At 50.3% G+C, this 71,576-nt stretch overlaps 1 protein-coding gene across 1 annotated transcript; it reads left to right on the top strand.

Annotated features, from left to right (window-relative positions):
• Positions 1-41,495: 41,495 nt before the first annotated feature.
• LOC134413892 (olfactory receptor 14J1-like) lies at positions 41,496-42,224 on the top strand (the record flags this gene model as incomplete). Its single annotated transcript, XM_063147919.1, has 2 exons — positions 41,496-41,957; positions 42,207-42,224. Coding segments are annotated over 2 exons (480 nt in total), but the record flags the coding sequence as incomplete, so codon positions are not given.
• Between the last annotated feature and the right edge of the window lie 29,352 nt (positions 42,225-71,576).

The following is a 71,576-nucleotide window of genomic DNA, read 5'->3' as shown; positions in this document are numbered from 1 at the left end:
TTATATCAACTCCCTTAACAATGTATTCTCTACAATTTCCCCCTCTAATTGTTCAACTGGGGCTCAAGCATGCATCAATTAGCAATTACTTCTTGAAAGTAAAATTTTTAAAATTGGTTGTGAATTTGCTTGGCATCTTGATGTTCTTGATCATTCATTATCATGATTACTTTAATTCTTTCTTATTAAGCTATCTTGGTATCATTACACTTGCTTGTACAGCAGATGTTACAACTCGAATTATACAGGGGAGCATGCAAGGTAGGAGGATCAAACCAGCAATTTCACATAAGATGAAAAAGGCTGGTTTTTCCCACCAGTTTCCTTTTAATGACCAGAAATTGTCCCACCAGCTGGTATTGAATGTAGGGGTCCACTCTTGTGTTCCAACATAAGTTAACTTCCGGATTTCCTTTGAGATATTTCTAATGACTTCACTGCAGTCATCCATTTCTAAGCAGCACTGGGAGTTAAATTTTCCAGAAATAATAAATAATCTACTGGTAGTCTGATTTGATACACCGCAGTTCTAGTCTGGGATAGTTGGTCATTTATGTGGTCTAAAGCTAGAGAGGCTCAGTTCGATACCATCTCGAGTGCTGCTTGTAATCTCAGAATCCGATTTAACCCCGTATAAATTGGGGTCCGGTGTCCCCAGGACCCATCTTGAGCCCGGGTCGCTGGTCCATAAGTGCAAATTATTTCCTGGGGGGTCCATAATGTGTTTTTCCGTGTCTGTGTTCCTCCAATTTCAATTAAGTTTCTTTTTGGTCAGCTAGATTTGTTCAAATCATCATATACTGGGACCCCTTGGTTCAATCCAGACTCTTTTGGGAGTAAGAAAAATGACGGTTTAATAATTCCGATAGTGCAAGTGCTGCTCCACTCCCCGGGTAATTCAGTGTAAGCCACATTCCCACATATCCAAACCAGGTTTTCTGGAACTTTCCAAGAAGCATCACTGAGAGTCATTGGAAATTCCCAGTATTTGGCTATTTCTCTCACTTCCCCGAATGGGTTTATTCCTTGATTTATTCCTTGATTTATTCCTTGATTTATTCCTTTTCCTTCTCGGTAGGGACACACCGTTTCTTTCTTCCCAATGGATTTTCAGTATCTATTATTAAAAAAAAAAAAAAAAAAAAAAAAAAAAGAAAATAAGAACATAATATAAATAATATAAATAATAAATTAAAATATAATATATACTATTATATTTCTATATATTATATTATCTAATATATAATATATTATATTACCATAATGAATAATTTATAAGAAATAATATATAACATGTAATATATAATACATTATATATAATATATAATATATAATATATAATATATAATATATAATATATAATATATATTAAATAATATATATAATATATTATATAATATACAATATATTATATATAATATATTATATATTATAAAATATATAATATATTATATATTATACATAATATAATATATATTATTTATTTATTATTTATTATTTATTATTTATTATTTATTATTTATTATTTATTATTTATTATTTATTATTCATTATATTATATTACACTATATAATATTATATAGCATATAATATATATTATATTCATTAATAATAATTATATATTTTAATTTTATACTATTAATTATTATTTCAATATTATAATAATATATATTATAACAATATAATAATATACAGTAATATAATATTATTTAATATATATATTATAAATTATATAATAGATTATATTATTTATTAATAATGTATTTTATTAATATGTGATGTAATATATAATATTATTATTTTTTCTAATAAAATAATTATTGTTTTAATAAGGTAATGTTACTTATTATTATTTAATAAAAAATATTTTAATAAATTAATAATTTTATTATTTCTAATTTAGTAAATACTACTTCCAGTATATAAATAATAAATAATACTTCCAGTATATAAATAATTAATAATACTTCCAGTATTTATTGGGTTCTCTAGGGACCTACCGAGCTACTGGATGTTTTATTTCTAAATATCTCTTACAGGACATTTCTCCTACTGGGGTTTTATAAATTTATACATTTTATACATTTTCCCTTTCCTTGATATACACTGCTCTTCTCCAATTATTTTAGACTTTAATTCCCAGCATTCTGTTCCTATTTGTCCAATAGCTGGTACTTTTTGTCTTGTTTTTGTCCATTTTATGATTTCTATTGGTCTTCAGCTGATCCCTTCCCAAGGCCAGACTTTGGTCATTTGTGTATTTCCACAGATCCAGCAATTAGTTACATTTAACTCTTTACTGATCTTTTCCACTAAATCTATGAACAAATTTTTCCCACGAGATGTTTCTAGGTCTTCTTTCTCATTTATTGATGTTGTTACTTCTTTCTCTAAGTCTGCTGTGCCTTTTTGATTGGACTTATGTTCAAAGCAAAGCCAAGCATCTGCTATAGGATACTCCCCAGGCAATCCTTGCTGGTAAGTGACTGTATTTTGTGAAATCCAGCAAGTCTTCCCTTCCCCTAGACAGGTTGCTAACAGAGAGAGGCTGGCACAGTTTAGGTTTAAATTTGCATGTACTCGTATTAAAGATCCGGTTTCCTCCCCTCTGTAAAGGGGATAGTAACATTTAGCACATGGGCTCTTCTGACTTCCCAGCGTGATGTTAACCAGCAAGATCAGTAAGAGCATTCCCAGGAGTGTGGTATGAGGCATTCCCTAAACTCTACAACTACTGAGCTGCACCCAGTGATTGGAGTGGCTGTTTTTAGGCAGACTGTAGACTCACCCAGCCTTGCCTCCTGGTTATGCTTTTCTGCTACAGAAGAGCTCGTTGGTTTTAGCAGAGAGTTTTTTATTCTCTCAGTGTCAACACATTTGACTTTTCTTTACGAATTTATTTTTGCCCTGAGGGATGTTTTATAGGAGATTGCTTTGTACACTAAGATTGGAGTTAACTGGGGTATTTAAACTTTTTCACACAAAAACGTGACCTAAAACCCTTGAACTCAATGGTCAGATGACTTTAAGAATTATCAGTATCCAAAATCATGGAAAAAATACTCCAAACAAATAGCGAGTTATTTACTCTTACGCCTAATCATACAAAATCACAATAGACACCAAAACAAGCAAAGGCTCCAACACAAACTAAAAACTGTACATTCATTAATAAACACTAACTAATAATAAATGCAACAGGAAAGTATCTGCTTTTCAAACTCAAAAGTAAAATATAAATAACATTAACTGCAATTTTTAACAGTTCTGAACAAGTTTTGATTATTTAAACAGTTCTTAACAAGTCTTTGACTATAGACAGTCTCCAATAGTCTTTAGGTCTCCTCTGGAGGGTTAGCTTTAGATTGTCTGAGTGATTAGTCACAATCCATTCATTAGAAAGCTTAGTAGGGGATGTGGTTGGTTTTGACTCTTCAGTGGGAGGTGGTGCAGGTCCTTTAGTCTGGGTTATATGTGTCCACCCCTTCTCTTGGGTTGTATGGCTGTATTGGTGGTGAGTAGGACCTGAAAAGGGCCTTCAAACTTAGAGGTTAAAGGTGCAGAGTTCCATGATTTAACTAACACCCAGTCTCCTGGATTGATGTTATGTCCCTTAGTGTCTAAGGGAGAGGTTTGAAGGACCTTTTTCCTCAGATCTTTGAATCTCCTTCCTATGGCCTTTACCTATTTTTGGGTGGCTGTCTCTCCTTCTGGATAAATTCCCATGCTATATAGGGTTCTCAAGAAGGGGAGTCCAAACATCATTTCATAAGGTGAGACTCTTATACCTGTTCGAGGCCTTGTTCTAATTTGTAACAGTGCTAAGGGTAGACATTTAAGCCAATTCATCTGGATTTCTGTAACTAATTTAGTTAACGTGTTTTTGATGGTTTTATTCATTCTTTCTACTCTTCTGGAGCTCTGGGGATGCCAATGGGTTGTGCAACCTCCATTTCATTCCCAGGGCTTCAACAACTTGTTGTAAGACTTTGGCAGCAAAATGTGGACCTCGGTCAGAATCGACATTATTTATCAACCCATATCGGGGAATGGTGTTTTCTAGGATTGTATTTGTGGCTGCTTGGGCTGTCTCTGTTTTGGTCCGGAACGCCTCTACCCAATGGGTGAGGGGATCCACGGTCACTAATAAGTGTCTGTGTCCCTGGACAGGGGACATTTCTGTGATGTCTACCTGCACGCTTTGGAACGGCCACAAGTCCAACTCTCTTCCCCCAGATCAGACAGTACTCTTCTCATTAATTTCTGATTGATTTTTTGGCAAGTTAAACATCCCTTGGTAACTGCCTTTGCTATGTTAGGTACTCCTATGCACATTTGATCCCTTGGAAAGTGGTCACATAATCCTTGTATTCCCCAATGGGTCAACTCATATAACTCTGTCATCACCTTTCGGGCTAGAGCTTTATTTAAAATTTGCCATCCATCAGGGGTCCACCATTCTCCATTTTCTTTTTGCTGTCCTCTCATCTTTTCTAACTCTCTTTTTGTTCCTTTATCTTTTTCTAGTAAATCTAGCTGTCTCTTCAGGGCATAGATTTCACAGCACTGGGCAGATCAAGTTGAGGGTAGCTTTCACATTTCCTCAACTTGCATGTTCTGCCCATTTATGATTGAACACCCTGAGACCTGTTTACTGGCTACAATTTGTGATGATCCACCTGTAAATAAAATTCTCCCATATGGGAAGGGCTCATCTTCTAAATCTTCTCTCCCTTTAGTCTGCATTTCAATAATTTCTAAACAATCGTGATCCAGGTCTGTTTACAGCTCTCCCATGAGGAACTGGGCTGGATTTAAACATTTTGAAGTGACTAATTCGAGGCCCTTGGTACTTATTAGGATGACTTCATACTTTAGTATTTGGGAGTTGGTTAGCCACTGAGGGGCCTTGTGACTTAAAACATCTTTCACATTGTGTTGGGTATGAACCTGGATCTTCCCCTTTCAGGTTAGTTTCTGTGTGTCTTCTATTGGGGTGGCTGTTGCTGCTATCACTTGCACACAGGCTGGCCATCCTCTGGCTACTGGATCTGGTAACTTGGAGAGAGATGTGACCGACTTCCTGCATCCCCCCCAATCCCGTGTAAGGACTCCGCAAGCTATCCCCTCTTCCACCTTTACCAATAGGTCAAAGATCTTTATAAGGTCTGGTAGGCTCAGTACAGGGGCAGAAGACAATTTAGTTTTCAGATTCCGAAGCTGTTCCTCGTCATATGAGGTCCAGGTTGCAGGCTCTGAGTCTATCAATTTGTCATATGGAAATTTAACACTTTTAGTATACTGATCAAGCCATAATCTGCAATACCCAAATAAACCTAGTAATTTTCTAATGTCTCTTTTGGTCTTTGGGGCAGGGATGGACAGAATTCCCAAAATTCTCTTGGGGCTTGACCTTTTATACCCTTGGCCCATTATATGTCCTAGATATGTTACTTCTTGTTCCACAAATTGCAGTTTCTTTTGTGATACTTTTAGGCCATTTTCCCCTAAGAAATTTAGATGCTAGTATGTTAGAACTTCTAACTTTGTCTTGTTCTCACCCAGATACAAGTAAATCATCAATATATTGTAAAATAGGCACCCCATTCTCAGGTTTAAAGTGTTCTAAGACTTCTTCTAAAGCTTGCCAAAGAGGTTGGGGGTTCTTTAAACCCCTAGGGAAGATGTGTCCACCTTCGTTGCTGTTTTCTTTTCTTTTCAATGTCCTCCCATTCAAAGGCAAACCAGTTCTGGCACTCTTCAGGCAGGGGACATACCCAGAAGTCATCCTTTAAATCCATGACAGAGACCCATGGATGCTCCTCAGGTACTTGTCTTCAAACGATGTATACGGGTTTTGTACTACCGGGTGCCTCGCAACCGTTCTTTGATTAACTTCTCTTGAATCTTGTAGTAATCGATACCTTCCATCAGCTTTTCTCACTGCTAGTATGGGAGTATTATGTGGAGACATGCATGGTTCTAAAATCCTTCCTTTAATAGCTGGTCAGTTACTGGGGCTGGTCCTTTCTTTCCCTCTGGGGAAATTGGATACTGCCTTGCCTGAATGGGGGAGATGTCTTTCTGCAGCTCTGCTTCTACTGGTGGACTATTCAAACAACCAATTTTTCCCTCCTCCACCCACATATTTGGGTTGATTTCATCTATGTTTCCCTTTGTTAAGACCATTGTCTGTACTATTATTTTTCCTTCTTTTGGCATTACTCCAATTCCCAATTTGATTTGTAAATCATATCCTAATAAATCACAACCTAACTTGGGTATGTACATGAAATTAGCTCAACACTCTCTTGAATTTCCTCTAATTTCTACATCTTCTATAATCCGGGCCTCCAATGGTTCTACTTTGGCCCCTCGTACTTTGCAGACGTTTTTACCGACTGTGATTGCTGTTGGTATTTTAGTCACACATGACTTGCCTGCTCCGGTATCAACTAAAAATTCAAATTCATCATTCTGGGGACCAATCTCAGAATTTTCCAAGGGCTCTTCTAGATGATTCATTAAATTCCCCAGGGCATAGAGCCCTTGACACCCCTATTCTGCATTCCTTCTCGTCTCTTCTTAAGATATTCTCTAGAGTTTCTTACTCCCAGGCTATGGCTTCATCTAATTGGAGTTTCTTACAATTTCCCTTTAGGTGTCCTTTCTCTCCACAGTAATAACAATATTTGTCACTGGGTAGAGCCCTTGCCTCTTTTGGTCCAATAAAACCTTTGTCTCTTCTAAGTGGTTCTACTGGCCCATCCTTGTTTGCTCCCATACTTTCTCTGGCTATGGCTACCATAATTTTAATTTTTATTTTTATTTTTTGTCTTTTCTCCTTCTCTTCTTATATATACTCTTATGGCTTCTCCCAGCAGTTCATTAATACTTTTTTCCTGCCAGTCCTCTATTCTTTCTAACTTTCAACTGATATCTGGCCAGGATTTAGTTACAAATTTTATGTTGAGAAGGACTTGGCCTGTTGGAACCCGGAACACCCCTCTGGATGACACATGCCCCTGGCTGGGGAGTCCTGGCAGGAAGCCAAAGACACCTGGGATTTTGATCTTAACCCCTGGAGCAAATTACCACCCTTGTATGAAGAATTACAAGTCACAAAAGTTTAAGTAGAATGATAATGAATCTGTCACAGTGTGTAAAATGGTATTTTGGGGATTTTTATATAGAGGTCTAGGAGGCAAGATGGAGGGACTTGGGTGTTGTCCTATTCTTCCTTCTTCTTCTTAGTCTCCATGTTCTTGGTGATGGTGGCATTTTAGTATTGGTTTAGAGTAGAAGTAGACTGTCTAACATAGGTGATAGGTATTGGAAAATAATGATGAATAAAGTACATGTAGTTCATAGCATAAAACATAGACACCAGCCCAGGGAGTGTGCCTCTGTCTGACCTGCTGAAAAGATCTCAGCAGGCCAGAGAAAAAAATCTTATAGATAAGAAACAATAAACAACCTTGGAAACCAGAGCCGAAGAATTCAGTCTCCTTTGAAACACCAGTCTGGGAAAAAAGGATTCTCGGGGTCATCCCTGACCACAGGGAACCCAAGATTGCCCTTCTGGGCTGTCTGGGTCAACATCAGAGTAAATCTGGAAGTTTTGCTTTAGCCTATTAAGCCATGTTGCTGGGGTCTTGTCTTTTTCCTGGGTGCTGTCAAACGCTAACCTGGTATTACTCCCTCTAGGGACTGATTGTTTTATCCCTCTGGTCATCAGGGACCTGTGATCTCTCATATTCCTTCTCCCCTCTTCTTGATTAGGGTCCCAGTCAGGCTCCACTAAAGGCATTTTTTGGTCACCTGGGAGCCCAGGTTGGTTTTCTCACTCCCAAATTTTCATTCCTGCAGTTCTTATTAATCGAGTTTCTTCTGGGGAAAATAGGATGTTAAAGATGGAGTTCAATTCTCTCCATGTAAAAATATTAGAGCTTAAAAATGGATCAATTTGATTTGCTATTCCTACTGGGTCTTCCACTAAATTTCACAATTCTTTCTTAAAGTTTCCAACTTCGGACACAGTCAAGGGAGCGTTTACAAATCCAATCTCACTGGCCACCCCACCTATGGGAACTTCTCTGATGGGGAACAATTTTTCCACTTCAGCCACTTTGGACCAGGTGTTCCAACATCAGCTGTGGAGGCTGACTGGGTAACTTCACTCTTGGACATGAGATTCTGAGATGTTGTTTGGCTTCTCATTTGTGGTGGGGGAGGCAGAGCAGGAACTTGCTGGTGAATAAGGGGTGCATGAGATGGTTGAGGTAAGGGGACGGTAGTGAAGGGTAAAGAGAGTAAGGAGATAGCTGAGGGGAAGGTGGTGGAGGTATAACTGGGTGAGGAGGTGGTAAAGGAATGACAGCTGGGAGAGGAGGAGGAATTGGGTCCACAGCAAGAGGAATTGGAGGAAGGATTTGAGGTACTGCCAGGGTAGGAGGAAGTAAGTGGTCAAGGAGGTCCCAGTTTTTGTTAGCCTTCCCAGCCTCTTCTTTTCCTTTACTAGCTTGCTTTCCCTGTTTTAATTTATAGACTATTGTATTTTCCTCCTCTGTGGCGTACTTTAGCCAACAAGTGACGTTCTGTATGTGATGGGCCTTTTGCAGGAACTTGGGGAAAAAAGAAGGTGCATCACCTTTGGCACCTTTGGACAGAGAGGCAGGTAACTCAGGAAATGTGTAAGGATGTTGTTAGGTCATGCAGAAAGAAAATTAGAGAGGTGAAAGCTAAAGGCTAAACCAGGCCACTACTGTGAAGGATAATAAAAAGGTTTCTATAAATACATAAATGGCAAAAGGAGGTACAAGGACTATCTCCATTCATTATTATGGGAGATGGGATTACCAAATACGAGGGAAAGGTGAGGTACCTAACCCCTTATTTTCCTCAGTTTTAAAGAATAAGTCAAATTGTCGTCAGGACAAGTGTTCTCCTGAGCTGGTGGATGGGCACAGGGAGCAGAACAGCCACCCTGTAATCCAGGAGGAAGCAGCTGGGGACCTGCTGAGCCACTCAGATGCTCACAGGTGTCTCTGGGAGCAGATGGGATCCATTCCAGGGGGATGAGGGAGCTGGTGGATGAGCTCCCCAAGCTGCTCTCCATCATTTCCCATCAGTGCTGTCTCAGCAGGGAGGGCCCAGAGGACTGGAGGTGCCAGTGTGAGCCCATCCCCAAGAAGGGCTGGAAGGAGGAGCTGGAGAACTCCAGGCGTGTCAGCCTGACCTGGGTGCCCGGCAAGGTTATGGAACAGATCACCTTGAGTGCCATCACAGGGCACCCACAGGATGGCCGAGGGATCAGAGCCAGCCAGCGTGGATTTGAATGTCTGCCCTAATGATCTGCATGAGGGGACTGAGTCCACCATCAGCAAGTCTGCAGATGACACCAAGCTGGGTGTGAGTGTGGATCTGCTGCAGGGTAGGAGGGCTCTGCAGAGGGACCTGGACAGGCTTGATCAGGGGCCCAAATCCAGCAAGGTGAGGTTGAACAAGACCAAGTTCCAGGTCCTGCACTTTGGCCACAACAACCCCTGCAGCTCTACAGGCTGGGGACAGAGTGGCTGGACAGCAGCAAGGCAGAAAGGGACCTGGGGGCACTGAGGGACAGCAGGCTGGACATGAGCCAGCAGTGTGCCCAGGTGGGCAAGAAGGCCAGTGGCTCCTGGCCTGGATCAGGAATAGTGTGGCCAGCAGGAGCAGGGCAGGGATTCTTCCCCTACACTCAGCACTGGTGAGGCCACACCTCAAGTGCTGTGTCCAGTTCATGGCACCCAATTTAGGAAGGACATGGAGGGGCTGGAGCGTGTTCAGAGAAGGGAAACAAGGCTGGTGAGGGGTCTGGAACACAAGTCCTGTGAGGAGCAGCTGAGGGAGCTGGAGATGTTTATCCTGGAGAAGAGGAGGCTCAGGGGAAACCTCATCACTCTCTGCAACTCCCTGACAGGAGGGTGCAGCCAGGGGGAGTCGGGCGCTTCTCCCAGGGAACAGCAACGGGATAACAGGACACAGCATTAAGCTGCACCATGGGACATTTCAGCTGGACATTCAGAATAGGTTCTTCACAGAAAGGGTGATTGGGCACTGGAAGAGGCTGCCCAGGGAGGTGGTGGAGTCACCATCCCTGGAGGTGTTTAAGGAATGATTTGATGTGGCACTGAGTGCCATGGTCTGGGTGACAAGGTGGTGTTGGGTCACAGGTTGGACTTGCTGATCTCCGAGGCCTTGTCCAGCCTGGTTAATTCTGTGATTCTCTGATGATTGTGACACTGCAGGGCCCTGGGGCAACAAGAGGCCATTGTGACACTGCAGGGCTTTGTGGGACTAAGAGGATCACAGTGACACTGCATAATGAAGGCACCACAGAACCAAGGCCCCATTGTGACACTGTGGGGCTGAATGGAAGCAAGGAGTCCAGTGTGACACTCTGGGTCCTCATGGAATCATGGAGGCCACTGTGACACTGCAGGGCCTTGTTGAACCAAGGGGCCATTGTGACACTACGAACCAAGGAGACCCTTGTGAGACCCTGTGGCCCCATGGAACCAAGGGGCCATTGGGACACTGCAGGGACTGGTGGAACTAAGGTGTGGTGGGTTCAGGGCTGGTGAAATGCCAGTGCACCCACTAGAATATACTTACTCATTTTCTGCTGTGAGATAGGATTAGAAGGAAAGCAAAGCAGGCTTAAGACTTTAAAAGGGTATTAAAAAACTTTATTAACAGTAACTAAAAAAAATAATTTCAATCACAATAAGACTTTTAAAACTTTTCTCCTCCCCCCACAACTTTCTCTTTCCCTCTCACAAGGCACAGAAACAACTCAGTTAGTTTATCACCTCTAGAATAGTCTTTCTTCAGTTCACTTAGGGAGAAGAGTCCCTTTTGTCATTTTATGGACACTTCTCCTCAAGAAAACAGTTCTCTCATGGCTTTTAATTTCCATGAATAGCAGCTGCCCAGGACTCTGCCATCGTGAGTCCCTCCCATCTTTTCACAGACTTCCCACAGTTGTGTTTATGGGCTGTGTTCACTTATGGGGTATTAATTTAAGGATGACCCGTTAAAGAGCAAAAGATTTATCTGTCCCTGAGATGATCTTCATCTCTGGGAACAGAGGTCTTCTTCTTTTCCTGGGGCCAAAGGGTCTTCATCACTCCTCTCTCCGTGTTCAAACTTCTCATGGGATCACAGGTACTTCAGCATCTACTTGCTTTAGCAGAAATGCCTTTGATCATATCTACAATTTGAACACTTCATCCCTGCATACTTTCAATGAGTTATAGGGAAAAAAGAGTCTGATGTATCAATTATATTTTCTCGGTAGGCTTACAAGAGGATTTCAGGCCAGGGCTGAGGCATCTCCTCAACCCTCCCATCTGGGACTTAACTTCATCTAACTGACCTTCATGTCTCATGCTGTTCTCTACGTGTCTTCACTCTGTCCTTTTCTCTGACCCGAGGCAGGACTAAAGGTCTGTAAGCCTTATCCATGCACTGAAAGAGTTAATATCTCACCTGGGGCCTGCAGATGCTCATGTGATCCCTGCCGTGTGGCGGCTGAAGCAATCGAGGTGATGGATTTTTCAGGCTGCCCTGGGGGCTGTGTCAGGATCAGCCCCATGGCCGGTCTCTGGCCCCTGCTGCGTTCAGTTCCAGGCACAGAGCAACTCTCTGTGTGGGCTACAAGGCCGCCTCTGGCCTCAGCCACATGATCTCATGCAGGGCCACACTGGGGGGAAATGGCTGAGATCTCAGCTGGAACACGCCACGGGCTGATGGCCTTCCCTGCCCCTGCCTGGCAACTGCTGGTACCTGGCTCTGCTGGGACAGGGCTGGGCAGGGTCCCTGAGAAGGGGCCCAGCCCCATGGCAGTGCCCATCCAGCCCGGCCCAGCTGAGACGGGAGCCAGGCCGGCCTTGTTACCTGTTCCCAGGCTGGAAGGGAAAGAGCTTTTCCTGGGGTTAGTTTGTTTTTAACATGGGTGTTCATGGAGGTGTGTTCAGCTTTCTGGTGGTTTAACAAGGTGTCAGTCTTCAGAACCAGTCACTGATTGGTGCTGTTAGGCACACAGGAAGCTCTCAGCAGCTGTTCTCAGAATAATCACTTCCATGTGTGGCTTCTTCCTTCCTCACCAAATGTCAATTAATGCAAAACCAGCACATAAGGGAACAGTTGTTACACTCTGGTGTCCCATGGAACCAAGGGTCCCCTTTGACACTGCAGGATCTTGTGTAAGCAGGGGTCCATTGTGACACTGTACCACCAGGGATTCCATTGGGGCACTCTGGGGCCTCATGGAACCAAGGAACCACTATGACATTGTGTGACCCTGTGGAACCATGGAGGCCATTGTGACACTTCAGGGCCTCATGCAACCAAGGGGCCAGTGTTGTTCTGCCGGGACTCATGGAATGACGAAAACATGTTTGACACCGTGGTGCCCCTTGGGACCAAGAGGCGATTGTGACACTGTGGAACCAAGGAGAGCATTGCTGCACTGAGAGACCTCATGGAACAAAGGGACATTGTGAACCCTGCAGTGCCTTGGGGGACCAAGGCACCACTGTGATACTGTGAGGCCCAAGGATCCAAGGGACTTGGTGACACCAAAGGGGTCCCATGGAACCAAAGGGACGTTGTGACACTGGAAGGCCTCATGGAATCTTTAAGACCATTGTGACACTCTTGGACCTCATGGAGCTGTGATGACACCAAAATGGCTGGGAGTGTGGATCTGCTGGAGGGTAGGTAGGCTCTGCAGAGGGACCTGGACAGGCTGGATCCAGGGCCCAAATCTACCAAGACCAAATGCTGGGTCCTGCACTTTGGCCACAACCACCCCTTCAGCACTACAGGCTGGGGACAGAGTGGCTGGACAGCAGCCAGACAGAAAAGGGACCTGGGGGCACTGAGGGACAGCAGGCTGGACATGAGCCAGCAGTGTGCCCAGGTGGGCAAAAAGGCCAATGGCTCCTGGCCTGGATCGGGAATGATGTGGCCAGCAGGAGAAGGTCTGCTGTGCCAGCACTGATCTACCCCCAGCTCTGCACACAGACATTGCTGCTGCAGCTTCAGAGAAGGGAACAAAAGGGGGATCTCTGCAGAAAACTTTCCTATGATATCCTTTACTTTATTTAAAGCCACTGAGAGCACAGCTCCTCAAGGACACAGTCTGTGGACACAATGAAGGTGGAGAGAAACAATATGAGAAATGACAAAAAAAAAGGCATTTTTTTGTGGACAAGGTTAAAAAACTAAAACAAAGGAATGAAAAGAACAAACCAGCAAACCCAAGTACTACCAAAGATTACTTTAATTATGAGTGACCTATAGAAACTGGCAAGCCGATTAATGCTTCTGAAACCATCCAGTCATCGGTGTCTGCACTGCAGCCTTGAGCTCCTGGTTCCTCAGGCTGTAGATGAGGGGGTTCAGGGCTGGAGGCACCACTGAGTACAGAACTGACACTGCCAGATCCAGGGATGGGGAGGAGATGGAGGGGGGCTTCAGGTAGGCAAATATGGCAGTGCTCAGGAACAGGGAGAGCACTGCCAGGCGAGGAAGGCAGGTGGAAAAGTCTTTGTGCCGTCCCTGCTCAGTGGGGATCCTCAGCACAGCCCTGAAGATCTGTACATATGAGAAAACCATGAGCATAAAACAACCAAACGCTAGACAGACACCAACCAATGAAATCCACATTTTTCTTCACGTGGAGTTTGAGCAGGAGAGTTTGAGTATCTGGGGAACTTCACAGAAGAACTGGCCCAGAGCATTGCCATGGCACAGGGGCAGGGAAAATGTATTGGCTGTGTGCAGTAGAGCAGTGAGAAAGGCACTGGCCCAAGCAGCTTCTGCCATGTGGGCACAAGCTCTGCTGCCCAGGAGAGTCCCGTAGTGCAGGGGTTTGCAGATGGACACGTAGCGGTCGTAGCACATGACGGTTAGGAGGAAATACTCTGCTGTAATGAAAAATACAAAAAAAAAGAGATGTGCAGCACATCCTCTGTAGGAGGTGTTCCTGGTGTCCCAGAGGGAATTGTGCATGGCTTTGGGGACAGTGGTGCAGATGGAGCCCAGGTCAGTGAGAGCCAGGTTGAGCAGGAAGAAGAACATGGGAGTGTGCAGGTGGTGGCTGCAGGCTACTGATGATGGTGGCTGCAGGTGGTGGCTGCAGGCACTGATGATGAGGCCGTTGCCCAGGAGGGCAGCCAGGGAGATGCCCAGCAAGAGGCAGAAGTGCAGGAGCTGCAGCTGCTGTGTGTCTGCCAATGCCAGCAGCAGGAAGTGCCTGATGGAGCTGCTGTTGGACATTTCTTCATTATGGACATTGTGAGCTGTTTAAAGACGACATTGACAATTTGGACAAATTACCTTGAGTCAATCCTATGCTATTTTCTTACACAAGCAATAAAAATGTCTTTTCTTTCTTTGGGGAAATTTAATTTACTTTTTTTTTTTTTTGTGTTTAGAATTCAGGTGCTAAGTAACTGTGTGTGTTTTTAGAAGTGGCAGCAGTCCTGCTCTTAGCATTGCTCTCAGCCTGAACACTGGGGAGCCCAGAGGGAAAACAGGCCTCCCTGTGCCCCAGAATAGTCAGAGCTGCTCATCCTACACAGCTGCCCTTTGCTCATTTCACCTCCCTCTAGTACAGGATGGAATAATTAAAAACTGTAGTTATAAATACCGTAGCTTTTTTGAACACTCCAGTTTCAAAATCAATCTCTACAAACCAAACACTCTTCCCTTATGCTGTTTGCTGGAGGGATACCAAAAGCTGGTCTGGCTCTCTGCTGCCTGGTGTGGTGCATACTGGGAGCTGTTTCTCTCTACCCAAGCCTTGTCCCTGCCAGTGCTGCCAGAGCCCAGCCCAGCCCTGGGGGCCCAGCTCTGCCCTGCAGACCCCTCCCAGCACAGGGCACTGCCCAGGGGCACCTCCCCGGCAGCAGGGCCTTAAGGGCAGGCCTGACAAACAGAGATGCTGCAAGCCAAGGTGCTGCTGCTGCTCTCTGTAGGGAGAGAAGGCTGAGGAGGCACTTTCTGAGGGAGATCTCAGGCCCATCTGCTGATCCCCATGGTGACAGTGCAGGAGTCTCAGTGACACAGGGAAAGCTGACAACCCCTTTCCCTTCCCTTGAGGAGAAAGCTGAGAGCAGCCCTGGCCATGCAGCACCATCTCCACAGTAGGAGAAATCTGCCCTGATGGGGGTGGCTCCTTCCACCTCCAGCTTCTCCCCTGCAGCGTCCATGGGGAGCTGCCAGGCAGGCTGAGAGCTGCCCCTGGCAGGTGGCACATGCCCTGGGCTGGCCAAGAGCCCTGAGGGCTGCAGGAGCTGCTCTGCAGGGCAGCCCTGGGCAGCCCTGGCTGCAGCCTCAGCTTCACCCCTTGCAGCTGTCCCTGGCAGCAGAAGCCGTCCTGTCTCTCTGACAGTGCCCGGGGCAGCCCCGCTCTGCAGCATATCCTCCTCCTCGTCCTCTGCTACAGAGAACCTGGGAGAGTCCTCCTGACACATCCTCCAGGCTGTGGGGTGTGCTGGCTTCAGGAGATCCCTCCAGGAGCACAAGGGACATTGCCCTGCACCCACACACTCACCATGCACGGGGCTGTGAAGATCTTTCCCCAAGTGAAGTCTCAGATCAATGTCTTCCAAATCCTGATTACCTTCAGCCTGTCTCTGCCTGGGTCCTATGCCCTCAGTGCCTGCAGGCAGAGAACTCAGCCCTGTTGGGCTGGGAGAAGAGCTGGTCCTGGGAGGAGCTGTTCCTTTAAAGCTCAGCAGCACAGACACAGCACAAGGATTTTAATGAGCCTCTTGGGGCTTTGGTGTTGTTTACATCAGAGTCAGTCCCTGAGAGAGTGTTCAAAAAACTTCTCAAGAACACAAACTTAAATTTACACTCCAAAGTTTCTTGAAGTTTTAATGGGTCCCACTGAGGAACACGACTGAGAAAGTGTCCCCAGATTCCAGTTAGAGCAGAATACTGGAGGCAGTGATGACAGCTGGGGACAAACAAGGCAAAGGTGTCTCTGGTTCTGAGCAAACATGGATGTGTTTGAGGAATGCAAAGGGCCAAGGCCTGAGCCCCAGCCCCTGGCCAGGCAGATCCTGTCCCACCCTCCTTGCTCAGGGCTCTTGCCGGGATGGGCACTGGCATGTGGGGATGGGCAATGGCAAGGGCAGGAGCATGGGGCGGCCCCTGCCAGGCTGCTGAGCAGGGACAAGGAGGTAATGAGGCCCCAGGCCTGCAATGGTGACTTGGCTCTTGCTCCTACCTCAGGCCCAGGGCCAGCAGTCATGGCCAAAGTGCTGCCCAAGTTGGCTCTGGCAGGGCTGTCTTGCAGCTGCTGCCCATCCCTGTGCCCTGTGCAGCCCAGGCTGTCCCACGGTGTCCCTGCCCTGCACCTCTGTCCCTGCAGGCTGTCGGCATTCCCCGGCTGCCCCACCTGGCTGGCCCCTTCCTTTGCTGACAGCTCTGCCTCCTGCCTGCCTCGTCCTGCCCACACAAAGCCTGGGGCTGATACCAAAAGGGTCCATTCCATTTTTACCCTGCCTGTGAACTTTCTGCACAGGAACAAGGCATGCAGGGGCTGCTTTCCCAGCAAGGATGGGTGGAAGAGAAGAAGAAGATATCTGGCTCAAGGGTGCAGGGATAGAGAAAACAAGGACTGAATCTGGGAACTTGGGATGGGTTTTATGGAAATGGGTAAATTGTAATTCACTTTTACTGACTGTGTATAAGCAAGACAATGGCAAAATTACATGTCCACATAAGATCAGGAGCTATTCCTCACTAGGGCTCAGGCGTTAATAAATTACACCCTCTGAAACAGCAAATTAGTGTTCAGGAGCCCTATTCTGATATTTCAGGGATTTGCTGACAGCAGAGCCTCACAGGGAGTCAGCTGTGACACTGTGCAAACTCATGGAACAAAGGGTCCATTGTAACACAGCAGAACCCCCTGGAACTAAAATCCATTTTGGCACATTGGGGCCACATTGAACCAATGGTCCATTGTGATAGTGCGGATCCAAGGAGACCATTGTGACCCTGAGAAACCTCTTGGAACCAAGGAGCCATTGTGACACAGCAAGGTCTGGTGGAACCATGGGTTCATGGTGACACTGCAGAACCTCACGGAACCAAGGTGACCGTGTTCAATGGCGAAACCTCATGGAACAAAGGGTCCATGGTGACACTGCAGAACCAAGGAGACTGCTGCTGGCAGTGTGAGAGCTCATGGAACCACAAGTCCATTGTGACACAGCAAGGCCTCGTGGAACCAAGGGTCCCTTGTTAAACTGTGTGGCCTCATGGAACCATGAGCCATTGTGACACAGCGTGGCCACATGGAGGCAAGGGGCCACTGTGACACTGCAGATCCAACGAGACCATTGGGACTGAGGAACCTGAATGAACTAAGAGTCCATTGTTCCACTGTGGGGCCCTGTGGGACCAAGGGGAGCGCTGTGACATTGTGGGGCCTCATGGAACAATGGAGACTGTTCTGACACTTTGGGACCCACTGGAACCAAGGGGCCATTAGAGCATGGCAGGGCCTGGTGGAATCAAGGGGACTGCAGGGAACACTGTTGGTGGCCATGGGATGAAGAGTCCATTCTAAAACCATGGAAGCAACAATTCCATTGTGACACTCTGGGGCATCATGGAACCAAAGGTCCATTGTGACACAGCAGGGCCTCATGGAACCATGGAGGACATTTTTACACTTGGAGGCCTTGTGGAACCAAAGGGCCATTGTGGCATTTCAGAGCCTTGTGGAGCCAAGGGGACCATAGTGACACCGTGGGGCTCCATGAAACCAATGGTCTGTTGTGACACTACAAGGCCTTACGGAAGCATGGAACCATTGTGACACTGTGGAGTCTTGGCAAGCCAAGGGGCAGTTGTCACACTGTGTGGCACCATGGAACCAAGGAGTCCATTGTAACGCTACAGGGCCCCATGGAACTAAGGATTCATGGAACAGTGCAGGACCCCATGGAACCAAAGGTCCATTGTGACATTGTGAGGCCTCATGGAATCCTGGAAGCCATGATGACACTTGGACGCCTCGTTGAATCAAGGGGCTCTGCAGGGCCTCATGGAACCAAGGAGACCCTTCTGACATTGTGAGTCCCCATGGAACCAAGGGGCCATTGTGACACTGCAGCACCAAGGAGACCCCTATGACACTGCAAAGCCTCATTGAAGCAAGGAACCATTGTGACAATCTGGAGCCCCATGGACTCCATGGACAAGAGGCCAGTGTGACACATCTGGGCCTGATGGAACCAAGGATCCAATATGACACCACCACTGTGACACTGAAGGGCCCCATGGATCCCAGGGAACAGGTCTGGTTGGCTTGGCCTGACTGGTCCAACTGCCCTTGGCATGTCGAGGGTCTCTTCTCACATACCCCTGAAACCCTGGAGCTCTGGGCTTTCCTTCAAATGGAAAAGAACTGCCCTTCTCATTCAAGCATCCATGGCCAGAATGGGCTTCCCCCTCCAAAATTCCCAATATCCAGGGTTGCTCCCAGACAAAAGCTGCCTTTCCCAACAAGCCTGCCTGCCCTTGACTTCCTGAGAGCTTCCTCACGTGCCTAATGGAACAATGCAGACCATTGTGACACTTCTGGGCCTTCAGAAATGAAGTATCCATTGTGACACTGCAAGGTACCATGGATCCAAGAGACCATTGTGACACTGAGGGGCCTCATGGCACCAAGGCCATCAGTGTGGCTCTGCTGGGCCGCATGGTCCGAAGGGCCCAGTGTGAAGCAGCAGGGCTTTGTGGAACCAAGAGGCCATTGCTGCATTTCAGGGCCTCGTGGAACCAAAGGGCCGTTGTGATCCTGCAGGGCACCGTGGATCCATGGAGAGCATTGTGGAATTGCAAGGCCCCATGGAATCATGGAGACCATTGTGACACTGTGGGGCCCCAGGGAATCAAAAGGCCACTGTGACCCTGCAGGGCCTCATGGAAGCACTGGGCCATTGTGACACTGCAGAAGCAAGGAGAACATTGTGATACTGCAGGGCCTCCTGGAACCAAGGGTAGATGAAAGAGGTTTGGCTAGTTTAGCCTCCCAGGGTCCGCCTGACAGGTCCAGCCGATCTTGGAATGTTGAGGGCTGCCTCTCATCAGCCCCTGGAGCACTGGGGCTCTGTGCTTTCCTTCCTATGTAAAAGAACCATCCCTCTTTCCAGGTGTCCATGGACAAAACTGATACTCCCCCTGAAAAATTCCCTATGTGCAAGGGTTCTCCTAGACAAAACCTGCCAGGACAGAGAGCTCTGGCTGGCCTTGTCCTCTGCTGGTCACCTCTCATCTCAAGGAAGCCCTGAGGAAAGTATTTGAACAGGTTTGACCTCTGAAATATCAATGAGTCTCTCCTCCTCTGAAAAACTCAGATGCTCTTCTGATCATATGTGTCTTTTATTACTTATTGTGTATTATGCATGAAATATTATTTTCAGGTAAATAACATTAATCTTCTAGTTCTACCAGTGTTATCTGACACAAAACACTTCCTCTACATATGGATCCAGGTAACCTGTTTAAGCAGACACAAGAAGGAATCCAGCAGGAATGATTTGTCTCTGCTCCCATCTGTCCCGTCTCCTCTGGAGCTGGAGGTGCAGCCCCAGCCCTTGGCAGGGCTCAAGGGCTCACAAACTCAGCTCCCACCCAGAGAACTTGCAGACCCTGGGTTGCTTTTCTTGGCCCCTGCACACTCAGTCAGGCTGAGATGGGCACTGATGGTTTCTGGGCCAGGCTCTCTGAGCCCAGCCCAGCTCCCTGCAAGCTCTGCCAGCTGCCCTGAGCTCTGGGCTGCACCAAGGGCCTCTCCCCAGCCCAGCCCAGCTGGCTCTGGCCCCACAGCTCTGCTCAGGCCAGGCTGCTCTGGGCACTGCCCCACGGCCTCAGCCCCTGGCAAGGGCATAGCAGCAGCTGCAGCTGCCACAGGACTCAGCCCCAGCCATGGGGGAAGGTGCTTGGCCAAGGCCAAAGGAGGCTCCCTGGCTGCCCTGCTCCCCTCGGGCTGAGGTGCTGAGAGCTCTGCAGCCCCTGCTGCCATCCCATCTGCCCAGGGCAGCACAAGAGCCCCGGCCTTGGGGCCCTCAACAGCTGCTCCTGCCCCAGGCCCAGGGCCCATGCCAAAGCTGGGGGCAGCCACAGAGCTGTGCCCATTTCTGTTCATTGCTGCCCTGATGGGGATGGATCCTCAGCACCTTGGAGGTTGCTGATGAACTTTAGTTTTCAGAGGCCTCTTCTTTGTTGAGCTCTTCAGTTCAGGAATTCAGTGACAAAGGCTCATTCACATTTGTTCAAAACATCCAAACAAGACAAACCAATGGGAATAATTCAAATCTTCAGTTCTTCTGTGGTTAATTAGACAGATTTCAGAAGTGTTTTCAAAGTGAATCTACTATATCGAAAACAATGAAGAGATAATTGTTTTGTTCTGTTTAGTTTTCGTGTTTATAGATTGATATCAGCAATCTCCAACTGATAATTGATCCACAGCACCTCCTCAGGCAGTCTGAACAGATATGAAAATCAAGACCCTTTGTGGCTGACAATCACTCACTTTGTCCCTACCCCCTCCCCACCATTTCCCTCATCCAATCCCTGGCACTCAGAGCAGCTGAGGAAAGGAGTCACATCCAGGAGTGTCCCCAGGGCTCAGGATTGGGGCCCGGTCAGTGAAATCTCTTTATTGCTGATGTGGACGAGGCCATCGAGGGCACCCTCAGTCAGTTCCCAGGTGAGCCCAAGTTGGGTGGGAGTGTGGCTGTGCTGGAGGGCAGGAAGCTTGGCAGAGGGATCTGGCCAGGCTGGAGCCATCCATGGGCCCGGAACAATTGGATGAGGTTCACCAAGGCCAATGGCCAGGTCCTGCCCTGGGCTCACAACCACCCCAAATCCCTGGCTGTGCCCTGCCCCGATCCCCACAGCCTGTCCTGTTTCCTTCATCCCTGCATTGCCAGGGACTCTCTGGGACAAGGGAGCTCTGCTCTGGACATGGAGGGAGGTGCAGGTGCCACCATTGGAGTGGGAACCAGAACTCCAGTGGTGGCCAAACACAGGTTTGTGTCCTTTATGGGTCAGGAACTGGTGGGACTCAGAGGCACAGGAAGTTTCTCTTCATGGCCAACAGACCACAGTTGAACAGGACACAATTTAATAACAATCACAGCTCTTCCCTGAGCTATGTGCAATGTCCCAGCAGTGTCTGATGAGTGCATTATTCACGAGTGATTTCCATACTAAAATTATTTGGACAAACATGGTTCTATGATCAATGTAAACACAATTAAGTTCTTGTATCAGGATGCTCATCCTGGAGTGGGTGTAAAACAGCTCGAATGATTCCTGATTTGCAAAGCTGTCAGTGGGGGATGCAGAAAGGGAGGTCAGGCTGCTTTTGGTGGTGAGGAAATGCTGAAACCAGCCTGACTCATTTCATCTCCTCATGCCCTGGCTGATCTCCCCTCTTTCCCCTTCCACCCATTGGCTTTTGTCTCCCACCAGCCCCCTGTGAAGAGCCTGGCTCTGTGTTCTCCATCCCCTCCTCACTGGCACTTCCAGGCTGGGATGAGGAGCCCCTCAGCCTTCCCTGCTCCAGGCTGGACAAGCCCAGCTCCCTCAGCCTCTGCTCACAGGCCAAGGGCTCCAGCCCCACCTTGGAGGCCCTTTCCAGACCCTGCTCCAGCTGCCAGACATCTTTCCTGCCCTGGCCAACCCAAACCAGGCCACAGTGACCTGGATAATCCACGTCCTTGATGTCCTGGTCACACAGCCCTGGCCCCTTGTCCCCATGTCAGGCTCTGGGGTGGATCCTGTGGAACATCCTTTGGTGGAGGCTGTGGCTCCAGGTGGGCCGGGGGGATCCTGGGGGACAGGGACCCTGCTGGGCATGAACAGCATTGGACTTGTTGGGAGAAACTGTGAGGGGGAGCTGGGGCAGAGTGACCAACCCAGTGAGCTGACACAGCCCTGCTGGGATGTCACACAGCCCCTCTGGGATGTCACAGCCTGCTCTGTGATATCACAGAGGCAGTTTGTTATGTCATATCTGCTCTATGACCTCATATACCCCATTCTGTGATGTCATAGCCCACTCTGTGATCTTCTGTGAAAGAAGGCGGGGCAGCAACAAAACTTCTGCACTGGAATTAGGAAGGGCAGACTTTGGCCTGTTTAGGATGCTGATTTGGGGAGTACCAAATCAGGTCCTGATTCTTTAAAGGGAAACAGCCCTTAAAAACAAAGGGGTCCAGGAAGGATAGATACATTTCGAGAAAGTAATCTTAAGGGGGAAGGAGCAGCCTCTGCCAGTGTGGCAAAAGATGATCTAGTGAGGAAAATGACTGGCTTGCCTGCCCATTCAGATTTTGTGGGAACTCCGGTGTAAAAAAGGACCAGCAACTCAGGAAGTGTTTAAGGATGTCATTATGTTATCCAAAAGAAAATTAGACACGTGAAGCTCAATCAGAACTTAACCTGGCCACTTCTGTAAAAAAATTAAAAAAAAAAAAACTTTGTATAAAAAAGTGTATAGCAAAAGGAGGGATATGGGAATGTCTATTCCTTATTGGATGTAGTGGAGAATATAGAAACTAAAGAGAAAGAAAAGCTGAGCTACTTAATACCTTGTTTCTCTCAATTTTCAATATTAGGTCAGGCTGTTCTCAGGACAAGTGTTCTCCTGAGCTGGTAAATGGGCACAGCGAGCAGAACAGCCCCCCCTGTAATCCAGGAGGAAGCAGCTGGGGACCTGCTGAGTCACTCAGATGCTCACAGGTGTCTCTGGGAACAGATGGGATCCATCCCAGGGGGATGAGGGAGCTGTGGATGAGCTCCCCAAGCTGGTCTCCATCATTTCCCATCACTGCTGGCTCTGCAGGGGGGTCCCAGAGGGCTGGAGGTGCCAGTGTGAGCCCATCCCCAAGAAGGGCTGGAAGGAGGATCTGGGGACCTCCAGGCCTGTCAGCCTGACCTGGGTGCCCGGCAAGGTTATGGAACAGATCACCCTGAGTGCCATCACAGGGCGCCCACAGGATGGCCGAGGGATCAGAGCCAGCCAACGTGGATTTAGGGGTGGCAGGTCCTGCCTGACCAACCTGATCTCCTTTTATGACCAGGTGACCCACCTGTTGATGCAGGAAAGGCTGTGGATGTTGTGTGCCTGGATTTCAGCAAAGCCTTTGACACTCTCTGACAGCATTCCCTGGAAAAACTGCAGCCCACGGCTTGGGCAGGTTCCCTCCTCGCTGGGAGATTTAAGAGCTGGCTGGAGGCTGGGCCCAGAGAGTGGTGGGGATGGTGCTGCACACAGCTGGTGTCCAGGCACTGGTGGTGTCCCCCAGAGATCTGTGTTGGGCCCAGTCCTGTTTAATATCTTCACTGATTATCTGGGTGAGGGGATCGAGTCCACCATTCACAAATTGCAGATGGCACCAAGCTGGGTGTGAGTGTGGATCTGCTGGAGGGCAGGACAAGAAGACACAGCCTTAAGCTTTACCAGGCGAGGTTCAGGCTGGACAATAGAAAGAAGTTCTTCACAGAAAGGGTGAGTGGGCATTGGAATGGGCTGGCCAGGGGGGAGGTGGCAGAGTCACTGTCCCTCTCCAGTGGCACTTAGTGCCATGGTCTGGGTGACAAGGGAGTATTAGGGTATTGGTTGGGCTTGATGATCCCAAAGGTCTTTTCCAGCCCATTTGATTTTGGCATTCTGTGCACTCTGGGGCCATTGTGATACTGCAGGGCCTCGTGGAACTGAGAGGATCATGGTGACACCGTGCAGCCCCATAAAACCAGGGGTCCATTGTGGTGCTCTTGAGCCAAATGGAACCAGAGAGTGCACTGTGACACTCTGGGTCCTCGTGGAACCACAGAGGCCATTGTGACACTGCAGGGCCTTGTCTAACCAAGGGGTTTCACCATTTTGGCAATGCAAAACCAAGGATACCATTGGGAGACTCCAGGGCCCAGTGGAATCAAGGGGCCGTTCTGACACTGCGGGGCATCATGGAACGAAGGGGACATTGTGAAACTGTGGGGCCTCATGCAACGAAGGGGACATTGTGACACTGCAGGATGCTGTGTAACCAAGGGGCCACGGTGACATGATGGGGCCTCCAGGAATCTGGAAGAACGTTGTGACATTGTGTGGCCTCATGGAAACAAAGAGTCCAGTGTGACACTGAGGGGACTTGTGGAGCCACAGAGACCTTGGCGACAGTGTGTGACCTCATGTAACTATAGGGGCATTGTGACACTCTGGGGCCTCATGGAACCAAGGGCCCACTGTGGAACTGCAGCACCAACGAGAACATTGTGACACTGTGAAGCCCCATGGAACCAAGGAGTCCATTGTCAAATATTGAGGCCCTATGGAACCCAGGAGACCAGTGTGACAGTGCAGGGCCTGGTGTACCAAGGAGGCCATTGTGACAATGAGAGGCCTCACGGAACCAAGGACATCTTTACAGATGACACCAAGCTGGGTGTGAGTGTTGATTCTTTGGGAGCATAGGAGGGCTCTGCACAGGGACCTGGACAGGTGGATCTAGGGGGTGAATCCAACAAGGTGAGGTTTAAAAAGACCAAGTGCCGGGTCCTGCACCAGGGCCACAACAACCCCTGCAGTGATACAGGCTGGGGACAGAGTAGCTGGACAGCAGCCAGGCAGAAAGGGACCTGCAGGGAGTGATGGACAGCAGGCTGGGCATGAGGCAGCAGTGTGCCCAGGTGGCCAAGAAGGCCAATGGCTCCTGGCTGGATCAGGAATGGTGTGGCCAGCAGGAGCAGAGCTGCTGTGCCAACACTGATCTGCCCCCAGCTCTGCACACAGACATTGCTGCTGCAGCTCCAGAGAAGGGAACACAAGGGCATCTCTGGAAAAAAACTTTGCTGGGAGATCCTTTAGTTCCTTTAAAGCCAAAAGAGTGTGGCCCCTCATTGACACAGTCTCTGGCCACAGGGAAGTTAGAGCGAAACAAAATGAGAAATGGCATAAACAATGACATTCCTTTGTGGACAATATGAAAAACTAATACAAAGGAAAAAAAGAACAAACCATAACCAAAGCAACAAGAAGTATGAAAGATGTCTTTTAGTAGAAGTGATTGGCAGAAACTGGCCAGCAGTTTAATGTTCCTGAAAGCATCCAGTGATCAGTCTCCACACTGCAGCCTTGAGCTCCTGGTTCCTCAGGCTGTAGATGAGGGGGTTCAGGACTGGAGGCACCACCGAGTACAGAACTGTCACTGCCACATCTAGGGATGGGGAGGACATTGAGTGGGGCTTCAGGTTGGCAAATTCTGCAGTGCTGAGGAACAGGGAGACCACAGCCAGGTGAGGGAGGCAGGTGGAAAAGGCTTTGTACCGTCCCTGCTCAGAGGGGATCCTCAGCACAGCCCTGAAGATCTGCACATAGGAGAAAACAATGAACAGGAAACAGCCAAAACATAAACAGACACTAACTGCAATGAGCCCAAATTTCCTGAGATAGGATTTGTAGCAGGAGAGTTTGAGGATCTGCGGGATTTCACAGAAGAACTGGCCCAGGGTATTGCCATGGCACATGGGCAGGGAAAATGTATTGACTGTGTGCAGCAGTGAATAGAGGAAGGCATTGGCCCAGGCAGCTGCTGCCATGTGGGCACAAGCTCTGCTGCCCAGGAGGGTCCCATAGTGCAGGGGTTTTCAGATGGACACATAGCGATCATAGCACCTGACGGTCAGGAGGAAAAGCTCTGCTGAAATGAAGAACAGAAAGAAAAACACCTGTGCAGCACATCCTCTGTAGGAGGTGTTCCTGGTGTCCCAAAGGGAATTGTGCATGGCTTTGGGGACAGTGGTGCAGATGGAGCCCAGGTCAGTGAGGGCCAGGTTGAGCAGGAAGAAGAACATGGGCGTGTGCAGGTGGTGGCTGCCGGCTACGGCGCTGATGATGAGGCCGTTGCCCAGGAGGGCACCCAAGGAGACGCCCAGCAAGAGGCAGAAGTGCAGGAGCTGCAGCTGCCGCGTGTCAGCCAATGCCAGCAGGAGGAAGTGGCTGATGGAGCTGCTGTTGGACATTTGCTGCCTCAGGACATTGAAACCTTTTTAAGAAGGAATTACAGTGAAAACTGGGGGGAGATTTCTCCAGAAGAGTCAAAGCCCTTTTTCATAGACCCTTTTTTGCCTCTAAACACCTCCCCCTTGTCTGTGTCTAGGAGACCTTCCTTCACCTTTGTTGCTGGAGCCCTGATTGCTGCTGGCCAATGTTGTGTGAGGAGCTGGACCTTGGTCTGCAGGACACCTGGGAGTCAGCCCTGATCCCAAGTTAGTGCAGGGGCACATTAAGGGCAGGGGCCAGTCCTGATTTTGGGATTTGTAAAAAGAATGTTGAGTCAAGGCAGAAGGAGCTGCCTGCATGAAGGGATGGGGATTGCAGGAGGCAGAACAAGAGATTCTGCTGCACCGCGGGAGAACAGGAAGATTGTCTGAGGCTTAGTGCAGACTGAGGGGAGCTGCTCTGTCCCTCTCTCCTGTTCCAGCTGCCCTGCACTTGCACCTTTCTGAAATCCACTCCTGCGTTAGCCTGGGCAGCCAGGAGACACTGCTGAGAGCAGAGAGATCCCTGGCACACAAAGGGGCTCCTGCCTTTCCCAGAGTCAGGAGAGTAGGCTCATTGCCAGCCTTCCAGGCTGCCCTGCCCAGAGCTCCCCGAGCACAGGGAGCTGGGACACCCCATTGCTGTGCTCAGCCTGCACAGGAGGAGCCCAAGGGCTGGGCCTGGCCCTGCAGCTGGAACTGCCATTGCAGAGAGTCCCTCAGCAATGGCAGCAGCACCTGGGCAAGGCAAGGAGAGAGAGAGAGCCAGGCCTGAGGAAAAGCCTTTCCCTGGCCAGCCCTGCCCAGCCCCTGCCAGGCAGCAGCAGGGCAGGACAGTGGCCCTCAGGCCCTGGTCAGCAGGGAATGGGCACATGGCCAGAAAGATGCCCTTCATCTCTGGGGCTGCTCTGCTGGCCCAGGAGGGATTGAGGGCCCCGCGCCCCCGGGCTGAGGGCGGTGCTTGCTGCGAGGGGACACAAGAGCTGTGCTGCTCAGGGCAGTGTGTGCCCTGCAGGGCAGGCCCGCAGGTGCCACATCTGCCCTGCAGCAGGGCTTCCCTCAGCACTGCCTCCCTCCCTGCCTGCCCACGGCTCTGCTGCTGGAGCTGTCCCAGCCCCAGCTGCTCCTGTGGCCCCGGGCTCCTTCCCTGCCAGAGCTGCCAGAGCCCAGCCCAGCCCCTGGGCCAGCCCTGCCCTGCAGCTGCAGGGCCCTGCAGGGATTAAAGAACAGCTCCCCCAGCCTGGGCACCATGGAAAGCTGACACTGAATGGATCTGGGGGCTGGGCAGGTGCAGGCACTTGCTGAGGTGCCAAGGAATCCTCAGGGTGATGATTTAAGAGTCCCAGCCCCTGCTCCCAGCCCTGTGAACAGCTGAGTTTCCATTGCCCCCAAGCTGAGCCAGGGAAAAGTGGAAGCACAGATTCAGGAAAGCAGAGACCCAAGTAGGAAACTCCTGCCCTGAAGGAGTTCATGACAAGTCCTCTCAGAAATGAGCAGGGCATGAGCTGGAGCTCTGAGCAGCCCTGGCTGCAGCCCCAGCTTCACCCCCTGCAGCCGTCCCTGGCAGCAGGAGCCATCCTGCCCTGTCCCTCTGACGGTGCCCAGGGCAGCCCTGCTCTGCAGGACATCCTCCTCCTCCTCCTTCTCCTCCTTCTACTCCTCCTGTGCCACAGAGAAACTGGGAGAGTCCTCCTGACACATCCTCCAGGCTGTGGGGTGTTCTGGCTTCAGGAGATCCCTCCAGGAGCACAGGGGACATTGCCCTGCATCCACACACTCACCATGCACAGGGCTGTGAAGATCTTTCCCCAAGTGAAGTCTCAGCTCAATGTCTTCCCAATTCGATTGCTTTCAGCCTGTCTCTGCCTGGCTCCTGTCCCCTCAGTGCCTGCAGGCAGAGCCCTCAGCCCTGCTAGGCTGGGAGAGGAGCTGGTCCTGGGAAGAGCTATTCCTTTAAAGCTCAGCAGCACAGACACAGCACAAGGACTTTAATGAGCCTCTTGGGGCTTGGGTGTTTTTTACATCAGGCTCAGTCCCTGAGAGAGTGTTCAAAAAACTTCTCAAGAACTCAAGGTTAAATCGAAACACTGAACTTAAAAAAAGTTTTAATGGGTTCTGTGGAGAGACACGACTGGGAAAGTGTCCCCAGATTCCACTTACAGCAGAACACTGGAGGCATTGGCAGTGGTAACAGCTGGGGACAAACAAGGCAAAGGTGTCTCTGGTGCTGAGCACACCTGGATGTGTTTGAGGAATGCCAAGGGCCCAGGCCTGAGCCCCAGCCCCTGGCCAGGCAGATCCTGTCCCTCCCTCCTTGCTCAGGGCTCTTCCTGGGATGGGCACTGGCATGTGGGGATGGGCAATGGCAAGGGTGAGCATGGGGTGGCCCCTGCCAGGCTGCTGAGCAGGAACAAGGAGGCAATGAGGCCCCAGCCCTGCAAGGATCACTTGTCTCCTGCTCCTGCCTCAGGCCCAGGCCCAGCAGCCATGGCCAAAGTGCTGCCCAAGTTGGCTCTGGCAGGGCTGTCTTGCAGCTGCTGCCCATCCCTGTGCCCTGTGCCACCCAGGCTGTCCCACGGTGTCCCTGCCCTGCGCCTCTGTCCCTGCAGGCTGTCGGCATCCCCCGGCTGCCCCACCTGGCTGGCCCCTTCCTTTGCTGACAGCTCTGCCTCCTGCCTGCCCACACAAAGCCTGGGGCTGACCCTGGCTCTTTCTGGGGGATGTGTTGCACCACAGCCCTGCCCTGGGAGGGAAATTCTCATCTCCTCATGTCCAGTCTTGGTCTCCCCTTCTGCATTTGTGGTATAATTTCTCTATCTGAATGTTTCCCATTATGGAGAAAAAGCTCCACCTTTTCCTAATCCACCCTTCCAGTCCTTCCAAGACACTGCTGTTCTCTCCTCAGTCTCTTCACAGGTGAGCCCTGGCACATCAGCCTCCATACATGAGTTATGTTCTTGAGGCCTGTGTTATGGTTTGGGCCTGGCAAAGCCAGAGCCCCCATGAGTACACCTTTTCCCCGGTGTCTGCTGTGAGATGTGACCAGGAATAAGCAAAGCAGGCTCCAACTTAAACATAAAGAAAAGTTTATTAACTAAGCTACACACAAACAATTACTAAACTACACACAAAAGAAGAGAAAAAAAAAAGAAAACACGAGGAAAATGAAAACCTCACAAAAAAAAACTCTCCCCCTCCTCCCCCCTAAATTCCCAATACAATACATCCTCCAAAATCACCAGTTCTGGGTCCAACACCACCCTTTAGATTGCTCAAACTTTCAACTCCTCAAGAGGAGAGGGAGTCCTTCCATGTGTCGTGGTGGCCTTTTCCGTCCTTGTTCCGGTGCTCTCACCACCGAACAGGGATCAGGACTGCTTCCAGGGTTGTCTTTTTAAGGATGCTTTGTCCAGTTCCAGAAAAGCACAGTATCTCACCTTCCCATCTTTGGGACATCTATCCCCCCCATATTTTATATACCCCCTGGGGCCGAGGGGTACCCACACTGAATCTTCTTTGGCACTGGGACATTTCTCCCCCTGGACTCAGTCTCTGTATCACATGGAAACATGGCTCTGTCCATGGCTACACGAAAGAGTCCAGCATAAAATGCCACTCCATCTTCTCCATTCCTTCTGTAAGGTTTTCATTGTCCAAACAACGTGATTAAAAGCGTGCCGAAAGGGAGAAACGCGACCCACCCCAAAGCCTTGACCACAAGGGTCGCTGATATCCCAATTGGCCATGCGGAAGCCTTTCAGATAGGCCGCTCAGCCGGGTCGAACTCAGACCCAATCCTTCGTATGTTAGAAGCTACCTTCCTATCCCTGAACGAATCCAACCCTAACCTAACCGAATCCTGTTGGCTTTGTTATGATGTCGAACCTCCCTTTTACGAAGGAGTCGCTCTAAACACTCCCTTCAGTTACTCCACAGCAGACGCACCCAACCAATGTAGGTGGGACACCCCTCGCAAAGGAATCACCCTGAGTCAAGTGACAGGCCAGGGCAGATGCTTTGGCAATGCAACCCTAGCTAGGTGGAAAGGCAACGTCTGCACCGAAGTTGTCAAACCTGACAGGAAAAACAATAAGTGGGTAGTCCCATCTGCATCTGGGATGTGGGTTTGCCAGCGATCTGGAGTGAGTCCATGTGTGTTCCTTGCCAAATTCGATGACTCTAACGACTATTGTGTCCAAGTTCTGATTGTTCCTATGGTCCTGTACCATGCAGATGAAGAAATGTATCGCCATTTCGAGGAACCCAGTCGGCTTCACAAAATAGAAATAGTAACAGGTATAACTATCTCAATGCTGCTGGGCCTAGGAGCAGCCGGAACGGCCACAGGAGTCTCAGCCTTGGCAACCCAGCACCAAGGACTGTCACAGCTGCAGGCAACAATTGACAAGGACCTGCAGAGGATCGAGAAATCCATCTCCTTTCTAGAGAAGTCAGTCTTCTCACTCTCAGAAGTGGTCTTGCAGAACAGGCGAGGACTAGACCTCCTGTTCATGCAGCAAGGATGCCTGTGTGCCACCTTGAAGGAGGAGTGCTGCTTCTATGCAGACCACACGGGAGTCGTGAGAGACTCCATGGCACAACTCCAAAACAGACTGGCTCAGAGACAGAAAGACAGGGAAGCCCAACAGGGTTGGTTCGAGTCCTGGTTCAATCGATCACCATGGCTAACCACCCTAATTTCTACCCTAATAGGTCCATTGGCAATGCTACTTTTAGCTGTCACCTTCGGACCATGCCTGCTGAACAAGCTGGTCTCATTCATTCAGACCCGCCTAGAACGGCCAACATCCTGTTCATAGGCCAGCAACAACTGCTGTGAATTCGACCAGGGAACACTGCCAGTCACAAGATTTTCTACCCCAGTTTACCAAACCCCATTTCTTTGTGAACAACCCCATGCGTCATTTCAGTGCCTATGTATATGACTACTTCGTTCATTTGTGAAAAAGGAGGGGGGAGATGTAGTAGATAGGGTCAGGCGCTCGGAAAATCTCGCGATGTCACGGAAAGCAGCAGGATTCCTCTCCCCCTAATGCCTAGTGATAAGGGATCACCCAAGAATGTTGTCCCCCCTAACATTAGTAACTTTCTACTCCTTACTAACCAATTACAGTAAGGTAAGACCCCCTGACGTAGAGAAAAAACTTTCCCAGTATAAAACCCGACGAGGCGGGACAATAAAGGTCTTGAACCATCCACCATACTGGTGTCTGCGTGTGTTCTTGGCCCGAGTGACCCTGGAGAGTTTGGGTCGCCGTGCCGTTTCCTCAGAACCAGGTCGCCTCGCCTTGCATCAGAAGGCAACAGCATCCACACCAGGGAATGCCCTACAAGTATGGGGAATGTGAGAACAGCTTCAGTCGTAGGTCCCAGCTGAACATCAACCAAATAATCCACACTGGGGAGAGGCCCTATGAGTGTCCCAAGTGTCAGAAGAGGTTTCAGACCAGCTCCAATCTCCTCAGCCACCAGTGGATTCACACTGAGGAGAGGCCCTTCTGCTGCCCTGACTGTGGGAAGGGCTTCAAGGACAACTCCATCCCCGTCACCCACCGGCACATCCACACTGGGGAGAGGCCCTACGAGTGTCCCCAGTGTGGGAAGAGTTTCTTTGGCAGCTCTGACTTGACCAGACACCAATGGAGGCACCGGTAAGGGAAGTCCTGCAAGTGCTCCAACTGCCGAAGAGCTTCGTGCACCGCTCTAGCTTCATCCCCCATGGGAGGATCCACATTGGTCAGAGCCCTGGTGACCCACATTTCCTGTGATCCATGTTGGGAGGACACCTGGCTGGTTATCCTTTTGGTTTGGCCCTAATTTTCTTCTGATTTTTCTTTATCACTTAAAAACACCTGAAATATGACAAAAAAGAAAGTAATTGATCAAGGATATCTAAAATCCTACTATTTAACAGGTGTTTGAGGAATATTCTGGAAGATTTGTGTGTTCTTGGGGGATTTCAGGAAGTATTCTCCATATCCTTGCACTCCAGAATTCAAGATAAATTGGTTTGTCACCTCAAAATTATTCAATCCCACTGAAAACACCTCAATTTTACCCCAAAATTGCTCAATTCATGTCAAATTGTTCCCACCTCAGAAAAGCTCAGTCCCATGCCATATCTAGTTGATTCCACAATCTCCAGGGTGAGATGGTGTTGGAAGGAGATTGGGAGAAATGAGATCGAAATTTGAGGGTGTGGGATTGGGATTGTGTAGGTCTGGGTATGTGTGATCTATTTTGATAGTAAATAAAACTTTCAGAACTATCGATTTCTGTCCCATTCATTTTCCATCAGTTCCAGTTCTGATTTCAGAGTGCCATCTTCTCAGCTGATTGTGTTGGTGTCCTCCTTTCTCTCCTGCCTCACTTTGCCTGCTCTGTTTCTCTCTCAGTGTCTCCCTTAACCCAGGGCAGCTCCCACCAAAGATCCTGCCCTGATTTACTTCCCAATCCATGAGCTACATCAACCATGGGTGAAGTTATGAAGGCTGGCAGTGAAATGTCATTGTAGGATCTTGCTGCACCAAGCTTTTGGCTCCTTCTTAAGAGCTTTGCCTTTGAGGACAGGAACATCTTTTCCTGGCTGGGAACTGGAATTCCAGCCCCTGGGAGTGTGTGCCATGGATCCCAGAGGGGCATTCCCGAGTCTCCCAGGGTGCTGCTCCTGCCATGCCTCCCAAGGAGCTGTGCAGGGCCAGGGGACAAGGTCCAGCAGCTCTGTTGCTTCTGCAGTGCCACAACAGTCCCTGGTTCCATGAGTGTCCATACTGCAAACAGAGGTTCCTTGGTTCCCATGATGCCCTGCTGTGTCACCATGGATATTTAGTGCCATGAAGTTCTTCAGTGTCACAATGGCCTCCCTCTCTCCATGAGCTTCCGCAGTGCCACAATGGCTTCCTTGGATGGGCAGTGTCACCATGGACCATTGGCTCCATGCAGCCCCACTAGGACACCATGGACTCCTTGGTTCCATGAGGTTCTGGGAGTGTCTCCATGGTCTCCTTGGATCCACAGTGTCACAATGGTCCACTGGATCCACATGGCCCTGCTGTGTCACCATGGGCCCTTGGTTCCATGGGACCCCAGGGTCACAATTGACTCCTTGCTTCCATGTCACCCTCTTAGGGTCAAAACGGTCCCTTCATTCCATGAGGAATACAGAAGTTTTGTAGAAACATTGAGCAAATCCTTCTTAATAAAACTGGGAACATCTGTTTGCGTTCAAAAGAGATGTTAATGGTGACGGTGGCACCAGCAGCCTCCATCTGCAACAGAGATCCAGGGAAAGGACAGAGAATTCAGCTGCAAGACTCAGAGAATTCTGCTCCCAGAGATCATTTCTGCTCACACTGTCCCTTGGAGAAAGGTGACACCATTCCAGGCAGCCTGGACTGAGCAGGTGGCTCCTGAGTGGGGTTTGTTGTTCAGGAAATCTGCTCAGGCTTTTCCATTTTTTCTGGTTTGAAAGCAAAACCAGTGAGAGACTCCAAGTCACAATTACAATTTATTAGGAAAAGAAAAAAAAAAACAAACAACAAAATGCATTCAATAATACAAAAGAAAAAACATTGACAAAGTCAGAATACAACTTGACACCCTGTTGGTCAGGGTGTTGTTAGCAGTCCAGTTGGAATGGTGGCTGCAGTCCTCCTGGAGTGGCAGATGTGGTTATGTTGGAGCAGTGATCCTGTAGTAGGGTGTAGTCTTCCTCTGAATATCCAATGGAAATGGCAGCTGTTCCCTGGGAAATCCAGTGGAAAGGCAGCTTGTTCGGTCCCAAACCCCAGATTATATCCTGGTGGGGATGCTTAACTTCTCCCCACTGGGCGGAGCATCTCACAATGAGCTAAAATCATTCTGTAAGTCATGGGGTGGGTCAAGAAATGGCTCCCAGAGGGAGTTATCTCTGAGTCACATGGCAAGGCATTGATTGGCCCATTTACAGGAGAAAAGGAAAAAGTAATGCCCTTCCTGCTTTCAAAAGCTCTTGAGGATTGGAATAGAATACATCTTTACATTGTAACCTAGGACATCTATCACTGATGGAAGGGTGGGATGGAATAACTTCATATTTGAGGTCATTTTGAGCTCTGCTGGGGGTTTCCCGAGGTCTGGTAGTGCTGTTGGCTTCAGGAACACTTTGGGCAATGGCTCTGGGACTGAGGGCTGGGTGAAAAATGAGAACGGTTGTTAGTCTTGTATTTACAGTCTTTTGCTATATGTCCAGTTTTCTCACAGTTATAACAGTTTCCACTGCCTTTATTACATTCTGTATTGTGGGGAAGCAAATTTAATGCACCCAGCACTTCCATTGCACCCTGGCCTGTGGCCTTGGCTAGGCTGGAGTCACGGTCTGAGACCACTTGGCAAATGCAAGCATCAACCATCTGAGTGATGGTCGGCTCATGGACAAGGCGGAGGGTGTCCAGAACCTTTCTGCACTCAATAATGGCATTACAGAAAGCTAACTTGCTAATAAGATAATCCCAGACCTTTTGATCATCTACCTGTTTTTCCAGCACTTTATTAAGGTGATCGACAAATTTGATGTAGCTCTCATCCGGGCCCTGGCAAATGTCAGTGAAGTCAATGTGGGATGTAGAAGTGCCAGGTGGAGGAGGGTAGACCTTGCAGCACCTTTGAGATCTTCCAGTATTGACCGGGGGAGGACTTCAGCCTGATATTGCAGTCTAGTATAGTCTCCTTCCCTGGTAACACAGTCCGTTGTGAGGTGTTGTCACCGTTCTTCCTCAACATAACCTTTTGGCAATTCATTAAATTTATTTATCCAAAGTTGTTTCCACAAAATAAACTCAGCAGGTGACAATATAATTTTTATACACTCTATTAAATTTTATGGTACCATCGTGTGGGCAGTAAATGGTGCATCCAGCAAATTCTTAAAATAGGGAGAACTCCTCCCATAGTCCTTTGCAGCATTAACTAAGTCCTTAATTTCCCTATGGAGGTAGAGAATCCAAGATTCAGATGGCACCTGTGCAGTATAAGCAGGGGCCAAAACCTAAATGGGAATCCATAGGGAATAGATTTAGGTTTTGGCCCCCGCTTATACTGCCCAGGTGCCACCTGAATCTTGGATACCACCTCCCAGTCCCCCTCCTTCGCAGCTTTGCTCCGCATCCTCTTCCAAGAATCCTTGGGCTCATCCTCACTCTCATATAAGCTATCGCTCTCTTCCTCTGCAGAGGAAGCAGGTCTGCTGGGAGGGGCGTAGGGCATTCAGCCAACTGGCAACACACCGTGTTGAAGGCCTTTGGTAGCCAAAATGGCTTCCTTCCAGTTGGCCCCATGTCCAATTCCAGGGTTGGAACTCAACTTCAAGGTGGGGCCTGTCACAGGGGAGGTACATGGAGCAAAGGCAGGAAATGGGGATGAAGGCCGAAGGGAATCTAAAATGGTGGTCTCTCTAACAGGAGCATTGCCATCTTGTGATTTATAGGAAGGGGGATTAGGATCAGGAGATGAAGTAATGTGGGTGAGGGAACATCTCAGGGCAGCATGGCCACTACCACCCTGAGGAGAGGACAGAAAAGGAAGGGAGATGACAGGCAGCAGATGGCTTGTCTGTGCCAAAGGGCGGGCTCCATCTCCTGTCCTGTTCTCAGGGAACATGGGTTTGGGAATGTGGTGGGAGGATTGAATAAACCAGGACAATGGGTTGGAACCATGAACTCGTTACATGATCCCATAAATTGAATGAAACAACAGATACAATTTCCCAACTTTTAAAACCCCTTGACCCCTTGTGTTTGTAAAATATAAAGCTTTTTCCCAACAGCATCCCAAAACAGTAACTGATAGAATCAACAGAGATATCAGGAAGCTCCTCAAATAACCATGAACAATACCTTTTAAACTCCCCTCAGAAAATGAACTCCCCTTTAAATGTAAAACTCTCCAACACTTAACAAAAACATCCTTTGCAGCTTGGAACTGATTATTTCCCATAGCTGCACCCAATGAAAGAGGAAATGCCCATCCACAGGAACGGAAAATCAAAAGCCCAAACCCCTGGGAGCTCTCTGCCACTCAGTCACTCACTCTCAGTCTCACAGGCACAATCTTCAGCCAAAGTGGGGCCTGTGGGGCTGTCAGCAAAGCTGGTCCCACAGATGTTGAGGGGATTGTTGACTTCTTCAGTGAGATTCAATAAAACTCAAGTCTCATTTCAGCATTGTGGTTGACCTGAAGGGGTACAGCTTCCAGTGACATCTGGCTGGCAGGATCACTGCTGGAGACGCTACCGGAGACCTTAACAAATCATGTCCCTGTTTGGGTGCCATGTGTAGCATCATTGCTCTGCTGAGGCCCTTGGAGCATCCAGCACTCATGAGCCCAAAGCTCACTGCTACCTTAGAAAGCTGACAGAACAGGCAGGATGGGTTTTCATATGATCTCCTGCAAACTGGGTTTATTGGTACAGGAACAGGGTACACAGCTGAACAGGGTCCAGGGATGAAGACAGGGTGTAGGCTGAGGGAACAGGGTCTTATATGGGGTAGTGAGCTGAGAGTCAGAGTCCAATGGATATGGGGGAAAATGGTGCAGAGGAGGGGTCAGAGCTCAGGTCAGCCAATAGGGAAACAAGGGTGGAGGAATGCAGCAAACTAGGGTCAATGGAGGGACAGAGGGAGAACATTCTAGGGCTAAACAAACGTAGGCAATAGGAGTTGAACTAGGATAATTAGGCCAATGGGCCAATGGGGTAACATAACGTGACATGAATCATGTGTCTGCAAAGATCAATGGGAGAAGAAAGCATCTCACCCTAACCTGAAAGCCTATTCCTCTTATCTGGAACCAGTCCTCCATGTCTAGGGGATTGAGACTCTGATGGCATGGCTCTGGGCCTCCACACATCCTCACAGCTGGCCCAGGGCAGGTCTGGAGTGGTCTTGGTGGCAGCTTGGGCTTGGCACAGACTTGAGGAGGGTGTCTGTTTTCAACAGGGAGCTTAGGAGTTTTAGATTACTAAAATAAAAGAAGAAAAACCCCACTTTGGCTGAGTGCAGCAAGTTCTCCAAGATAAGCTGACCGCAGGTGAGTGAGGAGAGACAGGATGGGGTTTGGAAATGTGGAGCAAGGCTCTCCACACTGGGTCAGATCTCAAGACACAGCTTCTCAGAGCAGGCCAGACCTCTTTGGGAAAGCCCCTGGGTCTGTCAGTCACAGAATGATGCTATCATTTCTTCTCTAAATAGAACCATACACCCTTAAAACAGGAATATGGATTTATTGGAAGCTATTTGAAATATTTCTCTGTAACAATAGAAAAAGAACTTCCTAGTGAGCTGCACTACAGTAGAGGGAAATCAAAGCAAAACCATGGTTTTTCAGCATGTACTGTATCACAATGAGCCCCATGGTGCATTTGGAGTTGAGCCCTGAAACCTCAGGGCCTGAGAGGAGATTGCACAAACCTTTCCAGGAGTGAAAGACGGACAAAAAACCCAAAGTATCTTGAAGCATGAATGTGTCCCTCTGAGGTCCATCCCCAACACAGGCTCCTCATGACTCCTTGGAGGAGAGTATTGGAGGCCAGGATGGCATGAAATCCTCTCAGAGACTCAATGTAGAAAGGAAAATCCAAAGTACCTTAAAAACCTTGAGTATCTCAAAGCATTAATGAGCACTACTGAGTGTCAGTACAAAGCTCTCAAGGGACTCGTTAAAGCAGATAACTGGGGCTATTATTGTACAAAGCTCTCACAGAGCCTGTATCAAAAGGGAAACACCAAATACTTTGAAAATACTAAAGTACCCTGAAGTATTAATGAGCCCCAATGAGTGTTGTTACTGACAAAGCCTCTCCAGGGACTAATTACAGCGGATAGTTGGAGCCCATGATTGCAGAAACCTCCCAGAGACTCCAAGTTAAAAACCAAATCAAAGTCCTTTGAAAAACCTGTAGAGAGGCTCCCGGCACAGAGGCAGCTCCTGGCAAGGGCAGCGCTGCAGAGAGACAGCACTGCCCAGGAGCAGCTCCTGTGCACAGCCCAGCAGGGCTGGGGCACTGCCTGCAGCCACCCCGGGCACAGCACAGGGGCACAGAGGGGTTAAACTCAGCCTGGGCTGGGAGCACAGAGCAGAGCTCACTCAGGGCTCACCAGAGCAGAAATCATCGCAGGTTTGAAGCAGTCATTCCCTGGCTGTGGGAAGAGAAGCTGCCGTTCCTGCAGGGATCTCCTGGAGCTGGCACATCCCACAGCTTTGAGGACCTTTCAGGAGGACTCTCAGAGCTGCTCCAGGGCAGGGCTGTGGCCATAGGGCAGGGCTGGCTTTCCCTGCTGCCCCAGCCCAGGCATAGCCCAAGGCAGCTCCTGGTGCCAGGCTCTGCTGCAGGGCTGAGCAGCCGGGGCTGCAGCCAGGGGTGCCCAGGGCTGTCGTGCAGAGCAGGGTCCTGCAGCCCAGGGCGCTGTGCTGGGGCAGGGACTCTGCTGCCTGCCAGGGACAGCTCTCAGCCAGCCCTGGCAGCTGCTCCCAGCGCTGGGGAGAAGCTGTGGGGGGAAGGAGCCACCCTGAGCAGGGCAGGGGCTGCTGCAGAGAGGGGCTGGGTGGGGCAGGGCTGCTCCCAGCTCCAGACCTGCCTGGGCACAGCTCCGGAGGACACTTCCCAAAGAAGGTAAGCCAGGGATTGCTGGAAAGGTCAGGAGCTTTCCTGAGAGTGTTTTCAATTTCCTACTTAGAGAAAGATGGGAATGTTGGGGTGGTGACAAAAAGATTTTTGTATTTTTTACATTTTTATATATTCATAGCTCTCTAAATTACTATTATATAGTTACAATTCTATAATCCTTACTTAACTCTACTAAACTCTTAACTGTAATGAACCACTATTATATTCTTATATAGCTTTAATCCTGAATTAAATCTAGTATGTTTCCTTACCTTTCTCTTAATAACCTGACTGTCTAAATATATTCGTAAAATGCTGTATAGTCCTATTCTTTTATATAGTCCTGAAATACTATATAGTCTTCTAAGAACAGGACATATAGGAGCATTTTGGGTTTTGAGAATGAGCAGAATATGAGCAGTCATTATAAAAAGTGAAGGCAAAGAAGCCTTTGCACCTACTCCAATGGGTTGACCCAGGGGTGTGTAACTAGGGAAACTGAATCTCCTTTTGGATGCTCCTGTTAAATATCCTCATTATCAACCTTAATAAATTGTTGAAATCAGGAGGTGGGTGTGCCCTTTCCCACTGGGACACCTGGAAGCTTCCAATAAGTGTCTGGCTTTTACTTTACTTTACTGTTCTAACACTGCTACAAGGGTTTTTTTTTTCTCTTTGGATTATAGACAACAGGGGGATGAGAGAAGCAGATCAGGAATTGTAATCCCAGAATCACAGAACATTCTGAGTTGAAAGGGACACACAGGATCATCAAAGGAATGTTTGAACATTTACACAGACTCCAGAACTGTGACTTAAGCTGGTCAGTCTCTCTGCTGGGAGCCTCCCAAAGGCCCTCAGCCACTCCTCAGCCCTGCACAGCAGCATCACCTTTGCAGGGCCCAGCAGGGCTCTCCTGAGCTGCCCTTGCCCAGCTGCACACAGAGCCAGGGCCCTGCACACAGGCAGGTTTCTGTAGGGCCCAGCCAGGGCACACAGGCTGGGATGGGCTCTGTGAGCGCTGGCAGGGACAAGGCTCCTCTCAGGAGGGAATGTCCAGGCCCAGGGAGAGGCTCAGGGAAGGAGAGGGGGCTGAAGAGAGCAGAGCTGGGGGCAGGATGATGGCACGGTTGGTGTGTGGGAGGTGCCAGGCACAGCTGGGCACGGGAACACTGTCCTGAGTGCCCGGCTGTCTCTGCCCTGCCCTCTCAGGCACAGCACCACAACATCTTCTCTTGGTTCTGCCCTGCCCTGATATTGTCACTGTTATCTGCTGCTCTCAGGGACGCTCTGGCATTTGCAGCAGCTGAGTCAGGCTCTGCCCTTGGTATTCCTCCCAGGCAGGGGTGTGTCCATGGGAATGGGGTGTCCAAGCTTCCCGGGCACCAGTGGGGCTGTGGGCAAAGCCGTCCATGGGAAAGGGGAATGAGCTGAGCCCCCTCCCTGAGATCCCATCATGGGCAGAGCCGGGGATCTCCTTGCTGTGCCCTTCCAAGCTCTGAGCTGCCCTCCAGGGTGCAAATCTGTGCCAGAGCCTCTGGGAGTTCCCTGAATGTCCCACGGGGAAGGGCAGAGCTGCCACAGCTGAGGAAATGCTGTTGGGTTTGCCAAGGGAGCCGTGAGTGTCCCTGGCACAAGGGGGTGCTGAGACCTTGCCCAGAGACCTTGAGAGAGGGTGAGAAATTCAGGGATCCCTCTGCTCTGGGTAGGGTCTGGTTTATCCCATGGTGATCCAGGAGTGTGATTGTGCTCTGATTGCAGACTAAGGTGCAAAGCCAGGGCAGTTGTGAACCAGCCCATCCAGCCCCTCACCTTCCTTTAGCCACAGGGAATACTTTCCCTCTCACATCTCTAAGTGGGAAACTCTGAGTGCAGCCGAAATGCTGGGGATTTCTGACCTCAGAGAGCCAGGAATGATGTGTGGGGAGGAAAACAATTCCTAAAACCAACTCCTGCCCTCTATTTCCTTTAGAAATGGGAGTGCCGACACTACCAAGCCTTTCTGCATTAGGAGTGGTTCCTCTGACAAATCCTGACTATCCAGCCTTGTCCCTCTGCCCCATGGCCACAAACCCAGGGCAGTGGGGCAGGGATGGCTCCTTGAGGGCCCCCATGCACAGGCCTGGCTGCTCCTGGCAAACTCAGCCAGCACAACTGGAGCTCAGGCAGGGGACCCAGGTGAAGGTTTTCCCAGAGAAGGAACAAGGGTGGGTGAGTCCCAGCAAGACAGTCTGCAGGGAATGGCCCAGGTTTGGCTCAAAGTAGCTTCTCCTGACTTGTCACTGTCCTTTCTCCATGAACAGGTCCCCATGTGCAGCCCCAGCAAATGTCCAACAGCAGCTCCATCAGCCACTTCCTCCTGCTGGCATTGGCAGACACGCGGCAGCTGCAGCTCCTGTACTTCTGCCTCTTGCTGGGCATCTCCCTGGCTGCCCTCCTGGGCAACGGCCTCATCATCAGCGCCGTAGCCTGCGGCCACCACCTGCACACGCCCATGTTCTTCTTCCTGCTCAACTTGGCCCTCAGTGACCTGGGCTCCATCTGCACCACTGTCCCCAAAGCCATGCACAATTCCCTCTGGGACACCAGGGACATCTCCTACACTGGATGTGCTGCACAGGTGTTTTTCTTTCTGTTCTTCATTGGAGCAGAGTTTTATCTGCTGACCGTCATGTGCTATGACCGCTACGTGTCCGTCTGCAAACCCCTGCACTACGGGACCCTCCTGGGCAGCAGAGCTTGTGCCCACATGGCAGCAGCTGCCTGGGCCAGTGCCTTTCTCCATGCACTGCTGCACACAGCCAATACATTTTCCCTGCCCCTGTGCCATGGAAATGCCCTGGGCCAGTTCTTCTGTGAAATCCCACAGATCCTCAAGCTCTCCTGCTCACACTCTAATCTCAGGGAACTTGGTCTTCTTGCTGGTAGTGCCTGTTTAAGTTTTGGCTGTTTTGTGTTCATTGTTTTCTCCTATGTGCAGATCTTCAGGGCTGTGCTGAGGATCCCCTCTGAGCAGGGACGGCACAAAGCCTTTTCCACCTGCCTCCCTCACCTGGCTGTGGTCTCCCTGTTTCTCAGCACTGGTTTTTTTGCCTACCTGAAGCCCCGCTCCATTTCCTCCCCATCCCTGGATGTGGCAGTGACAGTTCTGTACTCGGTGGTGCCTCCAGCCCTGAACCCTCTCATCTACAGCCTGAGGAACCAGGAGCTGAAGGCTGCAGTCTGGAGACTGATGACTAGACAATGTAAGAAACATTAAACTGCTGGACAGTTTCTGAAAATAATTTGTAGTAAATGTTGTCTTTGATACTTCTTGTTGGTTTCATTTTGGAGCTTCTTTTTCATTGTTTACCTTTTTTAATGTTGTCCCTAAATGAAAGCAATCAATTTTGCTGTATCTCATTTTGTATCTCCACAGGTCCACTGTGACCTGTAGACTGTGTCAGTGAGGAGCTGTGCTCTTGATACCTTTAAATGAAAAAAAGGATTTATTTCATATGAAGCTATCAAGAACATAGCTCCTCACTGCCACAGTCCAGCAAAGTTTTCCCAAGAGATCCCCCTTTTGTTGCCTTCTCTGCACAGTGCAGCAATGTCTGTGTGCAGAGCTGGGGCACATCAGTGCTGGCCCAGCAGCTGTGCCCAGCAGCAGCAGCACTTGGTGTTGCCAGTGCTGCTGCCGTGGCCCTGCACTGCTGCCCTGGTGGCCCTGGTGTTGCTGCAGGGCCTGAGTGCTCTCAGGGCCGGGCACAGCCCTGGGGGTGACAGTGCCGGGGCTGCAGCAGGCACAGGCCATGGGCACTGCTGGGGCAGCGCTGACGCCTCAGCCCAGGGCCTGGGGGCTCCAGGCTCCTTGCCCAGGCTCTCTCAAGAACATGGCCAGGCCAATGCTCAGCACAGAAAAGCCCCGTGAGCAGCCCCAGGCTGTTGGTGTGGGGACATGCTCGAGAGGCACAAATGCCATCAGCCCCTGGGGCCAGCAAGGGCTGGGGGGACACCAAGGAAACCACTCAGCTTTGTCCTGGCCTCTGCAGTCAGCCAGAAAGTTTGTTCCCATCAGCTGGGCGTTTCGTGTCCCACTGCAGGCGCTGTTGCTCAGAGCCAGGGCTGCCTAGCAACCACCCCCAAACTGCCCTGAGCATTTCCTTGGCTTCATCTTGGCTTTCTTTACTCTGTCTGGCACAAATTTCTTCTTGTTGCCCAGCCCTGTTCCCCGCCCTGCAAACATCCCATCTCTGTTTGCCCTTTCCTCTCTGGCCCCATTCCCCATTGCAGTTCCTCACTTGACACCATGGGAACGTCCCTCGGGCAGCAGGATCATCCTACAAGTGCTGCAGGAATTGTCTGCAGGCTCCTGCAGTGTCTGGTGCTCCTCCCTTGCCAGAGGCACCCCAGGCCAGGGGGCACATCTGGGCTGCTGTGTCTGGCTCTGGGGCTCCCTGTTCTGGACACTGAGGAGGAGTTGCAGAGGCTCTACAGGACTGACAGGATGGGCTTTGGGGCTGGCAGGAGAAGCTGAGGGACCTGGGCTGCTGGAGCTTCTCAAGGGGAGGCCCAGGGCTCATCCTGAAACTGCTCCAAGGGTGGTTTCAGAGAATCCCAGAGTCAGCAAGGTGGGAAAAGACCTTGGAGACCATCAAGTCCAACCTTTGCCTTGACACTGCCTTTTCTCCCCTGAACCTCCTCTTCACCATGACAACCCCAGCTCCCTTAGCCAGTCCTCAAAGCTCTTGTGTTCCAGACCCCTTCCCAACCTTGTTGGCCTTCTCTGGAAATGCTCCAGCCCCTTCATGTCCATCCTAAATTGGGGAGCCCAGAACTGGACACAGCATTTAAGGAGCTGCTCAACCAGTTCCCAGCACAGGGGAAGAATCACTGTCCTGCTCCTGCTGGCCACACCATTCCTGAGCCAGGCCAGGAGCCATTGGCCTTCTTGGCCACCTGGGCACATTGCTGCCTCATGTCCAACCTGCTGTCCATCAGTCCCTGCAGGTCCCTTTCTGCCTGGCTGCTCTCCAGCCACTCTGTCCCCAGCCTGCAGCACTGCAGGGGTTGTTGTGGCCAAAGTGCAGGACTTGGACTTGTTAAACCTCACCTTGTTGGATTTGGGCCCTGTATCCAGCCTGTCCAGGGCCCTGTGCAGAGCCCTCCTACCCTCCAGCAGATCAGCACTCCCAGACAACTTGGTGTCACCACAGTTCCATGAGGCCCCAGAGTGTCCCAATGGTCTCCATGATTCCATGAGGCCTCCCAGTGTCACAATGTTCCTTTTGGTTCCCTGGCATCCCTGGGTGTCACAATCTCACCATGTCCCTCAAGGCCCTGTAGTGTCACAATGGATCCTTGGTTCAATGAGGTCTGGCAGTGCAGCAATGCTCTCCTTGGTTCCATAGTGTCACAATGGCCTCTTGGTCCCAAGGGCCACCATGGTGTCAAACATGTTTCCTTCATTACAAGACTCCCTGAGGAGCTGCACTGGCCCCTTGCTTCCATGGGGCCCTGCAGTGTCACAATGGCCCCATCATGACACCAGGTCCAGCTCCGTCACAATGCTCTGCGTGGTTCCACAAGGCCCTGCAGGGTCACGGTGGCCTCTTGGTTCCATGAGGCCTCAGATTGCCACAATGAATTCCTTGGTGCTGCAGTGTCACAATGGATCCCTGGCGACACAAGATCCTGCAGTATCACCAGGGACGCTTTCGTTCCACGGGGCACCACAGTGTCACAATTGTTCCCTCAGTTCCCAGAGTCCTTGCAATGCTGCAATGTCTACTTGATTCCATTGTCCCCACGCTCTCCCAAGGGTCTCCTTGGTTCCACAGTGGCACAAGGGCCCCTTGGTTCCACAAGGCCCCGCAGTGTCACAGTGGCCTCTGTGGTTCCAGGAGGACCCAGACTGTCACCATGGACTCCTTGCTTCCATTCAGCCCCACAGTGTCACAATGGCCCCATGGCTCTGTGCTGCCATGTCATACACAGTGTCACCATTGTTCCCTTAGTGCCACCAGGCCCCGCAGTGTCATAATGGCCCCTTGCATCCCCAGGGTCCCGCAGTGTCACAAACATCAGAGAATCAACGAAGCTGGAAAAGACCTTGGAGAGCATCAAATCCAACCTAGGACCCAACACCACTTTTTCACCCAGACCATGGCACAGCGTGCCACATCCAGCCTTTGCTTAAACACTTCCAGGGACAGCGACTCCCTTGTTCCTGATGCATAGGAGTCCAAGGGGTTGGATGAGGAAAATGGTCAGGAGGTGGTGGGGACAAAGTACTATTGATTGTCAGCCTTAAAGAGACTTGATTTTCATATCTATTGAGACTGAATTAGAAGGTGCTGGGTGTTAATATATATTGGACATTGTTGATATAAACTATAAACAGGAAAAAAAAAACTGGATAACAGTTCTCTCTGGTTTTCTTTGTTTTCAGTACAGTGCATTAATTTTGAATACATTTCTAAAATAATCAATTAACCACAGAAGAATTGAAAATTTACATAATTGCCAGAGCCTTTTCTTGTTTGAGTGCTTTGAACAAATGTTTATGAGCTTTTCTCTCGGAATTCATGAACTGAAGAGCTCAAGAAAGAAGAGACCTCTGGAGGATTAAAATTCATCAGCAACCTCCAAGTGGCTAAGGATCCATCCCCATCAGAGCAGCAATGAACAGAAATGGGCACAGCTTTGTGGCTGCCCCTGCTTTGGCATGGGCCCTGGGCCTGTGGCAGGAACAGCTCTTGAGGGCCCCAGGGCCAGGGCTCTTGTGCTGCCCTGGGCAGATGGGATGGCTGCCGGGGCTGCAGAGCTCTCAGCACCTCAGCCCGAGGGGAGCAGGGCAGCCAGGGAGCCTCATTTGGCCTTGGCCAAGCACCTTCCCCCATGGCTGGGGCTGAGTCCTGTGGCAGCTGCAGCTGCTGCTGTGCCCTTGCCAGGGGCTGAGGCCGTGGGGCAGTGCCCAGAGCAGCCTGGCCTGAGCAGAGCTGTGGGGCCAGAGCCAGCTGGACTGGGCTGGGGAGAGGCCCTTGGTGCTGCCCAGAGCTCAGGGCAGCTGGCAGAGCTTGCAGGGAGCTGGGCTGGGCTCAGAGAGCCTGGCCCAGAAACCATCAGTCTCCATCTCAGCCTGGCTGAGCGTGCAGGGGCAGGACTCAGGCCAGGCCTTGTGGGGCAGGGCCAGCGCCTGTGCAAGACATTGCAAACAGGCAAGTGGCCCAGAGAGGAGGCTGCTCTGTGCTCTTGGTGGCATGGACAGAGCAGGGAGGGGGCCCAGGACACTTGTCAGCACCAGACTGTGTGCCCAGCCCTTGGCAGCCCTGGCTGCTGAGCCCAGCTTTGGCCTGGGCTGAGTTTGGCTGTGGCCCAGCTCCATCCTCCTGCGGGGCTCAGGGCCTGTTCCCAGCCATGGCCGGCCCTGGCTGCCTCTCTGCTGGCCCAGAGGCTGGCAGAGCCCGGGGCAGGGCTGTCTGTGCAGCCCCACAGGTGCCACAGGCTCTGCAGGAGCTGGCAGAGGCTGCCCAGCAGGGAGGCCATGGGGCACAGAGCCCCAAGGCTGCTGTGGGCACCACGGCACAGGGGCCGTTCCCAGCTGCAATGCTCCTGGCCTGGGCTGGGCCTGCACAGGGGCTGGGTCACCATAGCTGGGCCAGCACAGGGCCACAAAGGGGCCACGCAGCCTCTGCCGGGGCTGACAGCAAGGCCAGGCACACACAAGGAATTGCTGAGCATGGTCTGCGCTGGCCAGGCCTGACTGTGCCAAAGGCAGAGCTCAGCTGCCCTGGGGGCTGCAGGAACAGTCCAGATCCCAAAGAGCCTCCATGGCTGTGCTGGAGACCAAGGCTGCAGGAGGGAAATGCAGGGCCGCTGCGGGATGGGGAGGACATTGAATTCCAGCACACACCTCAGCTCTCTGATGATCCTGGCACCATGCTGGGCCCTGTTTCAGACTGGAGCAGAGCAGATGTTGATGGGACAGGAGCCCTGTGGGGCTGTCAGGGACCTGCAGCTTGCAAGGTGCTCTGCTCTCCCTCAGGTGCTCTGGGAGAGATCCAATCCCAGCTGGGCACCTCAGGGCACAAGTGGCACTGCCTGCTCTTGGACACACAACTGATATCTGCCTGGAAAGGTGCATAGGTGTTATTGATTCTTAGTTTCATAACATACAATCACATTTTTATTATCAGGGTAATTTGAGTCCTTGTAAGAAATGACAAAGTTTTCCCATCAGGAACAGGAATTTTCTGCAAGTGTGCTGTTGCCTGGAGAAGAAATACTGATCTTCCCCTCTACTTTTGTCACCACTATTCAGTTTATTATTTAAACTCCCTTTTCCATCAGTGTTTCCAGCTCTTCTGTTTAAATGGCCATGTCAAAACATCTCTTCATCTAGGCTTGGTGCATCTACGTACTTCCTGCTGCTCACAGATTTGCTCTTCTAGGTCCTCTCTGGTCATTCATGTACCTCTCAACAGACTGGTTTAATGCTTTGAGCTGCAAGAAGTTGCCCAATATTTCCGAAGTTCAAATAAATATGTCATAAACATAATCTAAAGTGCATTTATATCTATCAAATCTTTTGTCTCTGTCTAAAACTGTTCCTGTAGAGAAATCCCTCGGGGATCGGGGACATGTCAGAGGCTTCTGGGACATCCCAGAAAGCTGAGGTAAGAGCTGTGATGGTTATTAAGCTGTTCAAATGTTCAACTTGTGTTTATTGGCAAGGAATCTTTCTGTGCCTCTGAGTGTCACCAGGCCCTGAGCCCAAAGGACACAAACCTGCTGAGTTGTGGTTCCCACTGCAGGGGCTGCCCTTGGACCTTGGCTCTGCACAGGAGAGCTCTTCATCCCATTTCTCTCTTTTCCTCCCTCTGGGCATGGAGGGAGCTCCTGGCTTCAGTGTGTGACTCGTGTGTGCAAAGAGCACATCTGGGCAGAATTGGGGCAGGGAGGGTTTGGGGGGACCTTGGGATCTGTGCTGGGCACAGAAGGTGTTTTCCATTGCTCTGAGGCTGTCTGCAATGGAAAGTGGATTTAATATCCAGCAGAGAAATGACTGTTGCATTTGATGGAGCTGTGCCTTCCCTTGGCTTTGTTGGCTGACAAGAAATGAACATCCCTCTGTGTCTCAGGCAGCTCCTTCTCCAAGGAAAGCAGGTGGGAGTTGGAGCCAAGGAGCTGAAAGCTGCAGGTGCAGCCTGGGCTGGAGGGAGCTCAGATTTGCACAAGGCTGCTCTGAGTGCCAGGGCTTGGATGGGGGAAATGGTGGGGTGGGAGTAGGGACAGAGTCTGATTGATTGTCAGCCATAAAGGGTCTTGATTTTCATATCTATTCAAACTGCACGAGGATGTACTTGGATTCAGTGTCAATTGAAGATTGCACATATCAATTTATTAACAGGGAATAAAACCTAAACGGGACCTAAGAAATCTTTTCTCACTGTTTTTTAAAATAGAATATATTCAGTTTGAATGCACTTCTGAAATCTGCCTAATTAACCACACAAGATTTGAAAACTGAAATCAAATTATCCCCAGAGGCTTGGCTTGTTAAAGTGTTCTGAATGTTAATGAGCCCTGGGACACTGAATTCCTGCACTGAAGAGCTGAAGGCTTAACAAGCCTCTGGAGCAGGAAAATTCAGCAGCAGCCTCCAAGTTGCTGAGGATGTCAGCAGCCCCCACTGAGGCCATCCCTGCCCAGAGATCGTGGGGGAATGAGCAGACAAGGAGAGCGTCCCTGGGGCTGAGGCAGCACAACTCAGAGGCACCAGCGGCTCCAGCTGGGAAATGGAGTGTGGAATGTGGCTGGGAGCTCAAAAGAACAAAACAGCCTTTACTGGGAACTTTAGAAAAATCAGAGAAACTTTGGCAAAAGGTTTAGTATGACATTCAATCAAAAAAAACCAATTCTCAAAGCACTGACTTGGCCCATTCACCTTCACAAACTCTTAGCTTGATCAATTTTAAGTTACTCAAATTTTACAAGAAGTGTGAATTAAAAAGAGAAAGACAAAAAAGATACAGAGAAGCACACACATAGCTACCAACTCCTGGATTCCAGCAGTGTTCAGATAGAAATTCCAAGAGGAGGTTGGGTCAAGATGTGTGCTTGCCTTGTGGTCAGCCTTAAATACCCCTTGGTCTGCCTGGGCCCTTCCCCCAGGTGGGCCTTGGGCTCATTTGGTCCCTCAGGAGCTGGGCTGGGGGCGGCAGAGGTGGCTGTGGAGCATTGCCTGTGCTGTGCCAGGGACTGGCAGACACTGCTGGGCTGGGATAGAGGCTCTGGGGGGATTGGGGTTCCAGGGCAGGGCAGGGCTGGGCTTACAGGGCAGGGCAAGGCTGGACCTGCCCCTTCCTCCCCCCCATACAAAATATTTCGAGCCAACAATCTCCTCCAGTCTGTCACAACAGGGAATGCTGGAAATCAAATCCCATTTGTGGTCATGGGCACCTGGTTCAGAAGGACAGTTCTTTTCCATAGGAAGGAAAGCACAGAGCTCCAAGGTTTGGAAGGCATGTGAGAACCTCAGTAGGCCAAGGCCAGCCAGACGTGTCAGGAATGGCAGATTTTTTTTGGGAGCAGTCTTTGAATTTAGGGAATTTTGGGGGTGGAAACCAAATCTCGGCCATGGGCACCTGGAGAGGCAGGACAGTTCTTTCCCATGGGAAGGAGAGCATGGACCCTCCCTCAGTGTTTTGGGGACAGATGAGAAGTGACTATTGTGAAACCACTGCCAGCCAGACTTGTCCTGGCAATATTCCTATGGGAACAATCTCGGGATATAAGGAAATTTGGAGGTGAAATCCCAATTCTGGCAATGGGTGCCTGGAGCAGGACAGTTCTTTTCCATTGGGAAGGAAAGCACAGAGCCCCAGTGTTTCAGCAGCAGATGAGAAGTCACCCTCAACATACACAGTTCAGCTGGACCAGTCAGGCAGTCCATGGGAGGCCAAACCAGCCAGAGCTGTTCTGTGTTCCCTTGGTTTTATGGGGCTCCATAATGTCACAATGGTGCCTTGGATCCATGGGGCCCCGCAGTGTCATCATGGTGACTTGATTCCATGGTTTCCAGCAGTGTCACAATGGCCCCCTGATTACAAGAAGACCTGCAGTGCCACAATGGCCCCTAGGTTCCATGGGGTCCCACAATGTCACAGTGGCCCCTAGGTGTCATAAGGCCCCACAGTGTCACAATGGTCCCAAGGATTCCATGAGCCCTTGCAGTGTCACAATGGTCTCCATGGTTCCACAGGCCCCAAATGTCATGAGACTCCTCTGTTCCATGAGGTCTGCAATCTCACAATGGACCTTTGTACCCTGGGGCTTTGCTGTGTCATAATGGTCCCCTCTGGTATTACCGCGCCTGAGTGGGTCGCAGCTGGTGAGAGAGAGACAGTGAATCTTGTTTCTTGAATCAGAAGGCTTGATTTATTAATATAAGATATTATATATAATGCATTATTACTATACTAATAGAATAAGGAGAGAGGTTTGCAGAGCAGCTAGGCTAGGCTAAGAATAGAAAGAAAGAATCTAAAACAAAGTTGTGGCCAAGGACTCAGTCCCTAGCTTGTTCCTTGTGATTGGCCCTTAATTATAAACATGGGAACATGAACCAATCACCAATCAAAATAGGTGCCCCTGTTGCATTCCCCAGCAGCTGATAATAATTGTTTACCTTGTCTTCTGAGGCCTCCAGAAGACGCAGAAATCCGAAAGAAAGGATTTCTGTGGAGAAATATGTCTGAGGCACTCTGGCTTCACAGTGTCACAATGGACCACTGATGACATGAGGCCACTCTGTGTTGCCCTGGAGCTTTAGTTCCATGCAGCCCTGCAGTGTCACAAAGGCCTCTTGATTTCATGAGGCCCCACAGTATCACAATGGTCCTCCCAGGGCCACCATGAGGAGGTCCATAGTATCACAATGGACTTCCTCATGGTCTCACTGGTTCCATGAAGCCTCATTGTGTCCCAATGGTTTCCTAATTCCACGGGGCCTCATAGTGTCACAATGGTCTCCATGTTTATATGAGGCCCAGCAATGTCACAGTGCTCTCCATGATTCCATGGTGCCCCACAGTGTCACAATGGTCCCTTGATGTCACAGGGCCCCACAGTGTTACACTGGCTCTTTGGTCTGACAGGGCCCCACAGTGTCGCAATGGTCCCATGGTCTCACAGGGCACCACAGTATCACAATGGTCCCTTGGTCTCATGGGGCCGCACAGTGTCACAATGGTCCCTTGGTTCCATGGCCCTGTGCTGCTGCATTCCCCCCTCCCCTTCTCAGGCCACCCTGCCAGCTGAGAAATGCTCCTTGGGCCTCAGCCTTGGCCAACAGCCCCTGGGCTCAGCTCCTCTGCAGCTCATCACAAACACTGTCTGCTCCAGGCACTGCTGCTGCCCAACCAGCTCCTGGTTTCTCTAGGAACAGCCCTGGGAACTGTTTTTGTTCCCTCAGTGGCACAACATCCCTGTTCTCACACTGCCAAAGAAAGCTGTTGGTGCCAAGTGTGGCCAGGATGAGCCATTGCTGGGACTGAAGCCCCTCTCTTGGGGCCCTGCAAACAGCGCTCCAAAAGGAGCCCTTGGAGCTCTCCTGGGCCAGCGACTCCCTCTGAGTGGGGCCTCTCCCAGCCGGGAACTCTCCCGTTTGCTGCACTCGGGGATCCTGAACAACGACGGAGCCTGGGCCAATCCCCCCCACTCCTCCAGGCTCAGCCCTTTGCCCTTTGCTGGGAGATGCCAAAGGATCCACAGGGAGCATTTCCTGCCCTCAGGGGAATTGCTCACAGGTGCCTTGCCTTGACTCTTTGTGTCTGTGTGCGCACAGGAGTGCCTGTGCTGGGGAAATGTGGCAGAAATGCTGCTCTCTGAGGGGTTGGAGTGCTTTGGATAGCTGAGTCAGTAAGATATCCAGGTATCAGTAAGTAAGGTTTTGTCACAAGCTCTAAGCTAAGTTAAATGCTGCTAAGAGCTGTTCTTTTGCTAAGATATAAAGTTTATTTTAAGTTATTACCTAATTATTTAAAGTGGTATTCCTGTTTTAAATTGTTAAGTCATAAGTTATAAGTTAGGTTAAATAGTGTTAAGTAGCATTCTTCTGCCAAATTGTGAAGTTGAAGGTATCACTTAAGGTTAAGGTGTAAGTTAAATTCTGTTAGGTTTGAGCTCTATTAAGCTTTTAGGCTGTATCCCTTTTATCCTTGCCTTCACTGTGCTTGTGTCATAGACACACACAGGGACAGTTCTCAGCTCATTTCTGGTTTGATTGCCTGGACTTGGTTTGGTTTTGTTGTTGCTTTGTTTCCTTGGTGTGCCTGAAGTGCCCAGTCAGGAGCAGAGTGACTCTTGCCAAGGAACTTTATGCTGCTGTCCCTTAATATTAAATCTGATTTTTGCTGCTCCCTTGCTGGGGATTTTTTTCAGCGCTCTCAAGGCCTTGTTTGTAACAGGGTAAAGGAGCCCTGGCCCAGGCTCTGGCCCTGGGGGACACGGGGACTCTGCCGGGGGGTCCCTGTCCCCCTGTGCCACCCCCAGGGCCCCGGCCCCCCATCCCCATGTCAGGATCTGGGGTCGATCTCGTGGAACATCCTCTGGGGGAGGCTGCGGGGCCGGGGGCAAGGGGACCTGGGGGGACAGGGGACCCCACTGTGCACGAGCAAGGTTGGACTGATCTTGGGGGGAACTGTGAGGGAGGCCACCTGTTCATGGAGAAAAGGATAGTGAAGGATTAGAGGAGATCCCTGTATCCAAAATCAAAGCCAATTCCCATACACCCTCCTCTGTAATACACAGACAGTGTCTTTAGCTTTTTTTAGTTAGGAGGTTTTCTATATATGCTCCCCCATATCTCTGCTGCTGCTCCTGCATATCAGAAACCCTCAGCATTTCTGAGGGACTCAGGGAGAGCAGAGAAAGTGGAGACGGGGGGGGAGATGGTCTGTCACTTCATTCTGTTTGGAGTTTGTCTGGGCTTTCACTGTTCTCAAATGGAGGATGTTCACACTCCCACATTTTCCTTAAAATTCCTCAGGTACTGCAGAGAGCAGATGGATGCACCACAGCCCAGCTCCAGATTTGTAGACAAGGACTCACATTGCTCATTTCACCAACCCAGAAGCATTTCAGTGTCAGAACACCTCTGCCTTTCCCCATCAATCTTATAACCCAGAGATGTTACAGGACAGGTTTGCACCCTGCTTAGAGCATTGAAGCTCCAAGCTTGGACTGAAATCTCAGAGGGACTTCCAAGTGTCCTTATGATGGCATTGGATGAAGGGAGATGCAGCTCCTTCCCTGGCTGCACTGACAGCATTGCCCAGAGCTGGGCACTGGGGACAGCATCATCCTGAGCCAGCTGTGCCCCCTCCAGAGCCCCCATGCCAGGCAGCTGCTCCCAGCCCTGTGCTCTGCAGAGGGAACTGGGCCCAGGGCTGCAGAACTGCCCCATGGCTCTGCTGCATCTCTGCCTGCACAGGAGGGGCTGCACGCCTTGGAGCCCCAGCCCTGAGGACAGAGGCTTGACTGGGGCACAGGACGGAGGGGGCTTGTTCAGAGGGAGGGGCTGCACTGGAGGGGATCCTGTGGACATCTCTAAACTCTCCCTGCCACAGCGTTTCTGGGTTTTGTTTTCTCTCCTTGCCTGCTCTTCTCTCTGCTTCCTGGGGATTTTCCTCCTGCAGGTGTTCCCCTGTGCCTGATCTCTCCCTGTCAGCACTCACAGACCCCAAATCTCTGGGCACTCTCCCTGGCCTGACAGAACCCTGCCTCTTTGCAGGGCACTGGCTGGGAGCAGGTTCTGTTGGCAGCTTGGAGAAAGGACTGCACAGACTGAGACTGACGGGAACAGCAATGGCGATGCTGGTGCTGTCCATGGGCAGAGTAGCTGAAAGAAAATTAGATATCTCCTACCAATCACTAAAACGTATAGTTTGCATTGTCTCAGGCACTTGTCAAAGTTAAAAATAAATATTAATAATCAACCTTTAATATTTATCTCCCCCTCCCTGCCATTGTCCAATATTAGGAAACTGAATACAATGTCTTAGGAAATTACCTCATTTTTTACAAAGTCCTTGTTTTGGAAATATTCTATGACTGATCAGAAACCGTCAGCATGTAAGAGATTCAAGAGCATTTCACCTCCCCCACACCAGAAATATTGAGAGTTGTACTCACAGAGTCTGTAGGCACTGGGATGTTCCAGCTTGAGGAGATGGCTCCAGGAGCTGCAGCTGCATTGTCCTGCAGCCAGAGGTTCCTGTGCCAACGGCTGGCAGTGATTCTGCCCCAGGCACTTCTCAGCACCTTCCCAGCCCTGACTGACTGAAGCTCTCTGTGCCTCTGTGCTGTGCCCAGGGTGGCTGCAGGCAGTACCCCAGCCCTGCTGGGCTGGAGAAGAGCTGCTCATCAAGAGAAATGAGCTTTTGAAGTTCTTCTTGTTTATCAGGAGCTGCCTCTGTGCTGGGAGCCCAGCCCAACTCAGCAGCACAGACACAAAACAAGGAATTTAATGAGCCTCTGGGGCTTTGTGCTCAGGCCCTGAACATCAGTCCCTGAGAGGGAGCTGAAGAAACCTCTCCAGAGCTCCAAGTCAGAATCTAACTCCGAAGTCTCTTGGACTTTTAAAGGGTCCCACTGAGGGACACAACTGAGAAAGTGTCCCCAGGCCCCAGGAAGAGCAGAAAACTGGAGGCAGTGATGACAGGTGGGGACAAAGAGAAGCCAAGTCTTGGTGCCCTGAGGCACAGCAGAGTCTGTGCCACCAAGGGCTGTGAGAAGACACCTTGTCCTGAGGCCCTGGGGCCTCCTGGCACAGCCCCAGCCAGGCTGGGCACTGTCAGCCCCTTGTCCTGCCCTCAGCATCCCCCCCCAGCCCACATCTCAGTGGCCTCAAGGATCTGCTGGAAGGAGTCCCTTGGGAGCCTTGCTCAGCAATGGCCCTGGAGGCTCCTTCATGCACCCTGCAGGGACTGCAGGTTTTTCAAAGGCCTTGGGGTTTTGCTTTTGCCTTGGAGTCTCTGAGAGGTTTGTGCAATCCTGGCCTCCAATTATCTGCTGTAATTAGTCCCTGCAGAGGCTTTGTCAGTAACAATACTGAGCGGGGCTCATTAATACTTCAAGGTACTTCAGTTATTTTAAGGTACTTGGTGTTTCCCTTTTGATACAGACACTGTGAGAGGTTTGTGCAATCATGGCCCCAATTATCTGCTTTAACCAGTCCCTTGAGGGCTTTGTACTGACACTCAGTGGGGCTCATTAATGCTTTGAGATACTCAAGGTTTTTAAGGTAGTATGGATTTTTCCTTTCTACACTGAATTTCTCAGAGATTTTTTTGCCATCCTGGCCTCAAGTTCTCTCCTTCAATGAGTCCATGAGGATCCTGTGTTGGGGATGGACCTCAATGAGACCCATTCATGCTTTGAGACACTTTGGGGTTTTTCTCTGACTTTGACTCCTGGAAAGGTTTGTGCAATCTCCTCTCAAGCCCTGATGTTCAAGGGCTCAGCTCCAAATGCACCACAGGGCTCATTAGGATCGAGCCTGTCCTGACAAACTATGGCTCTGCCTTGATTTCTCTCTTGTCTGGAGCAGTTCTTTAGGAAGTATTCCTTTTACAGTTATGGAGAATTATTTTAAACAGCTCCTAAGAAATATGTATTCCTGTCTTAAAGGGTGTCTTTTATTGCTGTTCTTACTATACAGGAGGTGATTGCAGCATTCTGTGATTGATATTGATCCAGGGTCTCTCCTAAGTTGGTCTGGCCAAGTCAGGGAAGTTGTACATTGGAGCTGACCCAGTGTGGACAACCTTGCCCTACATTCCCCAACCCCATGTGAGAAACAATTTTTAATTTCAAATATTTTAAATGGTTTATTAAGGCCATATCAAAATACAACAGAAGACTGAATAAAGAAAAGGATACAGCACCAGGAGCAAAAGATTCAGTCACTGTGTGCTCATCTACAAAATGGATGTTTTGTCTTTTACACCTCTAGCCCCTCCCAAGGTCATGTCAATCGACTCCTCCTCCACTGTCCAGTGGTGGAGATCACTGTCTTACACCTTGATTGGAGGTCAGGCACTGCCATAGTAACAAGCCAACCCTCCCAAATGCCCCAACTACTGAGGCCATCCTGTGATAACAATGCAAGGGGGAGGGGAAGGATAACTATACATCTAAAAAACTTTTCTTAACATATATTTAATATTCACCCCTTAATTATGATAGTCAACCATAGAATTACTCATCTATAACAAGCTCCCCTTTTCTTTTTCTGTAAGTCCTTTTGCTTGAACTATTAGGTAAAAACTTTCTCTCTCTCTTGAATGAGTCATACCAGCATCTGTTGATGTGGGCAAGGACAGCGGGACAGGAGAAAAAAATCTCAGGTTTTCCTTAGACACACTTATTTGGAATGGACAAAAGGGCATCACAGAGGTCCAGTATGGCTTTGACTCCCATCTGCCGTGCCTATGTGGCTGCTAGCCATAGTTAGTGTATCTTAGGGGTGAGTACAGAGGCCAACTTGGTCCTGCCCTCCAGTCCCTGGTGAATTAAAAGGCATCTGAGCAATGATAGAGGTCTGGTATGGCCTTTTGTCCCTTCCTTATCATGCCTTAGGGGTTGCTACCCACAGCAGAGCTATGGAGCCTTCTTGGTAGTGAACAAAGGGGCCAACCTGATCTTGCCCTCTATTCCTTGTCTTACTTATTAAAGATGCTGCCCCATTATGTTTTACAGTCCTTTGTGTACTTCTCCTCAACAGATGCTGGTAATTCTCACCCACTAAAACAGGAAGACAGCTCTCGAGCTGTTTGGTGGAAGCTTAACTCTACTTTTTGGGCATCTTGGTGTTTTTTTCTGGTTGTCTTTCAGTCTCTGCTTGAAAGTCAATCTTGTTTCACCCAGCCTGGAGGTTATACTCCATTCTTTGATTTCTTCTATGGGGCCTTTGACTCTGTTGGCATGAGTCCATCCCCGCTCTGCAGTTCACACGGCCAATTCGGTGGTGAGCGGTACCTGAAAGGGACCTTCCCACTGAGGCGTTAGAGGCTGATCTCTCCATGGCCTAATCAACACCCAATCCCCAGGATTAATATTATGGATTCTGAAATCCGGGGTGGTAGTTTGACGAATTGTCCCTTTATGTCTTAGCCCTTCTAAGGTTTGTGCTATAGACATAACTTATTTCTTGGCGTTGGCTTCCCTTTCCTCATAGGTGGCAACCTTCTGGGGTGAGGTCAGGAATGGAAACTCAAACATCATTTCATAGGGTGACACCCCCAGATCTGACTGGGGGTGGCTTCTAATTCTTAATAAGGCCAAAGGGAGACATTTTATCCATGACATTTGGGTTTCAGTCATTAGCTTAACTAGAGCTCTTTTAAGAGTTTGAATCATTCTCTCAACCCAACCGGAGCTCTGTGGATGCCGTGGAGTGTGTAATTCCTAATTTTCTTCCAAGGCCTGAACAACTTTCTGCAATATCGTAGATATGAAATGAGTTCCCCAGTCTGAATCAATCCTGTTTGCCATCTCATATTGGGGAATGATTGATTCTAGAAGTGTTTTCCTCACAACATTTTGGCTTTCACAGTGGCTACCACCTCTACCCAATGAGTCACGTGATCTACTATCACTGGCAAAAACTTCCACCGTTTTTGAACTGGGGGAGCTCAGTAAAGTCTACTTGGATGTTTTGAAAGGGCTGTAAGGCAGTTCTCACCCTCCTCTGGGTGTTTTCCTCATGATTTTCTTATTCACTTGTTGACTTATCACAGACTGATCAGCTACTTGCTTAGCTATTCTGAAAATTCCTATGCATCCCCAGTCCCTCAGAAACCGATCACTTAGCGCTTCGGTCCTCCAATGTGTTGTTCCATGTATGCCTTCTAGCATTTTCCTGGCAAAAGGTTTATTCAACATTTGCCTCCCATCTGCTAATCTCCACTTCCCTTCATTATCTTTCTTCTCTCCATTTTTGAGGAGCTCTTCCTCTTCTGTCCCACTCAATTCGGTGACTTTTTGCATATCTCTCATGGGTGTTAATACTAACCTTAGTTTTTATGTCTCTTAAAACTGGTGGCAGACCCAGAACTTCCCCAAATGTGCCCCAGAAATGTCACCAGGGACCCCAAAGCGGCCTCTTTTACCCTGTCTGTTAAAATGATATAAAAGATAACAAAAGGATTTAAAATAGGACTGATTAGCATAAAGAAGGAAAAATCAATAGCCACACTGCTCAATTAATTAATGAAGGGAATTGTGTTACTTAGAAACAATGACCAATAAATTTTTTGCTTGCTAAAAAGGTATGGACTTTATAATATTAAATATAAAATTTGGTAGTACAAATATAGAATTATACTATTATAAATAAGAAAAATAATTATAATTTTATCAATTCAGTAATTTTTTTTAAGGGGAAATGCATAATTATTTTTATGTTTTGGGATGTCAGTCTGTTAGAGACGGTCCAAAGATCCCTCATCTGCCTCACAGCCGCCATCAAGGATGGAGATTAAAGCCCTCCCCAAGGACTGAGACTGAGACCCTTCAAATTCTAACCCAGGGCGCTGGCCTGACTGGAGCAGGATGTCTGCCATGGGAAGCGGGATGTTTCCCGTAGGAACCAGTCCTGAAACAACGGGCCCCGCTCACTGCTGGCACCAGTTTGTGCTGTTCAGAACTGGACTGTCTGTACCTGTTCACAATGGATTTATTCTCCACTGTTCCCTCCATGTGCCGTCCTGCTCCCCTCCCAGCAGCAGATTATAAAAGAGCCTTGAGTTAACCAAAGACTTTGAGACTCTCCCCGACGTGACCAGATGGATCTATTGGCTGGACCACGAGGATTTCATATCTCTGTTGGTAGCTATCCCCCCGCTCCTTTTCTCTGTCTCTCTGTCCTTTATCTCCTTTCTAATCCTTGTGCTGCATCTGCTGTGGGCACTCAATAAAAGGTGCATTTGTTTTGGTTAATACTGAAAGTCCCCTGCGGTGTGTCTTTGCACCCTGAGATCAGTGAAACGAACCATCGTGACCCCCCTTGTACCAGGGGATGGTGACACGGCCTGATGGGGTTGCTGCCCACAGCATGTGAACGTGATCTTCTTGGTGGCGACTGCACTGGTTCATCTGCTCTTGCTTTCTGATCTGCCTATCCCAGAATTACCCATGCCACCTGCTTTTCTTATATTGTGGTTCTCTGTAGTTCCTTCAATAGTCAGCCCTTCCTAAGTTCACTCTTGGAATAGAGTACTATCACCTCCCCATCATATCAAGCGCATTTGAATGCACTTAAATGCATTTTGCCTGCATTCCAAATATGATCCCTGTTTTTCATTTACTGTGGAATCTCTGTTTGTATTTTCTACCTCTGTTGAGGTGGGATTGAAGGTACTTGAGATGATATTTCACATTCAGATTCAGGGGGTTTTTGTTTCTTATCAGTGACACAGGCTCACAACCATGAATTCTGCAGCCTTTCATCTAAGGCACAAAATGTCTCCCTGTCTCTTGTTACAAGGCCTGGATGGTACCAAGGAGACCATGGTGATACTGGGGATCCAAGGAGACCGTGGTGACACCATGGACACTCATGGAACCATGGGCATTGTGACACAGCCAGGCTTCATGGAACCAAGGAGTCAACCTGGTCTCTACCAAACCTCATGGAACCAAGCGCCCATTGTGACCCTGAAGAATTTCAGGGAACCAAGAGTCTCTTGTGACACAGTGGGGTACCCATGAAGCCATGGGGACCATTTTGAAACTTCAAGGCCTGATGGAACCAAAGGGTCATTCTGGCACTTCTGAGTCTTGGAACCAAAGAGACCACAGTGACACAGCAGTGGGGCTCTGTGGAACCAGGGGGCCATGGTAACATTGTGGAGTGTCACTGAACCAACTGTCCATGGTGGCACTGCAGGGCCTGATGGAATCATGGACACCATTGTGACACAACAGGACGTCATGGAAGCAAGGGGCCATTGTCACACTCTGGGGCCTCTTGGGATCCAAGGGCAGTTGTGATACCATGGAAATTATGACAGCTGTGGCACCATGAAACCAAGGAGACCATTGTGACCCTACAGGACCCCATGGAACTAAGGATTCATGGAACAGTGCAGGACACATGGAACCAAGGGGCCATTGTGAAGCTGTAGAACCAAAAGAGCCCATTGTGACACTGTGGGCCCCCATGGATCCAAAGGTCCATGTTGACATTGCAGGGCTCCATGGAATCCTGGAGACCACTTTGAAACTTTGGGGCCTTGTTGAATTAAGTGGCCCTGCAGGGTCTGATGGAACTAGGGAGACCCCATAGAACCAAGGGTCCATTGTGACCCTGTGGTACCAAGGTGTCGTGGGTTGACCCAGGCCAAATGCCAGGCATCCATGTGGGCTGCTCACTCACTCCCCTCTGAAGCTGGACAAAGATAATTTAATAAAGGGTTTGTGGGTTGAGATAAGGACTAGGCGAGATCACTCATCAAATACTGTCCTGGAAAAACCGGCTTAGCTTAGAGATGTGAAATTCATTTATTAATAACAAGGTCAGAGCAGGAAAAGGGGAAATAAAATAAGCCCCTCACCTCTCTCCAGTTCTGCCTCCCACCCCAGCAGTGCAGGGAGACAGGGAATGAGGGTTATGGTCAGTTCATCACCCATGGCTTCTGCCCCTGCTCAGGGAGAGAAGTGGTTCCCCTGCTGCACCGTGGGTCCCTCCCAAGAGAGACAGTTCTGCAGGAGCTTCTCCCATGTGAGTCCATTTTGGGGGCAATAGCCCTATGCAAACTGCTGCAGTGTGAGTCCATGCCAGGGACACCAGTCCTTCCCAAACTGCTGCAGCATGGGTCACTCTTCCAAGGGGTGCATTCCTCCAGGGACAGGCTGCTCCAGCCTGGGAGCAGGGCCCCTCTCTCCATGGCTCTCCTGCAGGGTGCCTGGGTCTCCAGTGCCTGGAGCACCTCCTGCCCCTCCTTCTGCACTGACCTTGATGTCTGCAGAGTGGTTCTTCTCACATGTCCTCCCTCTGCTCTCCTCTGACTGGAGTTAAAACTGTGCCACAATCTCTATTTTGATTTCTTTTTCAATCTGTTATCACAGAGGCATTGCCACCATTTGTAACTGGCCCAGCCTTTGCCAGCAGCAGGTCCATCTGTGAAGCCACCAGGAATTGGCTGTGCCAGACATGGTGGAAGCTTCCAGCAGCTTCTCACAGGAGCCATCCCTGTGCCCCCTGTGAAATACAAAGCCGTGTTTCGTGTCAGGTACGTACAGGCAACATGGTATTTGTGATTGTAATATGGGTGGAAACCGACCATGGGACAGTTATAAAGATGAATTCTAATAATTACTGAGGAAAGTAAAGCATGGAAGAAGGCCTTTGAGCCGAACTTTTGTTCGTAATTAACCTTTATAAGTCTTAAGTTGATTTAGGAGCATTTGAATTAAAGCTTTAAGGATGTGGCTTTTTGACAGGAATTTTCTGCTTGTAGCTAAGCCTTAAAGAGTTTTGCAATAATAACCTTTTGAATTGTTTTAGAATATTGCTTGTTGTAAGGGTCTTTGAAACTATTGCTTTAGAATATATGAAAGGAAACATGCTTATCTCACATCTTAACAAAACAGTGAAAAGCAGCTTGAGAAAGGAAGATGACCATCAACTCAAGAAATAATAGTTTCGACCAAGGGAAGCTGGACATCACTGTTTTGAGATTTATAGTCTCTGCAATTAAAAGGTGGATCCACATCTGGAATCTGGACCACACCATCTGGGAGATTAATTCCTTCTTTCAGAAACCGAACCACCACCATCTGGGGATACTCCTTTCTGGGATACATCCTGAGAAAAACGAAATCACAATAGGTATAGAATTGTGGCATAAAAATTGGGAATAGAAACTGCTGAGAAAGCTGAGTACCCCTATAAATACCTGTATGCCTCAACTCTCGGTGTGCAGTTGGAGGGAAAACATCCCCCACTGTACCCAGCGCTGTATTGCTCTTACTTTACCATATTAATTAATTAATTAATTAATTAATTGCTGCTTGAATATTGGCCCAGTCAAGCTTCTCATGTATAACACCCCTGTGGTGGGAGCTGGAAGAGAAGAAGGGGACACTGGCCTGTCTCTCAGGGGAGGCAGGGCTCATTTGTTAACTGCCCATGCCTCCCAGCTGAAAACTTTCAAACTCAGTGTTTTTCTGGGACACAACATTTTTCACAGGCTGATTCACGTTTGGTCAGGGGCTTCTCGCTGGGATTTGGGGTGCCTGACTCCCCTCACGTGCACCAGCAGCGTGGGGGATGTGGCTCCCAGAGGTGCTGCCTCTGGCCACAAGCCCGGAGGGGATGGGGGTGATGTTGAGGAACAGAAAACAGGAACACTGGAATGTGAATCGTGGGGTTCAGTGGGGGGGTGGACAGCAAGCATCGCTGACTTTTTCTGGGGAAAGAAGACCTGCAGATCCGGGATGGAGATGCCTGGGAAAGCTTCTCCTTCCCAGCTGCCAGTGTGCACTGGTGGTTCTGGGGGGAGAGGGAAAAAGCGTTCGGTCACTCCTGCTGCCAAGGCACTGGCAGCACGGTGGGGGTGGGCTGTGAGAACAAAGACCCCGCCCTGCAGGCCAGGTCTGGGCTGTTTGGCTTGCCCACTGCCGGGTTTGGGGGCTTTGATCCCCCTACTCAGACCTGGGGCTCTGTTCTGTGGGCCAGGTCTGGGGTCCTTGGTCTGCCCACTCGGACTGGGGCCAGGGACTCTGTCCCACCCAGTGGTGCAGATCCAAAAAATCCTCTGCTGCTGCTGCTGCTGGTGCTGATCGTTCTGGGAAAAAAAAAAAAAAGAAAATAAAGAAAGAATAGAAAGGTGGTCAGAGCTACCAGCTCAAAGTACTGGAAAGCCACGAGTCAGACTCAGCCTAAGTGATTCAAGTAAGGGCTGTGGCCAAGGCATTCCAGAAATTTTCTCAATATTGTTTCATAAATATCAATGGATTTTTTTTTTTAATTTTTTTTTTTTAGTTATTGGTGATTTTTCTTTAGCAGTTCTTTGTTTCAGGATTCTGCAAGTCTGCTTCAGGACCAAAAGGGATCATTCAGGGATGTCAAAGATCAACATCTCCAATGACTGGGATTGTACTGGGATACTACACGGATCATACTGGGAGCAGCTGGGCCCATGCTGGGGCAGACTGCGGTCACATGGAGGGAGACTGGATCATACTGGGATCATACTGGGATGGAGTAGGAGCCTGCAGGGGGCAATTGAGACCATACTGGGGACAGATGGGATATACTGGGAGTGACTGGGATCGTTCTAGGGTGACCAGGAGCAGCTCTGAGCAACTGGGATCATGCAAGGAGCAACTGGGAGGAACTGGGAGTCACTGGGTGCATGTTGGGGGTGATTGAAAGCAACTGGACTTACACTGGGATGAACTGGGATCATGCTGGCGGTGACTGGGATCATACTGGTAGTGTGAGTGCAGCTACACTGAGGCTGACTGGGAGTGGTTGTGAGCAAATGGGATCATGCTGGAAGGAACTGGGAGTGACTGGGAACCTGCTGGGAGTAACTGGAATATGCTGGGAGAGATTGAAACCACAGTGGGGGGAAATGGGAGCAACTGGAACCACATTGGATGATGATGGGAGGAGCTGTGCCTGTGCTGGGGTCATACTGGAACTGACTGTGATCATACTTGGAGTGACTTGAAAAGTATTAGGGATATCTGAGAGTGACTGGGATCCTACTGGAATCTGACTGGGAGTATCTAGAAAGGTGCTGGCTGTAACCGGAACCATGGTGGAGGTGAGTGGCAGCAACTGGGCGCATACTGGGAATGACAGAGGGTCACTGGGCAGGACTGGAATCATACTGGGAGGATCTGGGAGTGACTGGAGTCATACTGGGAGGGACTGGGTGCAACTGGGATCATCCTGAGAGCCGCTGGGATCCTGACTGGAGGGTACTGGGAGCTACTGGGCCCATGTTAGGAGGAAAATGTGGACATAATTTCAAAAGTTTGGAGCAACTGGGATCAACTGGAAGGTATTGGAACCATGTTAAGGGGACTAAGGACACAACTGGGGCAACTGGGTTCGTACTGGGAGCAACTGGGACCACACTTTGGGCAACTGCCAGAAACTGGGATCATGCTGGAGGCAACTGGGAGGAACTGGGAGTAACTGGGATCATTCTGAGCTAACCAAAACATCACTTGGCCATCTGGGATATACTGGGAGAGTCTGTGACCATACTGGGGGCACTGGAGCCACACTGCAAACAGCTGGGACCATGCTGGGGGCAACTGGGAGTGAGTGGGACCATGCTGAGAGGGACTGGAACTATTCTAGAGAAAACTGGGATCATACTGGGAGGAACTGGGAACAACTGGGACTATTCTGGCAGCAGCTGGGATCATACTGGGATAACAGTGGGAGCAGCTGGGTCCATGCTGGCTGAGACTGGGATCACACTGTGGGTGACTGGAATCGTACTGGGATTGACTGGGAGGGGCTGTGGGCAACTGGAATCATGCTGAAAGCAACTGGGAGGAAGTGGGAGTGACTGGGAACATGCTGGGGGCAACTGGGATATACTGGGAGAGACTGGGAGTCATGAGGATCATACTGGGGTCCTGCTGGCATTGACAGGGAGCAACTGGGATCCCACTGGGGGCCACTGGCATCATACTGGGAGTGACTGGGATCCTACTGGGACTATAGTGGGTGTCAATAGATCCTGACTGGGGTTCCTGGGAGCTACCTGGCTCATGTTGGGAGCTGCCTGCGCACACACTGGGAGGAACTGGGAACAACTGGGAATGACAGGATGCATGCTGGTGACAACTGGGATTTCCTGGCAGTGACTGGGATAAAACTGGGGGCAGCTGAACCACGCTCAGGTAACTGGGAGTGCCTGGCAATGACTATGAGAATGTTCAGGCAACTGGGATATGCTGGGAGTGCCTGAGACCATGCAGGTGTTGACTGGGACCAAAGTGGGAGCCACTGGGAATGTGCTGGGGGAACTGGGACCATGCTGGGGGCAACTGGGGGCAAGTGTGAGTGACTGGGGTCCTGCTGGGAGAGACTGGGATCATACTGGGAGATACTGGGACTATACTAGGGGCAACTGGGAGAACTGGGAATACACTGGATGAAAGTGGGAGCAACTGGGAGAAACTGGGGTCATGTTGGGGACAAATTGCATCATAATTGGGAATGACTGTGGGTGCCTGGGTTCATACTGGGAAGAGGGGGGATCCTGCCAGGAGTGAGAGGAAGTGACCAGGATCATCCTGGGAGTGACAAGGAAACTGGAAGGACACAGGGGCAGCAACTGGGTTCATGCTGGGAGCAGGGTTCCTGGACATGATAGATGCAGGGGCCAAACCCAACAAGGTGAGGTTGAACAAGTCCAAGTGCTGAGTCCTGCACTTTGGCCACAGCAACCCCTGCAGAGCTACAGGCTGGGGACAGAGTGGCTGGAGAGCAGCCAGGCAGAAAGGGACCTGCAGGGACTGATGGACAGCAGGCTGGACATGAGCCAGCAGTGTGCCCGGGTGGGAAAGAAGGCCAATGGCTCCTGGCTGGATCAGGAATGGTGTGGCCAGCAAGAGCAGGGCAGGGATTCTTCCCCTGCACTCAGTACTGCTTGAGCAGCACCTCGAGTGCTCTTTGCAGTTCTGGGGCCCCCAATTTAGGAAGGCCATGGAGGGGCTGGAGTGTGTCCAGAGAAGGGCAACAAGGCTGGTGAGGGGTCTGGAACACAAGTCCTGTGAGGAGCAGCTGAGGGAGTTGTGGTTGTTTATCCGGGGGAAGAAGAGGATCAGAGGGCGCAACGCAGTGCCAGGGCACAGGGTGGACTTGAGAATGTCCAAGGCCTTATCCAACCTTGCTGATTCTGGGATTCTCTGAAACCACACTTGGAGCAGTTGCAGGAGGAGCCCTGGGCCTCCTCTGCAGAAGCTCCAGCAGCCCAGGTCCCTCAGCTTCTCCTGCCAGCTCCAAAGCCCATCCTGTCAGTCCTGCAGAGCCTCTGCAGCTCCTCCTCACTGCCCAGAACAGGGAGCCCCAGAGCCAGACACAGCAGCCCAGATGTGCCCCCCTGGCCTGGGGTGCCTCTGGCAAGGGAGGAGCAGGAGGCACTGCGGGAGCCTGCAGACAATTCCTGCAGCACTTGTAGGATGATCCTGCTGCCCAAGGGACGTTCCCATGGTGCCAAGTCAGGAACTGCAAGGGGAGTGAGGCCAGAGAGGAAAGGGCAAACAGGGATGAGCTGTTTGCAGGGGAGGGGACAGCAATGGGCAAAAGGAAGGAATCTGGAACAGGGAGGAGGAAAGAAAGCAAAGGTGAAGCCAAGGAAATGCTGAGGGCAGTTTGGGAGTGGCTGTCAGGCAGCCCTGGCTCTGAGCAACAGCGTCTGCAGTGGCACAGGAAACTCCCAGCTGATGGGAACAAACTTTCTGGCTGAGTGCAGAGGCCAGGACAAAGCTGAGTGGTTTCCCTGGTGTCCCCCAGCCCTTGCTGGCCCCAGGGGCTGATGGCATTTGTGCTCCCTCAGGTTCATGTCCCCACACCAACAGCATGGGGCTGCTCCCCCTGCTGTGTGCAATGCAAACAGGGGCTGCTGAGCCAGTGCTGCCGTGTCTGCGCCTGCAAGGATGGGGCACCTGTGTGAGCTGGGGGAGAGGCCAGGGCTGCAGAGGGGGGATGTTGTTGGCAGCTCAATCAGGACGCTCTGGGACGCTGCCCTGGGCTGTCCAGCGCACTGGGGATGGATCAGCCCCTGCTCTGCTGCTCCTTCCCATCTCCCCCAAGGGCCCTTGCAGAGCCCCAGCCATGCTGTTTGCCCCCAGCCTGCCCACGGCCAGCCTGGGGCTGCTCACGGGGGCTTTCTGTGCTGAGCATTGGCCTGGCTGTGTTCTTGAGAGAGCCTGGGCAAGGAGCCTGGAGCCCCCAGGCCCTGGGCTGAGGCGTCAGCGCTGCCCCAGCAGTGCCCATGGCCTGTCCCTACTGCAGCCCGGCCCTGCCACCCCCAGGCCTGTGCCCGGCCTCGAGAGCACTCAGGCCCTACAGCAACACCAGGGCCACCAGGGCAGCGGGGCAGGGCCACGGCAGCAGCACTGGCAACACCAAGTGCTGCTGCTGCTGTTGGGCACAGCTGCTGGGCCAGCACTGATCTGCCCCCAGCTCTGCACACAGACATTGCTGCTGCAGCTCCATAGAAGGCAACAATAGGGGGATCTCCTGTGAAAACTTTGCTGGGAAATCCTATAGCTCCTTTAAAGCCACCAAAAGACCAGCTCCTCATTGACACAGTATGAGGCCATGGGGAACACTAGAGAAACAAAATAAGAAATTGCAGAAAAAATGGCCTTGGTTTAGTGAGAATATTAAAAAATGAAAACAGAATAAAAACATAACCAATCCAACAAGTAGTATCAAAGATCACTTTTATTTCAAGAGATATGCAGAAATTGGCAACCACTTTAATGTTTCCTAAATGGTCCACTCATCAGTGTCCACACCGCCGCCTTGAGCTCCTGGTTCCTCAGGCTGTAGATGATGGGGTTAAGTACTGGAGGCACCACCGAGTACAGAACTGACAGGGCGAGATCTAGGGGTGGGGAGGAGATGGAGCGGGGCTTCAGGTAGGCAAAAAAGGCACTGCTGAGGTACAGGGAGACCACAGCCAGGTGAGGGAGGCAGGTGGAAAAGGCTTTGTGCCTTCCCTGCTCAGAGGGGATCCTCAGCACAGCCCTGAAGATCTGCACATAGGAGAAAACAATGAACACAAAACAACCAAAACTTAAACAGACACCAAGCAATGAAATCCGAATATTTCGGAAGGTGGAGTGTGAGCAGGAGAGCTTGAGGATCTGGGGGATATCACAGAAGAACTGGCCCAGGGCATTGCCATGGCACAGGGGCAGGGAAAATGTATTGGCTGTATACAGCAGAGCATAGAGAAAGCCAATGGCCCAGGCAGCTGCTGCCATGTGGGCACAAGCTCTGCTGCCCAGGAGGGTCCCGTAGTGCAGGGGTTTGCGGATGGACACGTAGCGGTCGTAGCACATGACGGTCAGAAGGGAAAACTCTGCTGCAATGAAGAAGATAAAGAAAAACACCTGTGCAGCACATCCTGAGTAGGAGATGTCCCTGGTGTCCCAGAGGGAATTGTGCATGGCTTTGGGGACAGTAGTGCAGATCATGCCCAGGTCGCTGAGGGCCAGGTTTAGCAGGAAGAAGAACATGGGCGTGTGCAGGTGGTGGCCGCAGGCTACGGCGCTGATGATGAGGCCGTTGCCCAGGAGGGCAGCCAGGGAGATGCCCAGCAAGAGGCAGAAGTGCAGGAGCTGCAGCTGCCGCGTATCTGCCAATGCCATCAGGAGGAAGTACCTGATGGAGCTGCTGTTCGACATTCCTAACTCTGGGCATTGTGGACTGTAGAAACGAGACATTGAAAAGCTGAGACCAAGCTCTTGGAATCAACCCTATAGGGTTATTTTAGGAATTCCCTCAAAACTACTTCTCTACCTGTAGGGATACTTCACTCAATATATTTATTCTTGAGCTTGGGTTTATGCTCCTGAGTTACTGATTCATCTTAAGCACTGCTCTCAGCCTGAACCCTGGGGAAGCCCACAGGGAAAACAGGGCTCCCTCTGCCCCATTGCAGTCAGACCTTCTGGTCCCCACACAGGTGCACTTTGCCCATTCCACCTCCCTCTCATTCAGGGTGATCCAACATAAACTGAGCTTGAAAAATAAGTCGAGTTTTTAAAGACTCCAGTTTAAAAGTCAATTTCTCTAAGCCCTTCTCTCTTTCCGACACAGCTGGACAGGGAGGGATGCCAAGGGTTGGTCTCGCTCTCTGCTGCCTCGAGTTGTGCCTACTGGGATCTGTTTCTCTCTCTCTGTTTCTCTCCCTGCCAGTGCTGCCAGAGCCCAGCCCAGCCCTGGGGGCTCAGCTCTGCCCTGCAGACCCCTCCCAGCACAGGGCACTGCACAGGGGCATTTCCCTGGCAGCAGGGCCTTAAGGGCAGGCCAGACAAACAGAGATGCAGAAAGCCAAGGAGCTGCTGCTTCTGTCTTTAGGGAGAGGAGGCTGAGGAGGCACTTTCTGATGAAGATGTGAGGCACATCTGCTGATGCCCAGGGTGACAGTGCAGGAGTATGTGACACAGCCAAAGCTGACAGCCCCTTTCCCTTCCCTTTAGGAGAAAGGTGAGAGCAGCCCTGGCCGTGCAGCACCATCTCCACAGCAGGAGGAATCTGCCCTGATGGGGGTGGCTCCTTCCACTTCCAGCTTCTCCCCAGCAGCATCCATGGGGAGCTGCCAGGCAGGCTGAGAGCTGCCCCTGTCAGGTGGCACATGCCCTGGGCTGGCCAAGAGCCCTGAGGGCTGCAGGAGCTGCTCTGCAGGACAGCCCTGGGCAGCCCTGGCTGCAGACCCAGCTTCAGCCCCTGCAGCCCTCCCTGGCAGCAGGAGCTGTCCTGCCCTGTCCCTCTGACAGTGCCCAGGGCAGCCCCGCTCTGCAGCACATCCTCCTCCTGCTCTTCAGAAGATCCCTCCAGGAGCACAGGGGACATTGCCCTGCACCCACACACTCACCATGCACAGGGCTGTGAAGATCTTTCCCCAGGTGAAGTCTCAGCTCAATGTCTTCCCAATCCTGATTGCCTTCAGCCTGTCTCTGCCTGGCTCCTGTCCCCTCAGTGTCTTCAGGCAGAGCCCTCAGCCCTGCTGGGCTGGGAGAGGAGCTGGCCCTGGGAAGAGCTGTTCCTTTAAAGCTCCATAGCGCAGACACAGCACAAGAACTTTAATGAGCCTCTTGGGGATTTAGTGTTGTTTACATCAGACTCAGTCCCTGAGAGAGTGCTCAAAAACTTCTCAAGAACTCAAAATTAAATTGAAACTCTGAAACTTCTTGAAGTTTTAATGATTCTCACTGAGGAAAATGACTGAGAAAGTGTTGCCAACTTCCAGTTAGTGCAGAACACTGGAGGCAGTGATGACAGCTGGGCACAAACAAGTCAGTGCTGTCTCTGGTGCTGAGCACACCTGGATGTGTTTTAGGAATGCCAAGGGCCAAGCCCTGAGCCCCAGCCCCTGGCCAGGCAGATCCTGTCCCTCCCTCCTTGCCCAGGGCTCTTCCCGGGATGGGCACTGGCATGTGGGGATGTGCAGTGCCAAGGGCAGGAGCATGGGGTGGCCCCTGCCAGGCTGCTGAGCAGGGACAAGGAGGCAATGAGGCCCCAGCCCTGCAAGGGTCACTTGTCTCCTGCTCCTGCCTCAGGCCCAGGCCCAGCAGCCATGGCCAAAGTGCTGCCCAAGTTGGCTCTGGCAGGGCTGTCTTGCAGCTGCTGCCCATCCCTGTGCCCTGTGCCACCCAGGCTGTCCCACAGTGTCCCTGCCCTGCGCCTCTGTCCCTGCAGGCTGTTGGCATCCCCCGGCTGCCCCACCTGGCTGGGCCCTTCCTTTGCACCCAGCTCTGCCTCCTGCCTGCCTCTGCCTGCCCACACAAAGCCTTGAGCTGCTTCAGGCTCCTTCTGGGGGATGTGCTGCACCACAGCCCTGCCCTGGGAGGGAAATTCCTTTGTCCTTCTGTCCAGTCCTGATCTCCTCAGTGGCAATTTACTTTAAGTTTTTCCATTTTTCTTCCTGTTTACTATTATATTAATAAGATCCACCATCTCTGAAGCCTCCCTTCAATGCCTCCCAGGGCTCTCCTCTGCTGTCCTCCGTCCCGACCCCACTGAGCACAGAGCTCCTCTGTCCCTTTACAGTGCTCATGTGCTCTAGGCCATGGGTGCCTGGACAAGAAGGATGGTTCTTTTCTACAAGAAGGAAACCACAGAGCACCAGAGTTTTGAAGGCCGATCAGAGGCAGCCTCAAGGAGGCCAAGGCCAGCCAGACCTGTTTGTCTTCTGAGCTTTTGTCTGGGAGCAATCCTTGGATAGACAGAGTTTGGGACGCCAAATCATAGTTTTTTCCATGAGCACCTGGACAAGAAGGACAGTTCTTTTCCATAGGAAGGAAAGTACAGAGCCCAAGTATTTCACAGGCAGGTGAGAGCTGGCCCTCAGGAAGCCAAGGGAACCTAGACAGTCCTGGCAGCTTTTGTCTGGGAGCTATCCTTGGATATAAGAATTTTGGAGGCAGATTCCCAAGTTTGGTCAGAGACACCTGCATCGAAAGATGTTTTTTTCAATGGAAAGGGAAGCACATCCCTCCAGTGTTTTGAAGGCAGATGAGAGGTGGCCCCCAAGATGCCAAGGCCATCCAGAGGAGTCTGTTCTGGCACGTTTTATATAGAAAGAATCTTTGGATTTAATGAAATATAGAGATAAAATCCTAATTTTGGCTAAGAACACCTGGAGGAAAAGGAGAGTTCTTTCCCACAGGAAGGAAAGCACGGAACTCCAGAGTTTTAAGGGCAGATGAGAAGCAACCTTTAACATGCAAGGTCAGCTGGACCAGTCAGGCCAAGCCAACCAGACCTCCTTGGGGCCCTGCAGCACCACAATTGTCCCTTGGTTCCATAAGCCCCCATAGTATCAAAAAAGATCTTTGTTTTCATGAGGCCCAGTGACACCACAAGCAGAGGTCTTGGTTTTGAAGATGTGGGAATATGCTCTGAGCCCAGTGCCCATGGTGCTGGTCTCTTCCTGCCGAATTTTCTTGATGAATTTGCAAACCAGCTGTAGGAGAAGGGCAAGAAGCCAGGGATGTTGCAGGGAATGCTCCAAGCACGGTGCCA

The sequence above is a fragment of the Melospiza melodia genome, unplaced genomic scaffold, assembly GCF_035770615.1.
Source record: "Melospiza melodia melodia isolate bMelMel2 unplaced genomic scaffold, bMelMel2.pri scaffold_55, whole genome shotgun sequence".
Lineage (NCBI taxonomy): Eukaryota > Metazoa > Chordata > Aves > Passeriformes > Passerellidae > Melospiza > Melospiza melodia.
The sequence above is the reverse complement of the archived record's forward strand: the minus strand, read 5'-3'. Positions and strand labels throughout refer to the sequence as shown.